Below are 72,089 nucleotides of genomic sequence, written 5' to 3'. Positions count from 1 at the left end.
GACTTTTTTTGCACCCTCAGATACCAGATTTTCAAATAGTTGTATCTCGAACAAATATCGTCCTATCCTAACAAACCATACATCAATGGAGAGCTTAGTTATTCAGCTATCAAATTTTTATGGAAATGCTTTTTCAGTGCTTAGAAATGGATGACTTTTTCTGATTGATTTTATTTAATTGTATGTAATCATTTATTAACTTATCTTGGTTTAATCTACTTTTATTCATGAGCCAAGGACAAGTCTAGTCTTGATAGGAACCAGCAAAATGATGAATTAGGACCATGTCTTTCTTATATTCAAGTGTGGCCAAGGACATGAGTTCAGTGTCTGAACACAATGTAATTCTACGAGATTACATTTTTTATGTGTTTATTTATTTTCCAAGTCAAAAGAGGTATCTTTAATGTAATAAGACAAACACTGCTTTGTCCGTAAGTTAAAAAGAAAGATGGAAATCATAAAGGAAATTTGAAACTGCCCAAGTATAATACTGTAATCTGTATCTCTTCTCCTTAGCCATTTGCTCTCTGTCTCCTCTCTCTATTTTTCAAATTAATCAACCAACATCAAAAAATTTTAAATGGAAAATATATTTTGCCTCTGTTGAAAGCACGTTACAGTATACCCCTTCAACTGGGATTGTTTCTGCTCCAGGTTTGTTGAGCCTGACCCAAACCACACACTGGAGGAACGGGTGGTTCATTGGTACTTTGCCCAGCTGGATAATAATGGCAGCCATGATATCAATAAGAAGGAGATGAAACCCTTCAAACGCTATGTGAAGAAGAAAGCCAAACCCAAACGATGCGCCCGGAAGTTCACCGATTACTGCGACCTTAACAAGGACAAGTCCATCTCCCTTCAAGAACTTAAAGGATGCCTAGGAGTCAATAAAGAGGGTGTGCAGTTTTTTTTTTTTTTTTCTGAACACATTTATGATATAAAACCAGGTACTCTGAAGGAACTGGAGTGATGGTGTTGTGCTTTGGTGGAACCACATTTTGTGGCGGTATTACGGAAGTTACTTAATTTCCCTTGGCACTTCCTGTTTTATTGAATACACAATGGTGTTCCTACCAACTTCCAACCAGTTTCCAGTTTCACACAGTGAGACTTCATATTTCGCCATGTAAATTTATTCTTCCCAATACTTAATTTGTCATATTTGATACTTTATATGAAACCATATGACTTTATATCTCACATTGGGACTTTATATACTGCAATGTAATACTATAGCCTGCAAATTGCAACTTAACTTAAAATATTTGTGACTTTATGTCAAGCAATATGACTTTATAATCTCACAACTGTAATTTCATACCTCTGAGGTGGAAACTTAGCCTAGTATACTTACTCAAACTCCAGACAGCAGTGACTGTACAAAATGAGTCAAATACTGGCTCTGTGAAATTTGTGTGAGAGTCAGTAGTTCCTGGCTACTGGAAAAATGGTGGAATAATTGATAAAAGAAACACTAGTCCGGGAAAACATGTTAGTCAGATGCTTTTCTTCTTATTATTAACATATGTCTTTCTTGTATGTTCTTCTATTTGCAGGTAGCACTACAATCAGCAGCAGTCAGGGGACAAGGCAAGGGACAAATTTGTTCAGTAAGGCCTGACTAATTGCTTTCGCACTAACAATTGCCTCAGCAGCTGCAGAGAGCAGTAATTGTAATAGATTGACAATATGAATAGAGTGCAATGTAGTAAACAATATAAGTCTTGCCCTTTTATGATGGAGGTGGCCACCCACATTGTGTCTGCTTTTGTGTGTGCATGTATTCTTTGTGAGCTAAATTCAATAGATGATTACTTTAATCATAGTTTTTCACTGTAGTCAGGGTGCTATATGTAATTGAGTCAGAAGTAAACTATTCTCAGTGAATAACCAGAGAAAAAAAAGTAGATACAAAGAAACTGACATCATTATTTAGAGTAACTTGGTGGAAAATTCACATTCAACCCCTAGAGCCTGAAGAGTGGTCATCTGAGTGAGGAAAAGGCAGATCTTTGCTCATTTGCTCTTTTTTTCTATAGCCAAAAATTTATTTGACAACGAAGTGCAAATTGAAATCAAAGACAAATATTACTTTAAACATGTTAACATTTAACAGAAACTTTTCTTGTAAATACCACAGCTCTGTGAAATATCATTACAGTAAGTAAACTATGGTAATACAATGTTATGAATTCATAACTCAAGTTTTCTTGAGTATTTACATTATTTTTCTAAAACGATTTAAATATATTTTGTTTATGTTCTGTAAAAAGCTGATTAATCTCATATGTATTAGATGCATTGGTGTGTTAATTGGTGAAGTTTGGGTTAGTTTACCCAAAAATTCAAATTTACTCATCCTCCAGGCATTCTAGGTGTATACTGTATGACTTCCTTATTCCAGACGAATCCAATTGGAGTTGAAATTGTTCTGGCTCTCCCAAGCTTTATCAGGGCAGTGGTTGAGTGTTTCTCTTTATCAGTCCAAAATAAGTCCAATAAAGTGCATCCATCTGTAATAAAAAGTGTCTCACATGGCTCCAGGGGGTGAATAAAGGTCTCCTGTATTTAAAATGTAATAATCACTTTAATCTAGCTTGCACAAACTGTCATACACGGAAGCAGTTCCAGGCGGATGACGTACTGTAAGAGTCTCATGAAAACCAACATTTGTTTACAGGAGCAAAGGAGGCCTTTATTCACCCCCAGAGCCATGTGAGACACATATTATTATGGATGGATCCTCTTTATTGGACTTGTTTTGGACTGATGAAGAGAAACACCCACCCATTGCCATGATAAAGCTTGGGAGAGCCAGAACTATTTTTAAAATAACTTGATTTGTCTGAAAGAAGGAAGTCATACATTTAGGATGCCTCAGTAAATAATAAGCTAATTTTAATTTTTGGGTGAACTAACCCCTTAAGCCATGTTCACAGTAGGCTTTGAGCACACACAATATACAGACACAGAGACAGTAATATAATGTCACTCTCCAGTGACTTTTTTAAAACATGATTCAACATATAATACATACATAATTTCAAAATATGTTATCCACATCGCCACAATCCTGCAGATATAAAGTTTGCGTTCTTTTAATTCAGCTAAAAGCGCACTCTGATCTTCTATTGGTCACACATCTTCACGTAATATGAATTTGCAAAGCAGAGTTCACCAAACCTGATGTTTGGAATTCAGCGAAAACCCAAATTTCTTCATGTGAACTTTTCATTTTCACTTTCCCGTATTTGCATGCATATGAATAGAAGTCAATGGGATGAAAAATGTAGTGTTACTGGCCCTTTTATTAACTTTTAATTAACTTCAGTTTGTTCAGTGTTTGTTCACTGTTCTTATTTATATCACACAGCTGAAACAGGGCAAACACTAGATTTAATTATCATGATGCACATGTTTCATCTTGACTTCATTATTAGTGACACTAACAAACATTTTCATCTGTGATTTCACCTGAGCTGACTTCGATATTAATATACTATAATAGGTCTAAATAAATTTGATTTTTGCCCCCAGAATGGCATGGTTAGGTTAGCTAAGTGGGCCATGTTAAACAGCCAAAACTTGACTCTTGAGTTGGAAGCAACTTCTAACCTCAGATAACTGGGCCGGATGGTGTGGCACGCCACAATCCACCTGATCCTCCTCTGATCGAGTTAAAATAATGCTCCATCCCATCATTAGCTGCACCAAAAGTTATGCCACCCCATCACCGGCCAAAAGACTAGCTACTTATGTTACTTATTACAAGAAAACATCCCATTTAATAGCTTTTGTTGGACAAAAGTTGCAGGTTTGGAGTTACTCGCTTCTCCTCAAACACATCATTTGTTCTGCTTCATAGATAAGCAATGACAAGTGCATTAGTAGGTCTGTAAAATGTTTCCAACCTCATAAATCTAGTTGGAGAATACAGCTTCCAAAATAACCACCAGGAGTCACGACCCCAGGCTTTTTTTCTCTTTTCCGTTTTATATCACAAAAAAAATATAGCACTGTCATGGCTTTGCTGTATATTAACAGGTTATGAGAAGGAAAGTGTGGTTTTAATATTAATCCTGATGTGCTTCTCCATATCGGCCTCCTTTGGTTTGTGGTTCTCTAAAGTGGAACTTAAGGGGAGAAATTATTTATCTAAATGCTATAATTCAGTGTGTCCAGACCCACCTGTTTCTCTTTGCTAAATTACAGTGTGAGGTTTAATTCATTTGGGCTCCTGTGTGTAGACGCTCAGAAGTCATGCACAGCTTTATAACTGGTTTGAATAAGACTTTGTGGCACCATTTGCTTCACATTTGATTACTGGTAGTCTTCAGTGAAATTTTCTTTAGAGCCACAGAAAAAATGCACTTATTTGGAAGCAAGACTGTTTATTTGAAATGATGGCAAATGTAATAGCTCTGAGACCGAGACTGTCTCACTCGTGGTTTTTTTTACCGTGTCGGAGACAGAGACGCAGAGCAGAAAGCAGAGACGTTCTGTCTCATAGCACGATGACAAGTCACCCTCGCTCCTTTGCACTCACCGTCTGACTTTGGACTGTTTTTGCCAGCCATAATGTTTTGCTCGTAGTTAGGTGTTTAGCGTTTGATGACAGGCTCGCTAGCCCACTAGCCTCGTTTCTCGCCAGCTCGCTCTCCGACCAGTGGGATTCCCTTGTTATTAGTCGAGTAGCTGCTGTTTACCCTGGCTTGTGGGTTCTGGTAGCCTAGCAGAGACCCACCAAGGACCCAGTGAGGGCTGAGCTCATGTGTTTACCCTGGCGCTGCCCATTTCAACCTAAAAACAGTGGCCGGGAGCGGGCAGAAAGTTAGGCCCAGTGGACCGTGACTAGCACTGCCAAGATAAACAGCTGCTTCGTTTGGAGAGCTGAGGGGGCTTCTCCTGGCCACAGCCAAAGAGTTTGCTTTTCAACACCCCCTTCCAGTGTACACGCTCGAGGGTTGATGAATTGAGCCAAGCTTCTGCTAAAAGACAGTTTTATGTCTTGTCACTTAAGTGTACTGGAAGTAAAATTGATGAGTCTGATGTAGTCGCGATTTGGGACCGTGCACTGCCAAAATATCTACGCCGCAATGAGAGCCAGTGGACATTTCCTTCATCTGGCTGCGGCTGTTTGACAATGAATGTATGACAAATTGCTACATAATTTATTTAGCTACAATACTGTACTTGCAGTTTACTGCAGTCCAGGCACCAGAATTATGTCTTAAAAATGTTGATAGTTCTCTTTACTACATCGTAAGCAGGGTTTATAAAACTGAGGTTTTCTTACTGATGGCGTTTAAATGGATTCACAATATGGGCACATTCATTATTAATTTTATGCCTATTATGCTCAAAATTTATGCTGTTAATATTTCTAGTCTTGTCACATTATATTTTACACGAATCCTGTTATAATTATGCATTACATTACAGTAATGTAATGTTTCAGTTCAAAATGACAAAATTAGACTAGGTTTATTAGTTTGAATCCCTGATTTATTCCAGTCATGCAACATTTTTATAGTTAAACAGCATGATCCAAGCTACCTAAAACATGGCAATGCTTTATATTAAAAGGGATAGTTTACCCAAAAATTAAAATTCTGTCATTAATTATTTACCCTCATGTTGTTCCAAATTTGTAACACCTTTGTTCATCTTCGGCGGCCTTACAGATTTGGAATGACATGAGGGTTAGTAATTAATGACAGAATTTTAATTTTTGGGTGAACTATCCTTTTAAACAATCACATAAAAGTATGGTTTATTGTTCCCCTAACTGACCTGATATTTTTCCAACTGTTTAGTGAATTTGACTTAATATATTATATTTACAATCACAAGTTGTGTTTAAAAAATTTAGATCTTTGCTGGCTCTGGATGATCTAGTTGGTTCAGCCAGGCCAAGTTGGCTTCCAACTCAAAAGTGTCCAAAACCAGCCAAACCTGACCAGCTAAGACAAGTAAAGCAGACTGATAAAACTTTGGTTAGATTACTGTGTGTGTTTTATTTATTTATTTTCTCAGAAGCAGTACATTGCAATGGAGCTACTTCACACTTTTTTGGTAAAGATGCATGATCATGGTCTTAAGTTTTCAAGTTCTTCAAGTTCTTTCGTTTCAGCTTTTTAAAACCATTGGCTTCCTTTGAATGGTCAGCACTATTCAGCACTAGACCTCTCAAACACAGACACTGTAATTGCTAGTTGAAGCACCAACCTTACGCCTCAAACTTGTGACAGATAAAGATACTACCAGATTGCAGTGACTCATTTCATCCTTTTCTGGCAGGGACATTAAGACAGTTAAAGTGTAGTTGCTTAGAGTTCAGAGTTACTATAGTGAGGTCCCAGATTTAAAAAAAAAAGTGTCTATTCAAATATATTGTACAGGCATTCTTTTCATAATATGTAAGAAACTCAACTAAATACATTAGACTCTAATGCGCTGTTTAACTTTTATGCCTTTGTTGGAAATTAAGAGGGCTCTTAAAACAGGGGTGGGCTATCCTTCCAGGCTAATTGTTTAAGGACTAATACCACTATATGGGACCCACCTGCGCTGCACATTTATACAGATTCTACCAGTACGTTGTTATTTTGGTACTTCCTCTCATTAATGCAGTTGAAAGTGTTTTAGAAGCATATTTAAGATTGTTTTTGAGCATCACGTGGTAAAAATACCCAGTTGCTGAAAGATGGACAAAACGTACAGTAAATGTCAGACTGAAGAGGTTTTAGTGAGCTGGAAAATATGTCAGTTTGTTTGCTTTAATTTGACAGCAGACGTGAGGCTCGACTCGCTCTCGACTCTTATTTCTGGCGTAAGAATGAGGCTTTGTGTGTGCGCGCCATTAGCCTTGTGAACAAGACGCTTTAAGCATCTGGCTGGGAGAATGTTGCAGACACACTGATTTGTTGCATCTTAGTCATTTACGATAATTATGGATGACATCATGGACAGTGATGTTTTCTATGGAGTATGTAAAAAAAGAAGCAGACTGCTTGCTTGGGAAGTTTGGCACTGACTGGGAGTGAATCGCCCTCGCTTTTTTAAAAAGTATCCATCTTCTCTGTAGCCTTTTGTATACAAGCACAAGTCTAACTTAGGTTTATTGTATGTTTAGATTATATAGCATTTGCTTTCAATTTCCTCTGTTTTTGCAATGCAATTTTTTTTTTCAACTAATGGGTTGTGATCCAGAAATGTAGGTTGCAGATCTGAGAGTATGTAAAAAGAAAAATTCAGGAGGAAATGGAATAACACTTAGGCATTTTCCATCAGAACCAATGTCCACATTATTGGGTCATTGTTGGATTATTATTGAAATATTTTTTTTTAAGACATTTTTGTTCATATATAAATACTTCATTGGGTTGCAATTTAATGCCTAATAAATTCTTAACCATGACCAGATGAAAACCACTATGTTGTATTCTATATACTCTGATTTTTGCAGTAAATTTGTGGTACCCATCTAAATGTTGTAGAAATCATTTTTCAAATCAGCATCCGCAATGCCTTGTTGCACACCTTTTCTGCCATTGGGCACTAGTCCATCGTTCCAGGTTTCCAGTGTTCAGCCAAATCAGAGATCAGCAGTCAGGTAAAGCAGCTCTCAGACACACTGGATCTGGTTTCCCTGGTCTTTATCAGATGAGGGGGACGGGGGTGAGCAGGGAGAGGCTTTGTGTCCTTAATGGCACAGTCATTTCATCACTTTACCGCTCTGAAAGAGTAGAGGCCAAAGTGGACCCTTTTTCTGGTGCCTGTTAATTACCGAAGGGAATTGGGCTTTTGAGGAGAATGAGCACACAGACACTGAGAGCTAAAAGAATTCTCCAAGCTAACAGACAAACAAGACAAACTCTCAAATTCGGCCTAAAACTGCCCCCACATCGCCATTAGATATAAAACTTGTGACCACACAAAAACATAGCTATGTTTCATAGGAATGCTTGCAGTGACAAATTTATAATACCATCCATATAATATGTGTTTCAGCCAGTGTCGGGGAAGCTAACTTGAAACTGTAGCTTATAAAAATAAAAGCTAATTTAAAACAGCTCAACCACAGTTAAACAAGCTACTCTTTTGAAAAAGTAATTATCTACATTATAAACTAATAGCGAAAATTTGCAAATAACACTGAAATTTATTAAGGGGGCAATTATAGATCAAGAATAGTTCAAACACAGGTAAACAACCACATTTACCAAACTTGTTGCTATGGTGCAATTCATTCTGACATTAAAAACAAATTGTTTTTATAATTATAGTTGTTGGACAAAGGAGCTTGCTATTGAAGAATGGTAGTAAAGACATTGCTTAAAGGAACACTCCACTTTTTTTTGGAAATAGGCTAATTCTCCAACTCCCCCCAAGTTAATAGGTTGATTTTTTTACTGTTTTAAAATCCATTCAGCCGTTCTCCTGTTCTGGCGATATCATTTTTAGCATAGCTTAGCATAGATCATTAATTCCTATTAGACCAATAGCATCGCGTTCAAAAATGACCAACGAGTTTCAATATTTGTCCTATTTAAAACTTGACTCTTCTGCAGTTATATTGTGTACTAAGACCGGCGGAAAATGTAAAGATGTGATTTTCTAGGGCGATAAGATTAGGAACTACACTCCCATTCCGGCATAATAGTCAAGAAAGTTTGCTGCCGTAACATGGCTGAAGCAGGCGCAGTAATATCACGCAGCACATCGCAGCACAACATGACCAACTGCATGCACAGGGAGTGTTCCTTGTTGGAAGTTACCTAGCTGGGAACTAATTTCAGGCGCTGCGTGATATTACTGCGCCTGCTGCATCCATATTACGGCAGCAAACTTCCTTGACTATTACACCAGAATGGGAGTGTAGTTCCTAATCTTATCGGCCTAGAAAATCGCATCTTTACATTTTCCGCCGGTTTTAGTACACGATATAACTGCAGAAGAGTCAAGTTTTAAATAGGACAAATACCAAAACTCGTTGGTTATTTTTGATGCTATTGGTCTAATAGGATTCAATGATCTATGCTAAGCTATGCTAAAAGTGATATCGCCAGAACAGGAGAACGGCTGAATGGATTTCAAAACGGTAAAACTCAACTCGACTGTTCCTTTAAACAGTCCATGTGGCATCTTGTGACTTGAACATGGTAGTTGTGTTGCTTCTGTGCAGGGTCAGAAAGCTTGATCAATTTGATCAAAAATATCTTAATTTGTGTTCTGAAGATGAACAAAGGTCTTACAGGTTTGGAATGACATGAGCTTGAGTAATTAATAACAGATTTTTCATTTTTGGGTAAACTATCCCTTTAAGGAAGTTAAAAACTTAGTCTCTTTTGTGCCACCTGTGGTTAAAATGTAAAATTGCAAACTTATTTGCACTGTTTTATGGCAGGTCTATCACTCTACTCCAAGACCCACTGATATCAATAAAAACTGCACACAAGATAATGAATATATTGTCTGAGCAAGTAGCATGCAGTATTTCGTGCCATAGTAGTTAGACCTTCTATTCTTTACCATGAATCTGGGTAAGGCAAAACCACTGATTGTTTTTATATTAGCTAAATAATAAAATTGTACGGATTATTAGTCCACAGAATCGTACACAGTACTCAATTATACTTAGCGCAGACTCTTTTAGTTGATTTAGTCAATTGACCTTTTTATTTACTTAAAGCATGAAATAAACACGAATGAACAATAGAACGTACTTTATTTTGACCGTAGAAAGACGTCAGTAAACACACTTTTTCAAGTTTCAAGTCCACTGAAGTTAATTTACTCTCCTGTCTGATTTGTTTGTCGGACAAAATGGCAGATTCGGCATTATTATTGGTCAGATCGCCTGTCAATCAAGCCGTTTGCGAAGGGTTATTTGAAACCCAAACGTTCTATCAAATTCCTCCATTTTGTAAAAACACTGCCAATGTTAACTCTTGTTTTCCTCCATTTTGCCGCTGTGTATTTTGCCAAGTTTAAATTTTGCTTGCATGTCTGTAACGGAATCTGTATTTCTTTTTCCACACCATTTAAACACCGTCTGGCTGAGTCTGCTACAGTAGCCCCACCCTAAACTCTCACTCTTGGCTGTGTGGAAGTAAGCAAATACATAGGTTGACAGGCAGGTAAGACATACTATTATATAATTGGATAATCATTTTATAGTCCTGAGCCTTTCACAGTAGATATACTTTACTTTCTGACCACTTTCATTATTGATCCCTATGCTGCAAAGTAATTTTTCACCAAGCCAAAAGGTTGCTAATATTTATAGGTGCCTGGGTATGCCTACAGTGTGTGTTATGTAAAATTGATCATCATTCATAGTGTATGTGTTCAGACTATATAGCCAAAAGTATTGGGACACCCCCTTTCAGTGTACAGGTTTGACTACTTTAGTAATTTCCATGAGTATAAATCTAAATGTTTAAACATATAATGATATTCTAGGGGATTGTGTGCTTCTGATTTTGTAGCAACAGTTTGGACGGGAGCATTTTATATTCCTCTGTGCCTCTGTGTATAAGCCAAAGTTCTAAAAGAAATGATTGATTCAGTCAGTGTGGAAGAACTTGACTGGTCTGCATAAAGCAACGTCTTAATCCCAGCTGAACACCTCCAGTGACTTTAAATGCAGACCTTGCGCCAAAATCTTCAAAACCAAAAACCAATGATTTGTACCTACATTATATGAGCAAAAGTATTCGGACACCCCCTTCTTTAGAACAGAAAAAAGCACTTTCAAAACTGTGGCAACAAAGATAGAAACATAATTCATGTATTTCAAAATTGTAGTACTATTTCTGTTACAACAGTTTTGGAAATGTCTAAAATGACTGTACCCATATGTACAAGTCATTGGTGTTTGGTGATAGGTTTTTGGCTCAAGGTCTGCATTTAAAGTCACACCAGAGGTGTTCAGCTGGAATTAGGACTTTGCTTTCTGCAGTCCAGTCAAGTTCTTCCACACTAACTGAATCAACCATTTCATCTTGAACCTTGCCTTATATACAGATGCATGGTCATGTTAGAATAAAAAAAGGGTCCTGTCCAAACTGTTGCTGTCAACTTAGAAACATACAATTCCCTAGAATAGCATTATATGCTTAAACAATTGGATTTGTACTCATAGAAACTAAAGTAGTCAAACCGGTTAATTCAAAGAGGGTGATCCAATACTTTTGGAAATATAGTGTATGTCTTGATTTTTTTTTATTTGTATTTTTATTTTATTTATTTATTTATGTTTGCACAAATTAGGCAGTTCACAAGGTGGCAACACTGGTTTAGACTGATGTTTATAGTTAAAACAGAAAGAAACAATACACTACTGCAAAAACAATAGATGCCTGCATTGATGGATGCTTGTGTTAGTGGGTTAAGACATACCTGGCGTGCTAGTTCAAAGACAGTTTTAAGACATTCTTATCAGTCATAAGTTCTGAAGAAAGATAGCACAGGCACTGGAGGCTATGTATTTAGCTGTACACATAAGTTAAACTTTCTACTTTAGTTTGTGTGTGTAGTAAATTCACCATAGCTGATACAACAGGTCTATTCCTTTTGATTGAGCGTCCACCTGCATTCCCCTACCCCCAAATGCCTGCTGTTGACCTCACACACACATACGCACACATCTGATGGACTCTCCAGGGCCCGGGACCCCCCTCTGCCTGTCAGACCCTTCCCCCATGGGGAAGAGGAGGGGGTTCTTCACTGGAACTCTTGTACTCCCTTCCACAGCAGCCATCTGCAAGCAATCTGTCCGCTTTAACCATCTCCCCAGTTCCTCAGACTATCTCTGATTGATAGCCCCAAAAGGAGTCTTACGGCCCAAACTCCGGACACCAAATGTCCCCGTTCCCAGTGCCATCATGATCCAATTACACGGCACATAAGTCTGTTATGGTTTATTGTACAGTACATGGCGTGAACTAAATACTCTGTCTTTGTGTCGCATGTAGGGTTTATGTTAGGAAAATAACCTTTTTTATACCGAAAAGTATCAATTTGCATAAATCACCAATGATTTGTGATCTAATGTCAGACGTCCCAACCTCAAAGGCAGAATGGATAAGTGAGAGAATTCAAGACAAGAAGGTAGCAGTAGAGAAAGAATTACACATCAGCCGCAGAGGAAGGATCTGTTTCCCACATGACTTAGCAAAGAGAACAAACATGGCCTCTCATCCTCCCATCCACATTAAGATGCTCACATACACACAGCATATTGTAAATGAAGTCAGTGCATTATTGAAGCTGACATTGAACATATCATCTTGAATGCGTTTGGTACATCTGGAGATGTTCTTCTCGCAGACAAAGCCCACACATCCGCAATGGCAGAACAATATGTTGTTTGCCCCATATCTCTCTTCCTATTTGTCTTAAGTGTGTGTGTGTGTGTGTGTGTGTGTGTGTGTGTGTGTGTGTGTGTGTGTGTGTGTGTGTGTGTGTGTGTGTGCGTGTGTGTGTGTGTGTGTGTGTGTGTGTGTGTGTGTGTGTGTGTGTGTGTGTGTGTGTGTGTGTGTGTGTGTGTGTGTGATCGCAGACAAGATCTAGGGTGCATGTATGTGCGCATATGTGAACGTGTGCATGCATGAGTGCAGATAATCTCAAGAATGCTGCCGTCTTGTCACGCTATTGCTGTGTTTTGCCGCATCTGTAGGCCAGCTAAGCTCAGCGGAGACACCTCGCCGCTCACCTTTCTCACCAAACTGTGTCTGTTTTCCAGTAGGTCGTCTGGTCTGAAGACAGAAAGTTCCAGAAGATGAGGCAGTAGCACAAAGCACGCGGGAAGGCATCTGTTCACTGCTGGAAGAGTACAACGAAGGATCTGAGAAATTATTAAGAGGTTCCTTAAGAAAAAACAAGATGAAAATGATATGGAGCCAAAATATTTGCACTTTCTCCTCCCATTGTTAGACATTTTATTATGTCCTTTGTTTGTGTTGTAAACGTCTTATTAATATGACTTAAAGATTGACAAAAATGTATGTCAGAGAACACAGACTGTAAGTGTGAATGATTACCTGCTTCCATCCACATTTTCAGCACATCCACGCTCACCGCTAATCCAGACAGTATTATAGTTGTGTTTGAATGAGACATTTTTGAATGTCATTTCTAAAATTAGCTTGTCTTTAAATGCCTCTTCTGTGGTTTGCTGTTGTTTTTGATAATGTCCACTCAACCATTGTGTTTGCTCCTTTGTTCACCTTGGCAACGGAACTAATGGAGCATTGATAGTGAACAAGAAATGGAGCGAAATCGTTTCTGTCAACAAACATTAGCTACGGTCCCTCAAATCTGCACCTCAGGACACTGTATGTACATGTAACCATCAACTGAGAATTAGCAGTAAGTTCCACATGGTTCGTTCAGAAGCCAGAGGTCAAAAACACTATCACACAAAATTAGTTTGTAAATGTCACGAAACACTTCACTTAGCTTTACTTTTTCTTCAAATGGATTATTCAGTAAGTACATGGTGTGTCTCACATACTGAACAACTGGTGTTCTGTTGTTTTTTCACAATACCTTTATCAAACCTCGAACCTTCAAATGACAAATAGTACAATAAAAATGGGTGTTCTAATTGCTATAGACTAATGAGTGCACAGAACTAGTCTAATTTAGAAGTTATTTTCATGAGAAACTTAATTTCTTAAGTTTACCTTCTTTCCATACATCAGTTCTACCCGAGCTGGCTATTTGCATACACTTTTTTTTTTTGTACTATGGTATTCTTTAAGGCAGTGTTTTTCAACCTTTTTTGAGCCAAGGTACACTTTTAATTGAAAAAAATCGAAACTGTAAAAAAATGAAACGCTGTAGCCTATATTAACAATATACAGCCATTCTTATCAAAGTGTCTTGAACAAGAATCAAATAAATACAAAGAAAAAAGTATTTTATGATCTTTCATATTTCTTCTTCTTTCAAATAAAAAGTGCAATTAACAATATACAGTAATTCTTATCAAAGTGTCTTGAATAGGAATCAAATAAACACAATGAAAACAGTCTTTTTGATCTTTCATATTTGTACCTACTCAGTGTGAAACCTGGGCCTGTTTGGATGAACACAGAGCTGATATAAAGATGATAACACAGACACTCGACAATGGCATATTATTCGCAGACAATAACTTATTAGTTTTCAAAAAATATTTTGGACCAATTAGGTGAAATTGAATAATTTCCCACGGCACACTAGTGTACCGTGGCACAGTGGTTGAAAAACACTGCTTTAAGGTACCTGGGAGAGACGTACATACCATGGTAATCATTCAGTATCACTGAATATTACCACTTCTTTATTTTAGGATTTCATTTTCTTCTCTTGCTAGAAGAGGATTGCATAAATCAGGAGGTTTGTGTACGTCTTGCAATAATTCAGTGTAAACTATGTTTTTTTTTTTGTTTTTTTTTTTGCAAAGTCTCTGAGCTTATGCCCTGTCAGGTGTGATTTATTGTTAAGCATCTGTGTTAGCTGGAGTGTGTTCAATAGCAATGATTTGTTTCAACTGTAGTTATGCTGCAGGAACGAATATGAGAAAAGGGTAATTGATTTCAATTGACAAATTGTTTGGATGTATTTACACTGACTCAAAGTTACCTTCTATGTCATCATTGAATGGGCTTTGGAAATGGTAATTTTATTGTTGATTCCAAAAGCAAAACTTTCAACCTCTTGCAAGAAAACAATACAATTAGAGATATAAATATATTTACCCCTTATTTTGATGACTATATCTTTCCACTTTATGAAAGATTTGTGTTGCTCATTGTGTTTGGTCTTTTTTTTTTCCTGTTTATGTATGTGTGTGCATGTTTGTGTGTGTGTGCGTGTGTGTGTGTGTGTGTGTGTGCGTGCGTGCGTGCGTGCGTGCGTGTGTGTGTGTGTGTGTGTGTGTGTGTGTGTGTGTGTGTGTGTGTGTGTGTGTGTGTGCATGTATGTTTTTTTTTTCTTATTGACATGTACTTGGAAGCCATTACTTTGGCTTAAAAATTAAATTAGTCAAGTTGTAAATATTTATCATACGTGCTTTTTTGGTCTTTTCTCCAATTCAGTCTTAAAACAGTGTTTAGCAAGCTCTGAAGGGGATGTCAACATCAATTAGATTATATTGTAGAGTAAATTGTAAGTAGGCTGTATTGCTCTCTTCATAAAAATTTGGTTGTTGTTGTTTTTTGTTTTGTTTTTTTAAGCCTGTTCATCACAATGTAAAAATGACAGCCAGTGACAATACACACACACACAAAAAAAAAAAAAATCTAACTGCGTCTGCTTGTTCATTTTTTAAACATTTTGTGATTATGTGCATCTGGTGCTCATAGGAATTCAAATCATATATTCCCTTTTGAAAAAAATACACTTTAGCATACTTTTAAAAGGATTGCTCATTATGGACACAGTATACTTCAAAATAATACAATGAAGACTGTAATATTTTTAGACACCTAATTGCATTTGCAATTAAATTGAAATGCATTATAGTATTTAAAAATTTTCCATTATAGTATTTTCATTAAGCATGAACAGTCATGAAAGTGTGCTCACAAGTATATGACAATATATGTGACCCTGGACCAAAAAAACAGTCATAAGGGTAATTTTTTTTAAAAGAATTGCGAAGTTGTCCAAATGAATTTCTTAGCAATGCATATTACTAATCAAAATTTTTACGGTAGGAAATTAACAGTTTTGATCATTTTGACTCATACAATGTATTTTTGGCTATTTCTACGAATATACCCATGCTACTTAAGACTGGTTTTGTGGTCCAGGGTCACATATAATACAAGAGCACATTTAATACAATTAAGCACATATTTTAGGGTTAGATCATTTCAGAACAAATACCTTTGTGTGATATTTGTCATCTAAGGTCAAAGGTCATAAGATAATTGCAAGCTGGTAATCCTTTGTGAAAATGGAAACACGTTTCAAGGTAGGAAAGCATCAAGGCACATTTGAATCCAATGTTAGCTTCACTTCCTGCCTCATGAGATACTTTCATATGGTCGATTTGCTGCCTTTAATATCCCACAATCTTGTGCATTCCATTCCGTGATGGTTGAGCGAAAAAAGATGGCATCTGAAAGTTGTGTTTGGTGGACAGTTTGTGTGTAAATGTATGTTTCTTAAAAACTTTTTGCACTTCTGGTATTATTTCTAGCAAGAAATCAGTAAATAGTAATTGTCCCACCCCCATTGGACTGTTTGTGTTGGTTTCTCCCTTCTGTGCCCATATATGGTTTTCCTGTTCCTGTCCTCGTTAGGTCCTTATTAATCACCCACACCTATCTGTGTATCATTATTCTGTCTTTATAAGTTGATTTCAGTTCAGTGTTTGTTGTCAGATCACAAGGTTACGTGTGTGTGTATATAACTTCCTTCTTTCAGACGAATGCAATCAGAGTTATATTAAAAATAATACTGGCACTCCAAAGCTTTAGAATGGTATAGACAAGTGTTTCTCTCCATCAGTCCAAAACAAGTCGATCCATAATAAAAAAAAGTGCATCACATGGCTCTGAAGGGATCAGTAATAGCTTCTTTTTGTAATCTGATGTGTTTGTGTAAGAAAAATATCCATATTTAAAACATAAGAATCACCTTAATCTAGTTTGCGCAGTTGTTCACGGACTTGCTGCTTTGGGAAGAGGCGTGGCAGGACTGAAACGCTGTCTAAGCTGTTCGCCAATCGCAACACATTTTGTTTTTCGGAAGGCGGACCTTCCTCAAACTCGGAACTAATCAAGCCATTTGTGCCAGCCTGGGGAGAAAGCTATTGTAATAATGTAAATTATGTGAAAAATAATGCGTTTTTCGAACCACCAAGCATGAGAGCGTGTTCTAGTAACACCCCCAAAACAAAATAAAGACTTTGTAAAAGAGCATAATAGGACCCCTTTAAAGGCACAATATGTAGGATGTTTGACAAAAATATTTAAAAACCACTAGAACAGTGTTATATATTTTGCTGACTTGTGTACTTAAATGATCTTAAATGTTTAGAAGAATGGTAAAATCCAGAGAAATAAGCCATTTTAACTACTGTAATGGACCGTGCCTTTGCATCACCTGCCAATGACATCATGCACCCTATGTTTTCCAGTTTTATTTTGTACAAAACATGGAAACCCCAAAGACACTTTAATATGTTATGCATTTTATTAGACAGGTGACGAACGCACAGAGTAGCATTATAACAGAATTTCAACACACTCATGTATCTACAGTAACAGTGCTGCTTTTTTCTGATATACCCATGACCAGAAGAAGCGGAAATGGTCGACTGTGGCATAATAAAGGCTCTGCTGCTCTCAAGCCGTGTTTTGTGCTCGTCCTTCATCAGCAATCGCTCCAGCATTCTTGTTTCGCTTCCATGACTTTCAGCCCCACCCTGCTTCATACTACAGTGACCTTAATAAGTCTTTAATACATTAGTGCATCCATGTACATGATTATTGCCTGGTTCCCGTCGGATTGCATTGGATGAGGATGAAGGCAACAACTCCCTTGATTCCACACTCAATTACGGCGTCATCAAACTACGCCTTTGTTTTGTTTGTATGTTTTGAATATGCACCCTTTAGCGACAAAAACTTACAAATTGTGCCTTTAATATCTAACATCTCATGAAAGACATTTGCATTATCAAGTTTTTTTTTTTTTTTTTCAGTTCTAATATGATAAATCATGGTGTATTAACCTAATATTTCAGCTTTAAGTATGTTTAATATATTTAAGCTGGCCTGAGGATTAATAGTTCCCATGATCAGAAATTGGGTATGTCAATAATAGTCTTAGGATGACTGTGTTTTTGAATTAAACTTCAGAGAAGCAAACACACCCTTGTTCACAGCTGCCGCCTATTTTCTCTTTCACGCCCACCTGAAACGCAGGTCCGTGTGTCCCCTGAAGTACTTCCAGACCTCAGCTGAGGCCTCATCACATTTTAAATGTTTCAAATTGTTCGAGCTGTAATCACGTCCAATCAAACAAGAGAGAGCCAATCTGGAGGGAGGCACAGATTACTGTTAATATCACAGATAGACTGAAGGTGCCTCAAAAGAAAGGTATTTAAGCCTAGAAATGGCCTAAACCATCACCATTCCAACATGGCCTTTCCGGCAGCAGTAAAGAAAAGGCCACATGTTCAGAATGTATGGAATGGCAATGAAAGCGAGAAACTTCTATAAAAGAGGCAACTCCCTGTTCCCAGGTGCACAACTGATCAGATGTCTAGTGATACATATCGAAACAAGGACGGATCCAAAGAGGATGTGAGCTCATTGTTGAAATGCAGTAGAGCATTGAGGTACCAAAGTTTTATCTTCCCTTAGAAGCAGGAGCACCGAGATAAGTTCTTGAAGACGAGGACGGTGTCAGAGGTTGGGTCAAGGATTTTGGTGATAGGGGGGTGGAGAAATGAAATAAGGGTTGTAAAGCAGCTGGGATACATGTGTCTAACACTGACACATGTGGCATTTGACTTTCAGTGTGAAGTTCAAAAGAATTTTATAATGACGCAGCTGCTTAGGGATGTGTACATGAAAGAGCGTGTGTGCGGGTGTTTTGCAGAGGAGGATAATAGATTTCCATTGTTCTTAAAGACCTATTGACTCAAAAATGTCTAAATGTCATGGTGAGTGGTTCCATCCAGTGCTAAGTAACTTCAGTCTTGCTTTATTCATTAAAATACATTAAATGAAGTCTTAATTGATCAGATATGAATACGTTTATGTAATGAGGGAAAAGTCATTTAGTGGATTTAATTAAACCTATAGTATGGTTATTACAGACTCACATTGGTGACCGTTATGGCTTCCTACTTGCAGGAATCAAATCAGCAACATTTTGATTGCGAGTTCTAAACTTAAACCAACTATGCCATTTTTAAATAACGTGCCAAATTATACTAGGTAAAAAAAAAAAAAAAAAAAACTCAGATAAATATAAAAATAAAAAATAAAATAAATGTATTTCTTTCTTTCAAAATAATCTGAAAGTCTGATATGCATTGGCGCTCAAAAGTTTGGGATCAGTAAGACGTAATGTTTTTTTTTAAGAAGTCTCTTATGCTCATTAAGGCTGCATTTATTTGATTAAAAATGCAGAAAAAAAATGTAATATTGCAAAATGTGTGAGGCTTTTTTGTTTGTTTGTTTGTTTGTTGAATTTTAAGTGTCACATTATCCTTTAGAAATCATTCTAATATGCTAATTATTTACTGTTATTATCAATTTTTATTTATTTATTTATTTATTTGAACCTGTGTTTCTTTTTTTCAGGATTCATTGATGAATAAAAAGTTAAAAAAGAGCAGCATTTATTCAAAATATTAATCTTTTGTAACGATGTAAATCTATACTATCACTTTTTTATTCATTTAACACATCCTTGGTAAATAAAAATTTTAATTTTTTTCAAAAAAAAGAAAGAATAAAAATGTATTGACCCTAAACTTTTGAACAGTATTGTATATTGTTGGAAAACCTTTCTATTTTAAATAAATGCTGTTATTTTTAATCTTTTATTAATTTAAGAATCCTGAAAAAAAAGTATCATAGGTTCCTAAAAGTATAAAGTAGCACTAAAATTTTAGCTTTGTATCACAGGAATAAATTACATTTTAAAATATATTCACATAGAAAAGTTATTTTAAATTGAAGTAATATTTAACAATATTCAATTTTTCTGTATTTTTGATCAAATAAATGCAGCCTTGATGAGCTTAAGAAACGTCTTTAAAAACCATTAAACATCGTACTGATCCCAAACCTTTGAGCGGTAGTGTATGTATGTACGTATGCCACTTTGGCACCTCAACTAAAATAAAAAAGCATTCTCAATTCAATTTTTAATTTTTATTAATCAACCAAGAAGCAGCATGTGCAATCTTTTTTTATCACAGCTGAATTCATTTCAGCAGTCTAGTGTGAGCTACAGAAAGTATTTTGCGTTGCAAAAGATTCCTTTTAAGGGGAAAAACAGATTTGATTAAAACAAATGGACCATTTCATGCATTGTATGCATTATTTTGTCAGATTCATTCCAAATGGTGCAATTTACTAGTTTCAGCTCTTGTGTTAAATAAGGATCTTGCATAAGCAGTTCTGCACATGTGCAAAACTCTGTAAGCCATTATAAAGCACATTAGAGCTCATGAAGGGCAGTCATTTAGACAATAATGCCCTTAATAACTAAAGCAAAATAGCATGTGAAATTGGAAAGGGGCATGTTAGGTCTTGCAGTGTGAGCCATTTGTGTCTAACACACTGCTGTCTGTCTGGAGCAGCACCTGCCAAACAGGCCGTGCTCTCCAGAGCCAGGGGTCACCTGCTAGGAGGCCTAGGACTAAGGTCAAAGGTCATATCTCAGACAGGCATGTGTGATTGAGAACACAGCTGGACTAATCAGGGCAGGTGTCTGTCCCTGTTTTTACCATTCATCTTGAGCTACTTATCAGAATGAAATATTATTGCTTACTGCGTAGTGCACAGTATGCGGCCTACCATCATGTATGTGAAACATCTCATAATATTACATATTTACACAGTTTAGCAAGTTTGGTCCATTTGCATTGCAAAAAAAAATATATAATCAAAATGCAAACATTGTAATTCTTAAGTCCAAGCAAATAATGTGTCAAGAGAAAATTAGATATTTGGTGATGATAGTTTGATAAATTCATCACAAAGGAAATAAAAGGTCAAGCTGAACATAATTTGAACAATCCTTTAAACTAAATTTTAAATTTTGGCACATAATTCATAACACACCTTTTGTAAAACAAACATAATAGCTCAAATTATGGAGCTTATCTAGGCAATCAAACTGATTCTTTGCCTGGCAGATGATAAAACAGGTAAAAAAGTTAGAGTCATAGTCCTGTGGGAAGATTCTTCTCTCCCACATAGCAACACACAACTAAATTCACTCACAACTCAAATTCTCTTCTAAAAACACTACTGGTCAAACGTTTGGAATGAATAAGATTTTCTTAATATTTATAAGAAGTTCCTTATGATCACCAAGGCTGCTTTATTTGTTGAAACATACTATGAAAACAGTAATTTTGTGAAATAGTATTTCAATTTAAACTTTTTTTTTTTTTTTGTGATGCAAAGCTAAATTTTCAGCAGCCATTATTCCAGTCTTCAATGTCACATGATCCTTCAGAAATCAGTAATGTGCTGATTTTGTGTTAAATAAACATTTAATATATTCATTAAATATACTTATTATATTTTCATTTTCAAACAGTTGTGCTGCTGAATATTTTTTGTGAAAACCGTGATAAACTACCACCCAAAAGTTTAGGGTACGTACGATTTTTTAACATAAATGCAGTGGATTGAACTTTTCATTCATCAAAGTATCCTGAGGAAAAAAAAAAAAGAATTAAGGTTTCAGCAAAAATATTAAGCAGCAAAACTGATTTTACCAGCAATTATTAGTAATCACTGATAATAATTACAGGCACCGAAGACTGGATTAAAGGGTTAGTTCACCCAAAAAATGAAAATTAGCCCATTATTTACTTACCCTCAAGCCATCCTTGGTGTATATGACTTCTTGGACGAATTTAATTGGAGTTATATATATATATATATATATATATATATATATATATATATATATATATATATATATATATTAAAAAATGTCCTGGTTTTTTCATGCTTTACCATGTGTTTCTCTTCTACAGGTCAAAAGAAGTCCAATAAAGTGCTTCCATCCATAATAAAAAAGTGCCTCACACGGCTCTGGGGGGTGAATGAATGGAAAATGATTATTACGTTTTGAATATGGATATTTTTCTCACAAAAACACATCGATTCGCTAGAGGAGGCCTTTATTCACCACCCGTAGGCATGTGAGGCACTTTATATTAAGGTTGGATGCACTTTATTAGACTTCTTATGACCTGTTGAAGAGAAACACCCGCTATTGCCATGATAAAGCTTGAAAGAGCCAGGAAATTTTTAATATAACTCCGACTGTATTCGTCTGAAAGAAGGAAGTCATATACACCTACACTAATAAAAAATATATATATATATATTGTGGTGAAGTAAATAATACAGAAAAACTAATGTAATTTCTACATTAAATAATTTAGTTCAGGCAAGATTGAAAAAAAAAGTTAATTCAGTATTAGTACTCCATTTAAGCTTGTAGAATTTAAAATGTGAACTTATAAACATATTTTACTTGAAATTGTTTGTTCTTTTTACAAAGATTGTTTAAGGAAATATCAAAGTCATGATCCTGTTGTTCCCATCATGCACTTGGACATGAATAATTAATAAGGTTAATTTTTTTGCTGTTTTCGAGATGTATTTACACAGTTTTGTAGTTGCTTTTGTATGTTAGGTTAAAGGGGCTATATGCAATTTTCTGAAATTTAAACTCGCGACTGACACCTGTGGCCAAAAAACGTAACTGCTCTTCCTTTCTGCTCTCTCTAGTGCAGCGCACGCTCGTACGTGCACACTTCTCAAGTCATCCGCTGCAAAGAAGTCAACATTATGTTTACAGAGGTAAGAACAGTCAAATACATATATTGTTTGAGAAACTAAGTTTGTTTGCAATATATATGACACAACAAAATGCACAGTAGTGCTTCGGAGTTATATAGTAATAGTGTTTGTTTAGAATAGTGTGAGTGTTTTATAAATCGTAACATAAAATGAAGATAACGTGTCATAAAATGACACAGATCTGAGCTCCCTCCAAGGCTCAAATGCGAAGCCGATGTTCACTCTAGTCCTTGCTCGGCGCCGGTGGCTCTCAATCTTCGATCTTTTTCGGGCACTTGGTTTATTTTTTTTAGTCTTCTGTGGAGTTACTGTTTTTGTCAGAGTTGTCCTGGGTCTCTTGTGAATTCGCACAATCGATTGCACTGTTTGCGAGTGTAGGCTAATTGCTGACTAGCGGTGGTGATCTGAAACGTTTAACATGAACGAGCTTGACGTCACATCCGCAGACAGCGCGCGAAAAATCCGACCCGACAGAAAATAGGAAAAATAGGATACAGGCTTATAGGTGCACCCACTGTGAGCTGACAAGGTGTCAGTATGCTCATCAGGAGATGTTTGAGTCATAAATGGTCAAATAAAAAGGCTATTGTTACGTTTATTTTGGGGAAAAAGTTGCATATAGCGCCTTTAAGTAACTTGCTGTTTTGTAACATCTAGAGTTCATTTTCTACTCAATAAGGACCCATTCATAGTCAAATACTATTTACTGATTGTTACCGTCATTGTGTATCATGTGCCAAGTATTGAGGTCTCTGTGCTAATTTTATTAGTAACTACTTTGAATCAACATATAACCTTAAAAACAATAAGCAGCTGTCTACTTGCTTACCTACATGTTTGTAAGTGAAGTGTTATAGGTGTTTGTTTTTTTTCCAGTGCTGTGATGTTTGAGTAAAGATTACAAACAGTGGCTCAGTGAATTGTACTCGAGGACTGCAGAGTTAACTTTAAATAATTAAGAACTTAAAATAATTAAGTAGAAATTACTCATCAAACTCTATCCCCTTTCCAAATTTTACTTAACTTAGTTAAGTAGGTTTTACTTAAATCATACTTAAATTTAAGTGATGTTTCATTAACAAATTTCAGGAGGAGCTCGCGCAGATAATTAACACGGCCAATTCATCATCAGCAATCATTCCCTATCCAATCACTCTCCCTATCTAATTACTACAGTCCCTTTAAATAACCAAGCAGTCCTACCTTCAGCTATCTCTGATTCCAGCATCATTGCCGTCGAACATGTCTGAGATTCACTCCTCCGAGGATTATTCCTCAGACGCCGAGCTTCCTGTAGCTCCTCCAGCCTCCATCCAGGTCGCCGCTCAGGCCACCAGCGCCCAGCAGGATCCATCAAGCGAGCCCGCGGCTGCATCACGGGGCCGCAGGCCCTCACGCACCACCGCTGCTCGCACTCCGAGACGCCAGCTCACGCCGTCTCCACCACCTTCTAAACGCCGGGCATCATCCCCAGCGTCCTCCTACGGTTCAGCCTTCTCCTGCACCCCAGCCAAGGAGAAATGGACCATAGCCGAGCTTCGTAAGGCCCTCACCAGCGCCGGCGTATCATTTACACGCCGTTCCTCAAAAGCAGAACTCCTCGCACTCTACTCATCTCTCCAGCAGCAGGAAAAACCAGCATCCACCCCTCCCACCAGGGCGTCAGGCAGGGCGCGCTCAGGCCGCAGCGCCCCCTACACGACGTCAGGACGCAGCAGAAGGCCGTCACCGAGTTCGGGCCACGCCCCGGACACCGCAGTCTCCAGCCATGGCCACCCAGCTCGACCTTCGAAGCGGGAACCTGCTGCTCACGCTGGCAGAGAGCCAGCCATCGCCTCCACGAGCCGCCGCAGCAGCACGAACTCGCCCACTCCCGTGGCCGATTCTCGTCCGCAACCCGTGCCTCTCCTTTCTCTCCCCTTTTCATGGCCCGCAGCCCCGCCTTCCACTCATAGCACCAGCATTCCCCCGCTCATGCCACAAGCACCGGTGCCTCTCATTCCCCCTCTCTTCCCTCCTCCCTTTCCCGTTTCAGGAGACGGCCGCAGCGCACGCTTACAGCCGCTACCAGTCCCCGCAGCCACTTTCCTCCCTCCTCAGGTCCGCCCTCCCTTCTCATTGGCCTCAGCCACTCCCCTTCCAGCCCCGCCAAACGCTCTAGCGCTGGAACCTCCCCCAGTCCCCAACTCAATCAGGACCCAGATTTTAGCAGGTGCGGATGTAGATCTTTTCACCCTGTTGTCACCAATCTTACCCTCACCTGCCGATCGCCAAATCAATATTGGCGATTTTTCAGTCACTTTAAAAAATTCCGCACCCGCACAGTCACGCATTCTTTCTTTTGCCGAGTTCACCATGGCTTTCACCCGTTACGCAGAAATCATCTGCACCGTTTTTCCCCACAGGAGGCGCGAACTCAGCGATTATCTCGCAATAGTCGCTGAGCTCGCGCTGTCATTCGGAGGTTCCCACTTTTACACCTACCATAAGCTGTTCGCCGCCAAATGTGCCATCCGCGTAGCCCAGTGGAACCAGTGTCCTTACTGGGGAGCTCTGGACACCGAGCTCCATAGCAGAGTCTTCCTGGGCTGCCGCAACATCTCCTGCGCAGTTTGCCGTTCATTTTCCCACCCTACTTCCAACTGCACTTTTATCAATCCGTCCATTCCTCCCGGCCCCGAACCATCCCAACCCAAATCCACGAGCTACGTCCCGCGTCTCATGGAGACCCCAGCTACCCCTACTCCCACATTTCGCCACCCCCCTTCTTCCACTAGCAACCAAGTCTGCAATGACTTCAACAACGGCAGGTGCACCAGACAGCGCTGCCGTTTCATGCATGTGTGCAGTTTTTGTGGCGGTGCTCATGCACGTATGGTTTGTCCTGTACACAAAGCTGCAAATAAAAACCAAAAAAGATATTTATCGACTCCCGTAAATGTTTCCCGCTTATCTGCTGAATTGCTTCACCACCCCGATCCTCATTTTGTATGTTATGTTCTTTCAGGTCTCACCCATGGATTCCACCCCGGCGTCCTGAGCCTCCCCTCCCAAAACCTCATCTGCCCAAATCTCCACTCCGCTCTCACCGAACCCGAAACAGTGGACGGCCTAATCAAAAAAGAAATAGACTCAAATTTCATGATAGGCCCCTTTTCTGTCCCTCCTTTTAGCATCTATCGAGTCAGCCCCATCGGCGTCGCCACCAGAAAATTCTCAAGCAAAAAACGCCTCATAATTGACCTTTCTTCCCCGCATAATTCCCCATTCCCTAGCATTAACAGCCTCATTCCGCTCGAAGAGTTCTCTCTTCACTACCACGACATCGACCAAGCCACTACCTTGATTAAAAAGGCAGGTCGCGGCGCTTGGTTGGCCAAAGTCGACATTACTTCCGCCTTCAAAGTCATGCCCATCCACCCAGATTTCTGGCACTTATTCGGCATTCGCTGGAAAAACGAATTCTATTTCGCTGTACGCCTCACATTCGGTTGCAAAAGCAGTCCAAAAATCTTCGACACGCTGTCAGAGGCAATTTGCTGGATCCTCTCCAATAATTACAATTTACCCTATCTGATCCATCTTTTAGACGATTTCTTAATCATTTCACCCCCAGATTCCGTCCCAGCCGCACACCTCCTGACAACCCAAAAGCTTTTCTCAGAACTCGGGATTCCCCTTGCTCAAGACAAAACCGAGGGTCCTAGCACTTCCATCGAATTTTTGGGCATCAATTTAGATTCCCAAAAATTCCTAGCTTCCCTGCCCAAAGAAAAGATTGACAGAACAATTCTAGTAGCTTCCACCCTGCTAACAAATTGTAGCTGTACAAAACGCGAGCTGCTATCCATTCTGGGTCATCTAAATTTCGCGATGCGCATCATCCCACAAGGCCGCCCCTTCATCTCCCATCTCCTCTCCCTCTCCTCCTCCGCCCACGCCCTTGAGGATCGCATTTCCATAACTGACTCTTGCCGCAATGAGCTCAGCTTATGGATTTCTTTCCTTAAACAGTGGAATGGCTTATCATTCTTTTACAGCAATTTGGTTTCTTCACCAATCGATATCGAATTATATACCGACGCCGCCCCTTCCGTCGGCTTTGGAGGTTTTCTCCGGGGCCGCTGGTTCGCTTCTACCTGGCCCCCCGAGTTGGCAGATTTGCCTCAGCAGCTTTCATCCTCAGCACTATTTGAGCTCTACCCGTTAGTGGCCGCAGCTTTCCTATGGGGCAAAGAGTGGTCCGCCACCAGCATCGTCGTCCACTGCGACAACGAAGCTATCGTGCATTGCATTAACAAAGGCCGTTCCCACTCCCCCGCGCTCATGCCTTTGCTCAGACGTTTGATTTGGATTTCAGCTTGTGACCAATTTATCATAACTGCAAAACACATCCCCGGTTCAAAGAATCAAATCGCTGACTCTCTCTCTCGTTTTGCTTTTCAGAAATTCAGATCGCTGGCTCCAGAAGCGGACCCGCTCCCAACCCCAGTCCCTCCTTATTCAGAACTGATATTCCCATAAACCACCCCCTAAGGCCTCTTCTCGAAGCATCCATCGACTCCATTCTCCAAGCAGTCTCCCCCAGGACTCTCCAATCCTACCTTACAGCGTGGAAATGCTTTAAAACTTTCCACGCCGCCTATAGCTTACCTTTCCCCGATTTTTCCCTGCTCACTGTCACTTCATTTATCTCACATCTCAACTCCAATAAAAACCTCAAAGCCAGTTCCATCAAAGGATACCTAAGCGGAGTCCAATTTTTTCACAAATTGGTATTCGGCTCACCTTCTCCCCATATCTCCAATTCCCAGACATCCCTCCTCATCAAAGGCATAAAAAAAACCCAGCCCAGCCGCCCAGACCCTAGACAACCCATCACCCTTAAGATCCTGACCAAATGCATATCCACGCTCCGTAATGGTTACCATTCTATCCATACCGCCCGCACATTAGACGCAATGTTTATCCTGGCTTTTTTCGGTTTCCTCAGATGCTCTGAGCTCGCCATTACATCTGGCTTCAACCCAGCCATCCACCCCACCATCTCCGATCTAGCAGTTCTAGACGGTGAAACCATCTCTTACTTCATTAAACAAAGTAAGACAGACCAAACTAAGAAAGGCCATTTCATATATATTTTCAACCTTCAATCTCCCCTCCAACCCTTCCAAACCCTCCTTGCCTTCCTTCAGCTCAGGAAATCCCAATCCAGACTCCCCTCCGACCCTCTTTTTACAGACGACTCCAACCGCCCCGCCACACGCTTTTGGTTCCAAAAGCACCTTAAATCCATCTTGCTCCTCTCCGGCATTCCAGCGGACAATTTCTCCAGCCATTCATTCCGCATAGGCGCAGCAACCACAGCCGCGCAAAAAGGCCTCTCCCAACAGCAGATCCAAGCGCTCGGCCGGTGGACATCGGAAGCTTTCAAAAGCTATATCCGATCAGACCGCGCTTTCATCAAGGAAACCCACCAAACCCTAATCGGCCAACCCGTTCTACCGCCAGCCCACCCCCGTCCACGCCATCTCTAGCCGCTTCAACCACCCCCTTTGCGCCCCTTTTCCTTGGGACATCCTGCCTTTGTTAAAACCCCAGCTTATTCCCCTACGCGCAGCAACGCGCGCTCCCGCTGGAGCCCCCCTTACGCACAGCAGTGCTCGCCCCGCTTCTCCCATCATGCTCAACATCGCATGGCTCCTGTTCAAGCCCCCGCTTTTCCCCTATACGTGCAGCGATGCACGCCCCCGCTGGAGCCCCCCTTACGCACAGCAGTGCTCGCCCCGCTTTTCCCATCACGCTCAACATCGCATGGCTCCTGTTCAAGCCCCCGCTTATCCCCCATACACGCAGCAATGCGCGCCCCCGCTGGAGCCCCCCTTACGCACAGCAGTGCTCGCCCCGCTTTTCCCGTCACGCTCAACATCGCATGGCTCCTGTTCAAGCCCCCGCTTTTCCCCCATACACGCAGCAATGCGCGCCCCCGCTGGAGCCCCCCTTACGCACAGCAGTGCTCGCCCCGCTTTTCACGTCACGCTCAACATCGCATGGCTCCTGTTCAAGCCCCCGCTTATTCCCTACACACGCAGCAATGCGCGCCCCCGCTGGAGCCCCTCTTACGCACAGCAGTGCTCGGCATAGCAGTGCTCGCCCCGCTTTTCTCTCACACCCTGCAACGCATGGCTCTCGTTGAAGCCCCCGCTTATTTTCTATACGCGCAGCAATGCAAGCCCCGCTACAGCCACCGCCTTTTTTTCCCCACGCAACAGCTATGCCCGCTCCCTCAAAAGCACCATTCATAATTTCCACCTGCCTCAAGTTTCACTCCCGCAAAATGCTTCTTCTCTAGCAATGCCCGCAGAAGCTCCTCCCACACTCTGTCTACTTCCAAACGTCCAGCATCCCTTCAGCCAAGTTAAGCTTTTTGGGGGGTCATCTGGCTGCTGTCCTGCAGTTATTTTGCACTTTGGGGAGCGCTATTGGGTTCGGGCCAAATGCCGAGCTCGGACCCCTCTCCCTGGGCAGGGGGAGTGCCCCAGGCTCGGGAATGACTACCGAGCTCGGAGCCCTCTCCCGGACAGCACGCCAAACACGCTTAACTTTTACGCTGTTTATTATATGCAAAAGCGAACTAGTGAAGTGATGTTTCATTAACAAATTTCAGGAGGAGCTCGCGCAGATAATTAACACGGCCAATTCATCATCAGCAATCATTCCCTATCCAATCACTCTCCCTATCTAATTACTACAGTCCCTTTAAATAACCAAGCAGTCCTACCTTCAGCTATCTCTGATTCCAGCATCCCTCCCACCCCCCCTTTTTTCATTTCTCTTCACCTCCAGCTAGGGGGGAGCGCTATTGGGTTCGGGCCAAATGCCGAGCTCGGACCCCTCTCCCTGGGCAGGGGGAGTGCCCCGGGCTCGGGAATGACTACCGAGCTCGGAGCCCTCTCCCGGACAGCACGCCAAACACGCTTAACTTTTACGCTGTTTATTATATGCAAAAGCGAACTAGTGAAATAAAAATTAAAATTTACTTACTGTTTTTGTTCAGTGTAGGATGGCTTGAGGATGAGTGAGGAATGGGCTAATTTTCATTTTTGGATTTATTTGAACTAACCCTTTCATGATGCTGAAAATTCAGCTTTGAATCTCATGAATACATTATATTGTAAAATATATTAAAACAGAAAATTATTATTACAGTTATTGTAATAATATTTTACAACATACCATATTTTTGATCTTATGCATTTGATAGTAGGTCATTAGCTTCGGAAAAGCATCCTACTCTTACCATGTCTACAGTTTATTTCTAAAGTATGTATACTGTGCACATCTTAAATGTAATGTGGGCAAGAAATGATCTGATTTTGATGGAGATCTAATTTTGTACATTTAATGCAAACTCATTCGGGACCTCATATTCCTTTGGAATCAGCTTCAGAACATCTGTATTTTATTATATTTTGGATTGAAAGAGACTGTGTTCTGATTGACTCTGAACCCCCCATTTATTGCTATGGATCAACAATTTCACTGGCGGTGCCAGTTTGGAAGGTATAGACAAAGTTTCCTGCTTATGAATTTCAGTCATTTCTGTAGTAAAAAAATATATGGGTTATTAGGCCAGTCGCTTTTGTTCACATAATCCCCTATCTTTGCAAATCATTAACCTTAGATCAGTTTCATTCTAACTAAAAGTAGTGCAACAAACTCTAAATTAAAGACATGCATTTATAAATTTTTGGGCTTTAGTTATGTTGAAGATCATACACAAGAAAAGCCAATTAATATAAAGTATGCTATGGTCTATTAAAATTAAATAACAGAAAGTTTACTGTACATCCATGGCAGTAGTTATTGAAGGGCAAGTCATTCTGTGTGAACATGGGCCCCCTGTTGGGGAACAATTGAAAAAACATGAGTCCAGTTTTACTGTTGGCCCCTGAAAGGAGAATGAAGTCAAAGTAACGTTGCACTGAAATATCCACTTTCTCAAAAACCCTTGAAGTGAATTCAGTGAAGCAGTTTAATTGAAATTTCATTTCAAGTAATCTAAACACAATGAAACACAAGAACAGCCAAATGACGTTGTTTTGGTGCTAAAAGCACTGAGTCACATACTTGGGTGAGGAGGGCTGCAATGTGGCCTGGTTTACCTGGAACTCAGCAGCCCTGAGGGCACACGGAGGGCACTTTAACTTTATAGTGTTTTTACCCACTTTTATTGTCATGCTGTTTCTGCCCACTTGTGATGTGGTCTGTGCATAGGAATGCCTCTTCACCTCTGTTCATTATCCCACTGTGTTTGGCCTCCCCTTTTTATTCTCTTGGATTGGCTGCACATATGAAGTACCCTGGGAATTCTTTGCATCCCAATTGGCTTCATTTCCTCGGTGCAGATGAAGTATACAGTAAATCATCTTCTGAAGTCTTAATGAGTAGGTAAATCTGGCTACAGTTGAAGCAGCCCACATGTTCGCAATTGGTTTGTTCTCTGTAGTATTTTTCACACTGTAGCTCTCTGAGAGGGTTACTTGTCTCTGAATTAAAACTCAATTAAATTAGGAAATGCTAGATGTGTAAAAGTGTAGATTAAGATAAATGACGGATGCGTTTAACCATTGCAGCATATGGGAATACACATTTGAAACATGCTTCTGTTCTTTTACAAGGAGCCTTGAAAGTGCTACTACTTTTTTATGATTTATTAAATTAATTAAATCTAAAATTGTTGCTTTAAACTGTGTCTACAGAAAAATACATTTCATTGCTAATGAAGTACTGCTATTTGAAGTAACAGAAAATCTTTGTTCCAAATCCATGTTTTTTTCTGTGTAAAGACAAACAGATTTTTTTATCGAATCTTCATGCAGCTCTTTTTCATATACAATTTATATGAAACACACAATACCTTTGACCTTTGTGTGATGAAAAGACTAAATATAAGTCATTACTGTACATTTACTGATAATCACCTTCAAATTGGTCAGTGGTAACATGTAAATTTTCTTTTTCTTTCTTTTTCTTTCACTTTAGCATAGCTTCATATCAGTTGCTAATATTATCTGCGCAAAGTACTAATCCAATATTTAAACTCAACCATATAAAATTAGTAAATTCACAAAATTTCAATTGATATGTGCAAAAATACTAAAAAGGGAAAGAATATGGCAAAGTACTGTACTTGGAGTAAACTCCGCCCATTAGAAAATACATCTGTCTGAACAGCAGCAAATTAAAAAATGAAAGATGAGTCATCACTAAGTGACCCTGTTGACAGAACATCCCTTTTCCAACATTTAATTTTGCACTTTAATGGTGCAACAATTGCAAGCACTCAGGACTGAAATGAAAACAGCTTTGAAACTTTTGCATATTAAAGCAAGCAAATGAGGCAAAGCATTTCAAACACATAAACTAACTAAACCCTAAAGGTTGTGAATTGTTGCATGTTCATGTGAAATGCATGAGACCCATAGACCGACTCACTCATAGACACAGGATAATACATATGCACTAATTGTACAGCTACAGTGGTTGCAGCAATGCTATACAGAATCATGCCGATTTTTTGCACTAAGCAATATGAGTCAACCTTTGACAATATCTAACACTGATATCCTCATAATGGAGTCCAAAGACTGGCACTACTAAACTGCTTGTTATATTATTATCTACCTCATTATATTTATATTATGTATATACATACACTACCAGTGAAAGGTTTTTGACCAGTAAGATTAACAGTAAGTCACTTATGCTCCCCAATCCTGCATTTATAGGATCCAAAGTACAACAAAAACAGTACAATTTTGAAATATTTTTACTATTTAAAAAAAACAAAACTGTTTTTTATTTCAATATTTTTAAAATGTAATGTATTCCTGTGATTTCAAAGCTGAATTTTTAGCATCATTACTGCAGTCACATCCTTCTGATCCTTCAGAAATCATTCTAATATTCTGATTTGCAGCTAAAAAAACAACATGTATTTAACATTATGTTGAAAACAGCTGATCAGAATTTTTTTAGGTTTCTTTGATGAATAGAAAGTTCAGAAGAACAGCATTTCTCTGAAATAGAGATCTTTTGTAACATTATATCTTAATCATCACTTTTGATCAATTTAAAGTATCCTTTAAAAGTAAAAAAAAAGGAAATAAAAGTTTCTATAATTGTCAGTTTCCTAGTGCCCCCCCCCCCCCCTCACATGGACTTATATTGGTTTCTCCCTTTGTCTCCCCCTGTTGTTCTGTGTGTTTTGGTTTGTTTTTGCCCATATTTGGACTTCCCCCAATTAGCTTTGATTTGTTACACTTGTCTTGTTAATTTGCCACTCCCCCTGCCACACCTATTTAAGTGGTTTGTTCCCACAGTTTCATTGTCCGTTCTTAATGTTTTCGTAATGTTTTGTTTATAGTTTTGTTGTATTTGGTTTCTCCCCTGGATTTAGTTTTTGTATTTAATAAGTAAGTGTTTTGTTTGTACTCCGGTTTCCTCATTTGTTCCCCTGGTTCCCCACTCCCAGCATGTGTGTGACAATTTCTTTCCCAAAACAACAAACTCAGATAAATGCTCAGATAAGATCTCTAGATCTTTCTATCCATCAAAGAATCCTGAAAAAAAAAAAAAATGTTTTAAAAACTGATGATGATGATGATGATGATGATGATAAATCTTTCTTGAACAACAAACAGGCATATTAGAATGATTTCTGAAGGGTCATGTGACACATTAAGACTGGAGTAATGATGCTGAACATGTAGTTTGATCACAGGAATACATTACATTTTAAAATATATTCAAATAGAAAACAGTTATTTTAAATAGTAAAAAAAAAAATCAAGATTTTACTGTTTTTGCTGTACCTTGGATGAAATAAATGCAGACATTTTTACATAATTACATTATTTTGCATAATTACAAATTATATGAATAAAATAATATTATTTTAATTGACCCAAATGTTAGCAGCAGCATAAAATAATGATTTTATCAATAATAATCAAATAAAGAATATTCAAACTGGTGTATTTATGTATTCATTCATTCATTCATTCATTCATTCATTCATTCTGTCTTTCTTTTAATTATTAAACATGGTCAATTACACAACTTTACATTTTATTAGATTTAGAAATATTTAATTTGTCTGTTTGAATCAAAAGTAAACATATATATTTTTTCAAAGTCATCTTTCCAGGTAAAATAAAATAAAAATAAAATAAAATAAAATAAAATAAAATAAAATAAAATAAAATAAAATAAAATAAAATAAAATAAAATAGTTCATTTAAGCTATTTAAATTCTTTTTAGCAGTTATCCAACCCAACCGCATGCTCAAAACTTGGGAAGATACTGTACACATTTTTTTTTTTTTTTTCTCTCGATTTAAGCAATTTAAAGCCACACGCTCCACACTTTCCACAATGGTAACTCACCCAGAAAACACCCAACATAACAGAAAGTCTTTTAAAATGCCAACATTATGGAACATTAGACATTCTTGAAGCTGAATTGAAGTTCCTTTTGGGGTTATCAGGGAAACTGCCACAAACCACGCTTGCTCAGCGCACAGAGGGTAAACAAGTCTCCATATTTTCTCATTTTGCTAAAAAAAAAAAAACATTTTCTGTCCCAATATCCAGCTCTGTGCAAAGCATATTGAAAAGTGTAAAACCTATTTTGAGCTACTCAACTGAAACATGTTCTTTCAAAATGAAAACATTGAGTTAAGCCAAAAAGTAATTTTTTTTAGTGTAGTTGTTTTTGTCATAAATGGTTAGTTATTTACTGTTATATGTTGTAACAAAACAAAACAATAAATCAAATGTGTTCCATGGGAAAATTTCTGTTATGCTGGCCTGGTAAAAGGCCCAGAGCTCATTGAGGAGCAAAGGCTCATCGCTGCAATTCCATCAGACCCAGCTCAAATTCACCAGGCCGGTGTGACTTCAGTGTGGCTCCCAGGGGTCCCAGAGACGGTGGTGTGAGTCCTTGTAGGTGCAGGGGTGTGAGGGACGGCTCAGTGTAGGTGGAAGGGGGAGGAAAAAAGAGAAGTTGTGAGAATGGATGGGAAATAGATGGATGCCATTCTGCAGAACGCCGGTCTCCGATGGTGCTAGTGAACAGTGAGGTGTAATTTCATGGATGAAGTCAAGACATTCACAAGAGGTGCCAGGGAACAGTGAGGACATTTTTGAGCCACTGTCAGCTACTTCTGAGCAGAGCTGTTGGCAACTGCTCCTGACTGTTATACACCGGTAAGTGATATTTCATTCTGTTATTAAAGAGAATTTGTCAGTATTGTCACAAATACTTCAGAGGGATTTTTGCTAGAATAAAAATCATCATCTATATGTTATTAAGTACTGATATTAGAGTGATATTAGACATTTGCATAGTTTAAAACTGTACTGACTCCACAGTGCTTCCGATACGCAACTCATGTTACATGTCACATGATCTGCAGGGTTGTTATTATTAACCAAAAAAAGAAAGAAAAGAAAAAATGAAAATAGTACACAAATGATACTAAAATAACTAATGATGGGCATAATTCAATATTCAATATTATTAATTTTTTTTTATTTTCATGAACTTATTAAATAATACTTATATAATATTTCAGCACACTATCCAAACACTTAAGCAACCCAAATGGTTTCAACAGTCTTTTCATTTCAATTTCATTAAGCAGTTCAATAAATTCAATGTAAAAATATGATTTTCCCCTTCATTTTAGGTGGTGAGATTCATTCAAGGCCAATGGCTTTAAAGGAGGTTAGTGCATATCAGTAGCTCCATCATTCCTAATATCATCACAACTTTACAAGTTTTAACATTACAAATCATGCCTTATATATGTTGAATTGCCCTGTTCAGTTTATTAACTGAAACACATTCTTGCACCCAGAATCAGCTGACCGTCCCATTGCTGACCTCCATTGTAGCAGCGGTGCTTGGCTCCCTCCAGATAGGATACCACACAGGCAACATCAATGCCCCTGCCCGAGTGAGTAGAGTTGACTTTAGGGGCCAGCCACTGGTTAGCATGGTTTCTCAGTTTACATACAAACTTCTCAGGGCCCTCATAAAACACTGAATAAACTTTACCGAGTCAGAGAATATTTCTCTTCAGCCAGCATTGGATTTGGAAGGCTTCATATTTGCACACAGGTAGCTATGATGTCTAGCTTGTGTTGATTTATCGTCTGTGTGTGGATATAGTCCAGTTCCCTCCGGCCGGTTTTTCATTATGAAAACATTGGGACTGGTCTCAAGATATTAGTCATGTCTTTCAAGCAAGTGAAATGCACTTTCAGAGTAAAGTATTAAAATTGCAGGCTGCTCTGAGTTTCTGTCCACATTACGTGTGCTGTTTGTTTGTTGATGTATTATGTAGTGTCTGAAATTAAAGTACTGACTCATTTAATCAGACCCAGACTCAATAAAAATTAAGATGCAATTAACCCAAACGGCTATATTTAATGTTTATACACAATGTTTTTTCCAAAACAAGGATGACTGTTGCTGTGTATTGTGTATATCTATTATCATTAAACTGCACGTGTGAGCCTATAGCAATGTGTGGTTTTTGATTAATATCCTTTTGGTTTTCTTCATTGAGGTAATTGAGGAGTTTTTTAACACAACATGGAGATCCAGGCACAATCAGTCAATGCCAGACCACAGTCTCACGTTCCTGTGGTCCCTTTCTGTTAGTATTAAGGACTTTGGAGCGCTGCTTGGTTCACTGGGGGTCAAAGGTCTTGCTGACACCTTTGGGAGGTGAGAAAGTCACTTTTTTTTTTAAATTAATGCACACATGGCATTTAATAATCAGACAAAAAAAAATACTACTAATACTACTACTACTACTACTACTACTAATAATAATAATAATAATAATAATAATAATTATTATTATTATTATTATTATTATTATTATTATTATTATTATTATTATTATTATTATTTGTTTGTTAATACCCATATTTGTTCATTAATATACAAGTAGTATTGGGGGGATGAATTCCCTTATGGATTTATAATTATTTATTATTATTATTATTATTATTATTATTATTATTTGTTTGCTTGTTTGTTTGTTAATACCCATATTTGTTAAATGATATACAAGTATTGCTGATGTATTCTCCTATGGATTTATTATTATTATTAATATTATTCATGCAAAAATTACATTTAATAATCAGACAAATAATACTAATAATACTAATAATAATAAATAATGTTTACAATAATAATAATAATAATAATAATAATAATTATTATTATTATTATTATTGTTGTTGTTGTTGTTGTTGTTGTTGTGGTTTTGTTGTTGTTGTTGTTGTTGTTTGTTTGTTTGTTTGTTTGTTTGTTTGTTTGTTAATACCATATTTGTTAATTAATATACAAGTAGTACTATGGGGGGTTTACCCTATGGATGTATTATTATTATTATTATTATTATTATTATTATTATTATTATTATTATTATTATTATTATTATTAGTATTATTAGTATTATTTGTTTGCTTGTTTGTTTGTTAATACCCATATTTGTTAATGGGGGGATTTATTATAATTATTATTATTACTGTTACTATTACTATTGTTACTATTATTAATGCAAAAATGGCATTTAATAATCAGACAAATAAATAATTATAATAATTGTTATTATTTGTTTGATTATTTATTTATTTATTTATGTTTGTTTGCTATTACTCATATTTGTTAAATGATAGGCTATGTAAGTATTACTGCAGATGTATTTCCCTATATCAAGATTATTTATACAGCGCTTTTTACAATACAAGTTGTGTCAAAGAAACCTTAGAGTATTAAAATAATAAAGTAAAATGTCAATAATAATGCAAGAGTTCCATATTGCAACAAAGTCAAATTGGGGAGGACTCATCTGGTTCTCATGGCCTTGTGCCGGTGGCCGTTTAGGGTAGGAGTTCTTTCTTGATGATCTGTCTCTGGGGCTCATCTAGTTGACACGGTATCCGCTGACATTCGGCTGTAGGTGTTGATCCACCATCTGCTCTTGGTTTGGACTGGATCCAGGGGACTGCAGTGACCATCTGATCTGGATACGGACTGGATCTGGTGGCTATGGTGACCTGGGAATAAGAAACAAACAGACTAATATTAATGTAGATGCAAGAGTTCCAAGTTGCCACAAAATCAGATTGGAGAGGACTCATCTGGTTTTCGCTGTCTTGCGTCGATGGCCGTCTAGGTGATGAGGTCTTCACTGATGATCTGTCTCTGGGGCTCATCTAGTTGATGTGGTCTCTGCTGACATTCAGGGCTGTAGAGGATATCTCTGGGTGCTGATGGGCACGGACTAGATCCTGGAGACTGCAGTGACCGTCTGATCTGGAATACAGGTGGTTACGGTGACCTCGGAATAAGAAGGAAAGATACTAATATTAGCGTAGATGCCATTCTTCTTCTGATGCAACGAGTACATCAGGTGTTATAGGAAGTGTCCCTGGTTCCGGTTGACCTAAATAATGCAGCCTAACAATCCTTTAACGGATTTGGATTATGAAATGTATTAAGTGTAGGCCAGGTTAAAGAGATGGGTCTTTAATCTAGATTTAAACTGACAGAGTGTATTTGCCTCCCGAACAGTGTTAGGTAGATTGTTCCAGAGTTTGGGCGCTAAATGTGAAAAAGATCTGCCGCCCGCAGTTAATTTTGATATTCTAGGTACTATCAAATTGCCAGAATTTTGAGAACGCAGCGGACGTGAGGGACTATAATATGATAAGAGCTCGCTCAAGTACTGAGGAGCTAAACCATTCAAGGCTTTATAAGTAATTAGCAAGATTTTAAAATCTATACGATTTGGGGTCTCTGGGGTCTGAGGGTGTTTTGGGGCCCTGAAGAAGTTTTGACATCGTCACCTTAGAATTATAAGGTTCTATCTGCATTCTGAGCACTTTCGAGATATTGAGCATCAAAGTTTTTGTGTTCCATAGACTTCTGTAGATAAAACCATTTTTGTTTTCTAAAAAAAGGCCCCAAATGTACATAGCTTACAAAAGAAACATCAAATAATGTAAATACATTGTCACAGAATAAGAATATGTGAATAACTCATTTTTGACAAAAATGACAGATAGAACCTTATAATTCTAAGGTGACGACATGCCCTGAGATTTGTGCTTTTTTTCAGTATCTTAAAACATTTTAATGGTTAAAGTCAGATTACATTGTAATCAGCACATATTGGGCTTCAATAATATGCAAGCAACATTAATGTGCATGTTTGTGTTTTTGAGAAAACGTCTCGGGTTACTATCGTAACCTTAGTTCCCTGAGGGAACGAGACGCCGCGTCAGGAACGCTATGGGGAACGCCATTGGCGGGCAGCACTCTGAATCATGTCTAACAACAAATGAAATGATGGGAGTGACGTCACAGGTGCGGTGACGTCATCCACCCGGGAAGTATAAAACGCGTGCGTTTGAAGCCGGCGGCAGCTCTTTTAGGAATGAAGCGAGCGCCGCAGGGTGCGGGAATTATGGTCCGAGATGCGGCGTCTCGTTCCCTCAGGGAACTAAGGTTACGATAGTAACCCGAGACGTTCCCTTCCGGGAACTCGAGCCGCGTCAGGAACGCTATGGGGAACGAGACTACCTACTTCCCCATAATTTCCGAACCCTGCGCAGTGTCTGTGCCAGCAGGTGGAAAGGTAAAGAGCATTTGTCTAGCATTATGCGGACAAGAGGCCCTGTAGTCCTCGGCCCTTAGGCACACGAGGAATGGTAGTCTTCCTCTGTCTGGTCGCCAGCCAGAGCGAGAGGTACTCCGCAGCCCTCAGGCACACGCAGAGTCTTAGTCCTTTGTCTGGGAGTAGCCAGAGCAAGAGGGACCGAACGACCACTGTCTAGCACTCGGCGGACAGATGGTGTGTGAAGTCCCTGGTCCGTAGACCCACGAGGACTGTGAGCTTGACCTCAAGGCTCCTCTGCGCTCGGGCACACGAGGAGTGGGTGATCCTTTGTCTGGGGGTGCAGCCAGAGCAAGAGGGATCCAAGGCTCAGCCTGTGCTACGCCAGGACGCGAGAGATAAGGCCATTGTCGGCATTCCGCGGACAAGAGGGCACTGCAATCCCAAGCCCTTGGGCTCACGGGGAAGACAGTAGGGGCCTCTGTCTGGTAGCCAGCCAGTGCATGAGGCACTCCTCGGTCTTGTTCTAAGGCAGACGAGGAGTCTTAGTCCTTGGTCAGGTAGTTTCCGGAACCAGAGGGACCGCATTACACTCAGTCTGATAGCATCCTGCGTCAGAACACGAGGACAAGTAAGCCATTGTCTAGCATTCCGCGGACAAGAGGGCTGTATGGTTCTCGGCCCTTAGGCACACGAGAACAAGTAGACCTCTGCCTGGTTCGCCAGCCAGTGCGAGAGGTACTCCTCGGCCCTCGGGCATGCGAGGAGTTTAGTCCTTCGTCTGGTTTTCTGCCAGACCATGAAGGAGACAGCGTCTAGAATACTTACCTGCTAAGACACTGTTATAACTCGGTCTGGTAGCATCCTGCGCCAGAACACGAGGAGAATTAAGCCATTGTCTAGCATTCCGCGGACAAGAGGGCTGTAAGATCCTCGGCCCTCAGGCGCACGAGGATAGTAGTGGGCCTCTGCCTGGTTGCCCAGCCAGTGCAGGAGGCACTCCTTGGCCCTCAGGCACACGAGGAGTCTTAGTCCTTGGTCTGGGAAAGGCCAGAAACCAGAGGGACCGAAATACACTCGGTCTGGTAGCTTCTTGCGCCAGAACACGAGGGGGAATAAGCCATTGTCTAGCATTCCGCGGACAAGAGGGCTGTATGGTTCTCGGCCCTTGGGCACACGAGAACAAAGTAGGGCAGTCTGATCCTCGGCCCTCGAGGATGCAGGGACACTCCTAGGAGCGTCGTGGCGAATAACGACTTCTCTTCTTTCCGCAGAAAGAATGCGCCTTGAGAAGTCTCCTCCTGGCTAGGGAGGTGGCTGACTCTCTAGACCTAGTCTCGCTAAGCCGAGAGAACAGCGGAGCCTGGAGCGGCTCTGAGGTCGGGTTCATAGTACCTGACAATGTCAGGGGCGAGGACCAACCCGCAGCATTGCAGATGTCCTGGATGGGGACACCTGCTGTCAGAGCTCTTAGAGGCAGACAGCCTCGGGAAGAGTAAGTCTTGGCTCCCCATGGAGCTGGGAGACCAGAGGACTTGGAGGTAGTAGGAATGGCATCCGTGATCCATCTACTGATAGCTCTGATCGTGCCACATGCTTTCTTTGTGGCCGTATGTGCCCAGTGCGCATACTGGACAGATATACTTCCCATTGGTCGCACTCCAAGAATGGAGGTAATAGAGGATTGAGACCCCTCAGGGTCTCAACCTGAGTGCACCACCGAGGAAACCATACCGACAAGCCACCACGAGGGGCGTGGTAGGCCAATAAGCCGCCACGAACACCCTCAGGATGGAGTGAGCTGGTTTTGTGGGTTTGCGAGGACTCAGTACTGTACCAACAGGCAGTAACTTGGTCTAGATGGTGTTCGTGACACCATGAAGCAAACAGGTTCCACTTAGGGTTTCCTCGTAGAGGGAGCTCTGGATAGGAGCAGGGTCTCAACAACCTCGGTTGAGAGACCCGAGTCTATGAGTTGCGCCCCCCCCAGGGGCCATACTCATACCTTTCCACCTCTCCATGTGGGGGTAGCAGGCCGCGCCCCCAGCTTGAGAGGGAAGGTCCAAGACCATGGTTGGACTAGCCGTGACGATGCCGGCATGCTCTTTCCAGAACTCCAGGGTGCACAGTGATCGGGAGAATGCGTACAGACGCAGCCTCGGCCACGTCTGTACTATGGCGTCCAGTCCGGGCGGACCTGGAGGCACTAAGGAGAACCAGAGAGAACCTTGCGATATCTATCGAGTCGCCAGAGGTCCCATAGTCTCCATGCTTCATTACTTCCTGATGAAGCCTCGATCTCCCGACCGTGGAGGAAACGTGTGACCAGGGGGCTCTTGCCCACTGAGAGGCCACCTAGAGGGGCGTGGTAGGCGCTTATAGCCGCCACGTAACCTTCAGGGTGGAGTGAGCTAGCCCTGCGGAAAGGCGAGACTGTAGGAACTCCAGAACTGTACCAACCGGGCAGTTGACTGGTTTTAGGTGGCGCTCGCGGCACCATCTCGCGAATAAGTTCCACTTAAGGCCATACAGTTTCCTCGTAGAGGGAGCTCTGGATTGGAGAAGGGTCTCAACCACCTCAGTTGGGAGACCCGCTCCTATGAGTTGTGCCCCCTCAGGGGCCACACCCATAACCTCCATTTCTCTGGGTGGGGGTGGCATATTGCGCCCCCAGCCTGAGACAGGAGGTCCCTCCTGACGGGAATCTCCCATGGAGAGCCGTCGAGGAGAGATACCAGGTCCGAGAACCATACTCGTGCCGGCCAGCGCGGGGCTACTAGTAGCAGCCGCACTTGAAACCGACGGACCCGTTCCAGAACTCCCGGGAGCAGAGCGATCGGGGGAAAGGCGTACAGACGCAGCCTCGGCCACGTCTGTGCCATGGCGTCCAGCCCCAGTGGAGCTGGAGGAACTAGAGAGTACCAGAGGGGACAGTGCGATGTCTTTCGAGTCGCAAACAGGTCCACCTGTGCCTGGCCAAATATTCTCCAGATCTGCTTCACCACCTCTGGGTGAAGCATCCATTCCCCGGGCCTCAGCCCCTGCCTTGACAGGACGTCTGCTCCCACGTCCAGAGATACTGGACTGCTCTCAGGGAGAGAAGTCTTTCCTTAAGACCATAGGAGGATCCGGTACGTCAGCTTATATAAGGGGCGTGAGCGGATACCTCCTTGATGATTTATATAATAAATCCCCGCAGTGCTGACTGCAGCACGTGACGGATTTTGGGTCTGAAAGGAAACACTTCAGGGCGTGGAACACGGCTAGGATTGCTCCACAGGCCTGGGTTGAGCGGCCACTCATGACCGCCTCCCCATCCGGTGAGGGATGCGTCCGTCGCTAGCTTGGCGCGGCGACGAGGAGCTCCTGGAACCGGACCCTGAGAGAGAAACCAGGGTTTCTTCCACATGGCCAAGGCACGTAGGTAGCGCCGCGTGACCTTGATCTTGTGAAATGGGTTTCCCCTCAGGGAGAACCCCCTGGTTTGAGCCACCACTGAAGTGGTCTCATAAGCAGCAGTCCAAAAGGCATCTCGTTGGAAGCGGCTGCCATAAGACCTAACAGTACTTGGAACTGTTGACAGTGAGTGGCGGGCCTAGCTTGACCGCATTTACTGCAGTAAGGATCGACTCGATCCGAGCAGGTGACATTCGTGCCTGCATCGTGGTCGAATCCCAGATTACACCTAGATAAGTGGTTTTTGTAGTGAAGAAAACCCACTCTTGTTGGTGTTGAGCCTCAACCCCAATTCTTTCATGAGAGCAAGAACAACACCTCGGTGTTGGACCGCTAACTGTTCTGAGCTGGCCAGAATCGACCAGTCGAGTATGCGGATGCCCTGGAGTCACGGAGGAGCCAGAGCAGCATCCACACACTTCGTGAAAGTTCGGGGTGAGAGAGCTAGGCCGAAAGGAAGTACTCTGTATTGGTGAGCTTTGCCCCTAAAAGCGAACCTGAGAAACTTCCTGTGTTGTGGAAGGATAAAGACGTGAAATCGAAAATGGGCCGAAGCCCTCCATCCTGGGAACAATGAGGTACTGGCTGTAGAACCCAGACTCTCTACACCGAGGCGGGACCACCTCGATGGCCTCCTCCCTCAGGAGAGTTCTACCTCCTGTTCGATTACCAGACCCTGCTCGGGGTTCACCAGAGCTGTGAAAATACCCCGCTGAAAGGTGGCGGCTGGAGCCGAATTGAAATTATTTGCAATAACCTTTCTCTACAGTGCGCAGGACCCACATAGAAATATTTGGCAGTAGTTTCCACGCTGCCAGAAATTCTATTAAGGGAACCAGCCCCTCGCGGCTGGCTTCTGGATTTATCTGAGGAACTGATTCGGTGACCTGTAACAGCGAGCTGGCAGGATACACCTGAATTAGTTGCTCTTAAGACCCCTGCGGGGGTTGCGAAGTCTGTTCGCGGGAGATTGTTCCAGATCTCCAGAGGGCCGGGAAGGTGTGGTCACCGAGTTTTTCTATGGTGCACCGCAGACCTCCCCGAGAGGGGCTGCCCTCATCGGCCCTATATTTTTATTTAATTATTTTCCGTAAAATCAGGGCCGTTTAGCCGAGGACCTCTTAGACCGAAGCACGACCCTCGGACCGGGCTCGGTCTTTGAAGCCCCCGGTCAGGGGTGTTGCTAATCCCGCCCTCTAGGTGTCACCGGAGGGAAACGGGCTGCAACGCTCCTATTATAAGCCTCTATGTGAGGAGCTGGTACACGGCTGGGGTTTTATTTCCCGTCAAAAACCCCAGCACGTGTATCTTTGCTGATCAAGCCTGAAGTTTTCTTTAGGCGGCTTGGAGAGCAAAGACGGAGCCTTCAAGAATGATGCCTAGACCGGGGAACAGAAGCTGATAGCGTCTGTTCAACCCGCGGCGTCATCTTTACTTTCTAGTTTTTTCCAGATCTAAAAAACTCAATGTAGATCGGGAAGGACAGAAAGCTCCGTTTGGAAGTGCTGACTTAGTCCGCAGGAAGCAGAACGTTTGCTTTTCTGCGGCTCATATTTGCTTATTTAGCTAATGCACAGTCAGCACAACCACCAGCTCATCATACTGAGGCGATCAGGGGGGGCGGTTGAATACTTTTGACAACGTACTTCACATCAACCTCCTTGGAGGAAGATATGGAAAGCGTTGAAAACCTTTCCTGGAGGGAAGTAACCGCATTGCGGGCTTCCTTATCCAGAAAAAGGTTTACCGATCCACCAGATAGGAGAGGAGATAGGGTATTTTTAAACACCCGTCTCCCGTCCCTCTAATAGATCGAGCCGCGATCCCAACGAGTGCAGCTACCGCTCCGCCTCGGCGGAAGCGGGGCCAGACCCGCGAGAAACGCTGGCGAAGGCTCCCTCCTCGAAGAGAGCCTTCCGTGGAGCACCCGCAGTGGAGATTTTAACGCTCACACTGTGGACAGTCAGCCTTTTCGAGGGCTGACTGTGCGTGCTCTACACTCAAGCAGACCGCACATAGACTGTGTGTATCCCCACCAACAATGAAGCATTGGCAGGGAGGAACACACTATCTATGTGGCTGCTTGTACCGCCTAAGTTTCTTAACTTTCTTTCCCCCTTGGTTGCATTTTAGCGGTCATACTACTCAAATAAAAGCCGTGCAAACTGGCACGAAAAAACAGCAGTATGACCGGGACAGACACAGACACAGAGCGCTCTCGCTGAATGACAAAAGCTGCCGCCGGCTTCAAACGCACGCGTTTTATACTTCCCGGTCGATGACGTCACCGCGCCTGTGACGTCACTCCCGTCATTTCATTGGTTGTTAGACATGATTCAGAGTGCTGCCCGCCAATGGCGTTCCCCATAGCGTTCCTGACGCGGCTCGAGTTCCCGGAAGGGAACCATGTTTATGCATGGTTATTGAAAATCTAAAGTTTTGAAGTCACTGAAATAAGGCAATGAAGCACATACAGAACATTTGTCATCAAGACTGTTGAGAATTGGATGTAGTAGGCTACAATTTTTTTAACCAAATGATGTGAAAATCATCTTGTTCACTCGTTCAGAGAAAACAATATATTGATGTAAATTTTCTAAAACATGTTTTGTGATCGAAAGGGATTATTCATAGGTGTGGCAATGACCCATGAATATTTAGCAATTCACACCTGAGAGACAAAAGAGCCCTCCCTAATGGCCCCATCAATGACTGACTTGACTACAGCAGGAAAGAGACAATGTAAGAAGATTCAGAGAATGTAGTTTTAGATTACTTGTATTTTATTTACAACACTGTACAGGTCCTTTTCAAAAAAATAGCATATTGTGATAAAGTTCATTATTTTCTGTAATGTACTGATAAACATTAGACTTTCATATATTTTAGATTCATTACACACATTTGAAAGTAGTTCTAGCCTTTTATTGTTTTAATATTGATGATTTTGGCATACAGCTCATGAAAACCCAAAATTCCTATCTCAAAAAATTAGCATATTTCATCCGACCAATAAAAGAAAAGTGTTTTTAATACAAAAAAAGTCAACCTTCAAATAATTATGTTCAGTTATGCACTCAATACTTGGTCTGGAATCCTTTTGCAGAACTTGTTTTACACTAGAATATCAGTGTAGTTGAACATCTGAAGATTGTAGCGCTCTCAGAGGAAAACAATTTGAAGGGACTCAAGGGAAAGAGGGCAGGATTCATCTGTTGAGCAGGTTTCAGATCACTAAAAAAACAACAAAAACAAACATATGTGAGCCTATTCATATCAGGATCATCTGTCAGTATACAGTCATAGACTCTAGCATTTGTATTAATGTAAAAAAGGACATGTAATATCTGAGAAACTAATAATTATCGTTTAGCACTATATTACTAATAAACGTGATGTAAACATACATTCAGTGTAAGCACTCATATTACTTGTACACCCTACTGTTATACAATAAAATAAATAAATAAATAAATAAATTTGTTTCTACAGTCATAAACATATCGTCATAAATGCATCTTACAGTCATAAACGCATCGTTTTCTAGAACATTAAAAATATCCTGGCATCGTGAGAGATGCAATGCAATCAAACGTACTTCATAATGTTTCATTTGATATAGTCAGGAATTATAGTTTGGAATAAGTCTAACTAGAAAAATGTGTACACGTTTTGTCAAAGTAAATAACAGCGAAAGCTAGTAGGAAAATGTAAGTAAGACTTACTCATGTAAATGTCTCCTCCTGCTGGGTTTGCGTTGCATCGCGTCCTTCGTCTGATCGAGGTAAATATAAGTCTTATTCCTCACAGAACTTCTTCATTCAGAAACAAACTGTAACCAAAATGAACTTGAAAAGGCATGTGGCTTTGTTTGCGGTGATGTGGGAGTTTCCTCGCATACAGATACTCCGGTCCTTGCCGCGCTTGTAGCACATGGCTAATTTGAATACCAAAGGGATTTCGCTAGTGGGCGTGATCAAATTAAAAATAATTAGCTGCAACTGGATAGACTAGACATCTCCTTGGTTTCATATAGATTACTTTATCACAGAATATTTGTTTTCGATAAAACTCCTCGGGTTTCGTATGAAACCCTAGTTCCTCGAGGGAACGAGACGCTGCGTCGAAACGCTTTGGGAACGCCCCCAGCGTGACCATGCTCTGATCACGTGTATAATCCGTCCAATAGGAAAAGCGTGTGCGATGTCACGGACGGGGTGACGTCAGGAACCAGGAAGCTATAAAGCACGTGCGGTGAATGCAGCTGGCAGCTTCTGCCACCAGGAGCGCTGCAGGGATGCCGAAATTGTGGTAGGCGACACAGCGTCTCGTTCCCTCGAGGAACTAGGGTTTCATACGAAACCCGAAGCATTCCCCTTCGGGAACGTCGAGCTGAGTCGGAACGCTTTGGGAACAATATACCCACGCCGCCAGAATTCCAAAGCCCTGCTCTGTGTGAAGCAGGAGGAAAGGAAAAAGGGTGAAAGTAGCCCGAGTGAAACGAGCGGCCTCAGCCCACTCGTAAAAGGGGCGAAAGTAGCCCATTGTAATTGCTGCTATTCAAGCAGGAAAAGTGTGGCCTCAGCCGTCTTATAAAAGGGCGAAAGTAGCCCGAGTGAAACGAGCGGCCTCAGCCCACTCGTGAAAGGGCGAAAGTAGCCCAAGGTAATTGCTGCAATTAAGCAGGAAAAGTGCGGCCTCAGCCGTCTTATAAAAGGGCGAAAGTAGCCCGAGTGAAACGAGCGGCCTCAGCCCACTCGTGAAAGGGCGAAAGTAGCCCATGGTAATTGCTGCTATTCAAGCAGGAAAAGTGCGGCCTCAGCCGTCTTATAAAAGGGCGAAAGTAGCCCGAGTGAAACGAGCGGCCTCAGCCCGCTCGTGAAAGGGCGAAAGTAGCCCATGGTAATTGCTGCTATTAAAGCAGGAAAAGTGTGGCCTCAGCCGTCTTATAAAAGGGCGAAAGTAGCCCGAGTGAAACGAGCGGCCTCAGCCCGCTCACTGAATTAGGAAGTCCCACTAGAGGTGGGAGCATCAGAAATGAGGGCATGAGAGCCCGGAGTATGTGGGAGGTCTAACTCATAGAACCTCACGAATGTAAGTGGCGTGGACCATCCCGCAGCGTTACAAATATCCTGCAGGGACACCCCTGCTAGGAAAGCCTTAGACGCCACAACTTTGCGGGTCGAGTGAGCCTTGGCTTCCATCGGTGAGGGAAGACCAGAGGACTCATAGGAAATGGTAATGGCATCCGAAATCCACTGACTTAATAACTGCTTAGAAGCTGGAAGACCTCTGTTATGGGGACCGAAACACACAAATAATTGGTCCGTCTTCCTCCACAGGGCAGCTCTGTGGACGTACGTGTCCAGTGCTCGCACTGGACACATACAGTTAAGCTTCTGTTGTCCCGGTTCCTTTAAGGGAGGAGGACAAAAGGCCTGGAGCACTACCGAAAAGGGCCTGTAGGTCACCGACTCTCTTAAGAGAGGAGATAGCCAAGAGAAAGGCTGTTTTAAAGGACAAGAGTCTGTCCGAGATTTCCTCAATCGGCTCGAAAAGCGGATTGCACAGAGCCTGAAGTACCACAGCCAGGTCCCACGTGGGGACGCGAGAGCGCACCAGGGGCCTCAGCCTCAGCGCACCGCGGAGGAAACGTGACACCAGGGGAAGTCTCCCGAGGGAGGTAGCACCGAAGGGAGCATGGAAGGCATCTATGGCCGCCATGTAGCCCTTCAGCGTAGAGTGTGCATTACCGGCCGTAAGGCGGGCTTGCAAAAAGTCCAGCACTGAACCTACTGGGCAATGAACTGGGTCAATCTGGCGCTGATTGCACCAAAGGACAAACATATTCCACTTCCCGGTGTACAGTTTCCTCGTAGAGGGAGCTCTGGATGGGAGGATGGTCTCAACAACCTCGGTTGAGAGACCGGAAGCTAGGAGATGTGCCCCCTCAGGGCCACACCCGTAACTTCCACAACTCCGGGCGGGGGTGCAAGATCGCACCTCCTGCCTGTGAGAGGAGATCTCTCCTGACGGGAATTTCCCATGGAAGGCCGTCTAAGAGAGAAATCAGGTCTGAGAACCACACTCGACCTGGCCAGCACAGAGCCACTAGCAGTAGTCGAATTCCGTCCTGGCGCCGATTGATGTGCCACGTCAGATAGCATCCACTCCACAGACCTTGGGCTGAGCGGCCACTCATGACCACCCCCCAGCCGATGAGGGAAGCGTCCGTCGTAAGTGTAACACGACGACAAGGAGCCCCCAACATCGGACCTTGAGACAGGAACCAAGGTTTCTTCCACATGTCTAAGGCACAAAGGCAGCGCCGCGTGACCTTGATCATACGGAGTGGGTTGCCCCTCGGGGAAAACCCCTTGGTCCTGAGCCACCACTGTAAAGGTCTCATGTACAGCAGGCCAAAAGGAATCACGTTGGACGCAGCTGCCATGAGACCTAGCAGAACTTGAAACTGCTTTACAGTGAGTGATCAGCCTATCTTGACTCTCTCGACTGCGTTGAGAATCGACAATACGAACGGGAGTCATATGAGCCCGCATCGTGGTCGAATCCCAAACTACTCCTAGATAAGTGGTTCTCTGAGCTGGAGAAAGAACACTTTTCTTGGAATTTAGCCTTAACCCCAGAACTTTCATGTGGGCAAGAACGACATCTCGATGTCGAACTGCCATTTCTCTGGACTGGGCCAGTATAAGCCAGTCGTCTATGTAGTTCAGTATGCGGATGCCCTGGAGTCGCAGAGGAGCCAGCGCCCAACCACACACTTGGTGAAAGTTCGGGGTGAGAGTGCTAGAGATTGGTAAGCTTTGCCCCCAAAAACGAACCTGAGGAACTTCCTGTGTTGTGGAAGGATGGAGACATGAAAATACGCGCCCTTGAGATCTATGGTCACAAACCAGTCCTCGGACTTGATTTGAGACACAACCTGCTTGACAGTAAGCATTTTGAACTGAAGTCTCAGTACTGCACGATTGAGCAGTTTGAGATCTAGAATATGACGCAGTCCTCCATCCTTCTTGGGAACTATGAAGTAGCGGCTGTAGAACCCGCACTCCATAAGATGAGGAGGGACCACCTCGATGGCCTCCTTCCTCAAAAGAGTTTCTACCTCTTGTTCCGTAATCAGAGCCTGCTGAGGGGCCACGACAGTGGTGACAACCCCTTGAAAAGATGGCGGAGGGGCGCCAAACTGAATTTTGTAACCTCTTTCTACAGTCTGCAGGACCCATTGAGATACGTTTGGCAGAAGTTTCCACGCTGCCAAATGCTCTACTAAAGGAATCAGCCTCTCGAGGCTGATCTCTGATGGATTTTGAGGTGGCGGATCCTTCTGCAGCCCGGTCTCTCGAGGGCACTGGGGTGATGTTATATCCCCAGGGGGGCCTGCCCTCAGAAGCCCTGAGCCGTGGACGTCAGGACTTCTTTGTCGAGGACTTCCTCGCCTGAAGGACGGCCCTCAGGTCGCCCTTCGGTTTATAAGCCCCCGACTTGGAGTGCTTACTGGACCCCGATCTCTCTGTGGGGGGGCCCGAGTAGCAACGCTCCGCTTCTGCTCTTCGCGGTACGAGGAGTGGGTACTCGTGTGGGGCTGCTCCCGTCCAGCAGCCCCAGAGCTTGAGCGGCGAGGAAGATATCTCTGGAACGCCGCCGCTTGCTGTCGTGACTGCCTGAACCTGTCGACGACAGAGGGAACCGCGTCGCCGAACAGGCCAGACGGTGTGAGCGGGGCGTCGAGTAGATAGATCCTGTCGCGGTCTTTAATATCCGACAGGGTCAGCCAGAGATGTCTCTCTGCGACCACCATGGCTGCCATAGACCGCCCAATGGCGCGGGCGGTCTCCTTGGTGGCTCGCAGAGCGAGGTCAACAGTACGACGCAGCTCACTGGCGTCAACTGCCGCCCCGTCCTCGCCTTCATCAAACTCTTTCAGCAGGTCGGCTTGATACGCCTGCAACACCGCCATGGTGTGCAAGCAAGCTCCAGCCTGACATGCTGCGGAGTACCCCTTCCCCAGCAACGCTGATGTAGCTCTTAGCGGTTTGCTGGGGAGTGCCGAGGCCCTAAGGGACGATGCTGAGCTAGGGGACAGATAGCTCGAGAGCGTCTGTTCCACCTGTGGCATCGCCCCATAACCGTGTTCACGAGCCCCGACCACATTACAATAGATGGTGGCGGAAGGGGAGTGAACACGTGCCGAGAATGGTTTGGTCCACGATCTCGACACCTCGGTGTGGAGATCGGGAAAGAATGGCAGGCCTCGGCATGGAGGTGTAACTTTGGGACGCAGAAAGCGTTCATCAAGCTTTGTCGCCGCTTTCTGCTCCCCAGTCACAACGTCCGGCCAACTGATGTTGAGTTTGGCAACGGCACGAGTGACCACCTCCACTAACTCCTCGTACTCAACGGTTTGGGTGGGCGGGGAACCAGCTTCCTCGACCGCTTCCGTTTCCTCCCCCTCAGAGGAAGAAAGACGGAGGGACGAGTACCCCTCCTGGAGGGAAGAAACCGCAGAACGGGCTTCCAGACCAGAAAGGGGCAAGGATCTGCCAGAGGAGGCTGGAGAAAGGGGCTCGCCCGTCTCCACACTCACTAGCAGATCCATCTACGATCCCCACGAATGCAAGCGCCGCTCTGCCTCAGCAGAATCGGGACCTGATCCGCGGGGAACGCTGGTGAGGGCTCCTTCCTTGAAAAGAGCCCTCCGGGAGCGAAGCGTGCGGAGAGGAAGCCGCAAACAATGCACACAGTCAGCCTCCTCAAAGGCTGACTGGGCATGCCTCGCTCCCAAACAAACAACACAAAGCGAGTGTGTGTCCTCTGCCGTGATGTATCTTTGGCAGGGAGGAACACACTGCTTAAACTGCTTGTTTTCGCCCATTTTAACTTTCTTATTTTGCTTTCCTATAATAACTCAGTGCTCAAATAAAAGTAGAGCAAACTGGCTCTGAAAAACAGCACTGAGGGACAGACAATACACAGAGCGCGACTGAAGGACAGAAGCTGCCGGCTGCATTCACCGCACGTGCTTTATAGCTTCCTGGTTCCTGACGTCACCCCGTCCGTGACGTCGCACGCGCTTTTCCTATTGGACGGATTATACACGTGATCAGAGCGTGGTTACGCTGGGGGCGTTCCCAAAGCGTTCCGACGCAGCTCGACGTTCCCGAAGGGGAACTTACTTCGTTTAAAAGCATAAATCTCAAGCTTTCTGTAGATACCACTTTTCTGTTTGTGTGCTGAGTATTCACCGAGTTTGAACGATTTAAGTGACACATTTCTAAAAGCAGTTCGCGGAGAGAGAGAAAACAGAAATAACCCTGTTTGTTTTCTTTATTCTAAAAAAAAAACACAACGTTCTGTTGCTCTTGTGAGTGTGCACAAATAAAAGTACACACTTAATTTCCAATGATGTATAGCTTTAATTTGCATGACTGAAACCGACAGAGTATTTTTAGTGTCTTTTGCACTGATCTTAAAAAAAATGAGCTGGTATACATCCAACCTCAGGGAGCCAGTGCAGTGTTGACAGAACCAGGCTAATATGGTCATACTTTCTGGTTCTAGTAAGAACTCTAGCTGCTGCATTTTGGACCAGCTGGAGTTTGTTTATTATGGATCTATCTAATAAATCTATGGATTTATTATATATATATATATATATATATATATATATATATATATATATATATATATATATATATATATATATATATATATTGTACTTTCTGTGAACTAATGAATGAATAAATAAATGAATGAACAAATAAATTCTTAAAAAGTGGCCCACCCACAGATATACAGTATGTAAGTGTTATTTAGAAATAATTCTAACAATACATTTCCTTGCAGGCGTAATGCTATTCTGATAGTGAATGCCTTATCTGTGCTGGGTGCCTCTCTGATGTGCATGAGCAAAGCCACAGCATCATTTGAAGTGCTTATTTTGGGTCGGCTGATCTTTGGTTTGTTCTGTGGCCTGGTGATGAGCCTGAACCCACTGTACATCCAAGGTGTCTCACCTACAAACCTCCGCGGTGCCTTTGCAACTCTGAACCAGGTCTCCTTCGCCTCAGGCATTCTGCTGGGCATGGTGAGACACACCTGCTCCTTTTCCGTTTCCAGCTTTGTCCTTAATAGTGCTGTAAATCGCAAATAACCGAGGCCTGGATCTCATCAACGCAAGCCTGATTTGTTTGTTGTGTGGTATATCTCAGGTGGTGGGCTTGGAAACGGTATTGGGCACAGAGAAATACTGGACCCTCATGTTGTCTCTGTCCCTTATTCCTGCAACACTTCAGTATATGAGCCTTCCTTTTTGCCCTGAGAGCCCACGCTACCTCTTCATCAACAGGGGCAAAGAAAAAGAAGCAGAGGCGGGTGAGTTAATGACTATTCTTTTGGGATAGAACGTTGACTTATGACTCATTTAGAACAGAAAATAAACTTGTTAAACCTAGTGTGACAAGAAGTTTATTCTAGCAGCTTTCTTTCCATTACAGCCCTGAGAAGACTTCGGGGAAATCCAGAGACAGTGATGAAAGAAATGGAGGAGATGAGAGAGGAAGCAGCCCATAGTGAAACAGGGGTGACTGTGAGAGAATTCCTCAGGAAGCGACGCTACAGGCAGCCGATAATACTTGTGCTTATCATAAACCTGGGCAGCCAGTTATCTGGATTCAATGCGGTTGGTGTTCAAATTGAAAATTCATGCTTAAATGTCCATCACTGCAATATTTGATCTAAACACGAGTTATTTCAAAATACAGCTTGTTTTCATAGGCTTTATAGAGATATCCATCTTGAAGGCCTCTTTCCATATTTCCATGAGCATGATGGTAATGACAATTCAATAGATGGGGCTGAAAATCAGTTCATTCAGACAGTGTTGGGGAAAGTTACTTTTGAAAGTAATGCATTACAATAATGCAATAATCCATAAAAAAGTAACTGATTGGTTACTTACAGTGAGGAAAAACAGTCCCCTGCTGATTTTGTACATTTGCCCACTAACAAAGAAATTATTAGTCTATAATTTTAATGGTAGGTTTATTTTAACAGCAAGAGACAGAATAGCAACAAAAAATACAGAAAAACTCATTTTAAAAAAAGTTATCAATTGATTTACATTTTAATGAGTGAAATAAGTATTTGATTCCCTATCAATCAGCAAGTTTTCTAGCTCCCAGGTGTCTTTTATACAGGTCACAAGCTGAGATTAGGAGCACTCTCTTAAAGAAAGTGCTCCCAATCTCAGTTTGTTACCTGTATAAAAGATACCTGTCCACAGAAGCAATCAATCAGTCAGATTCCAAACTCTCCACCATTGCCAAGACCAAAAAAGCTGTCCAAGGATGTCAGGGACAAGATTGTAGACGTACACAAGGCTGGAATGGGCTACAAGACCATCGCCAAGCAGCTTGGTAAGAAGGTGACAACAGTTGGTATGATTATTCGCAAATGGAAGAAACACAAAATAACTGTCAATATCCCTCGGTCTGGGGCTCCAAGCAGGATCTCATCTTGTGGAGTTTCAATGATCATGAGAACGGTGAGGAATCAGCCCAGAACTACATGGAAGGATCTTGTCAATGATCTCAAGGCAGCTGGGACCATAGTCACCAAGAAAACAACTGGTAACACACTATGCCACGAAGGACTGAAATCCTGCAGCGCCTGCAAGGTCCCCCTGCTCAAGAAATGAACATCTGAAAGATCCAGAGGAGACAAAAATCGAGCTCTTTGGCATCAATTCAACTTGTTGTTTTTGGAGGAGGAGGAATGCTGCCTATGACCCCAAGAACAGCATCCCCACCGTCAAACATGGAGGTGAAAAGATTATGCTTTTGGGGTTTTTTTTTTTTCCTGCTAAGGGGACAACTGCACCGCATCAAAGGGACGATGGACGGGGCCATGTACTGTCAGGGCCAGGGCATTGAAAATGGGTCGTGGATGAGTATGACCAAAAACACACAGCCAAGGCAACAAAGGAGTGGCTCATGAAGAAGCACATTAAGGTCCTGGAGTGACCTAGCCATTCTCCAGACCTTAATCCCATAGAAAATCTGTGGAGGGAGCTGAAGGTTTGAGTTGCCAAACGTCAGCCTCAAAACCGTAATGACTTGGAGAGGATCTGCAAAGAGGAGTGGGACAAAATCCCTCCTGAGATGTGTGCAAACCTGGTGGCCAACTACAAGAAATGTCTGACCTCTGTGATTGCCAACATGGGTTTTACTAAGTCATACTTATTTCACTCATTAACATGCAAATCAATTTATAATTCTTTGAAATGTGTTTTTCTGGATTTATAAAATTATAGACTGATAATTTCTTTGTCAGTGGGCAAACATACAAAATCAGCAGGGGATCAAATAATTTTTTTCCTCACTGTATTTGAAAAAGTAATCAGATATTCCATTGTAAGTTTAAAAGTAAAGCGTTGTTTCACTAGTTACTTTAAAAAGTAATCTGATTACATAACTCACATTACTTGTAATGCATTACCCCCAACACTGCATTCAAGTCATTCAAGTTATCTTTATTTCTATAGTGCTTTGTACAATACGGATTGTTTCAAAGCAGCTTCATGGTAATGAAGAGGAAAATAACAATCAATGATGAAAATGAATATTCTGCTGTAAAGCAGATTTTAAAAGACAATAGTGTCGTTATTGCACTCAAATCAGTTCAGTGTTGGTTAAATTAAGTTAAATAAACATATAAAGTGCATTAGTTATGAAACAATTTTAATTAAACTATAAGCAGCTCTATAGAACACTATCGTTTTATTATTTAGCTCAAATGCTGATTCAGTATAATTTAATTCATCAATTATTAAACAAATTCGACTGAGATTAAGTTCTCACTTAATGGTGTCAAATTGTTAGTATTACTGAATATTAGTTGTCATTTAAACCCCAACAAATGACGGTGACAAGGAACCCAAACTCCATCAGATGACATAAATGGCAAAAAAACAGAGGGAAACCTGAGGGTGTTGGCATTTCTCCTCTGGCATAAATGAACGAACACTTGTATTTAACTCATTGTTAAATTTAAAACTTGTCAATAATCAGTGATGTTTTTTTTCTGATTTCAAATTATAACATGATGAATGCGCTTTTTTTTTTAAATGATATATGAATACAACACTGCCTGCATAATATTAATGTTTTCTCACATCAATACAGGTTTTCAAAGATAAATAGAGTGTAAAGATTCTCTAATGGATTTGCAAACACTGCAAAATTGCCCAGAATAATGCTTAACCATATCTCTTATTTTTCTTCCAGATCATAAATTACTCTACAAAAATGTTTGCCCAGTCCAATTTTGATGAAGCCAAATATCTGACACTAGGAGTGGGCGCCGTTAATGTGGCGTTCACCATAGTAGCAGTGAGTATTCATTATATGATGTTCATGTTCAGTCTAGTCAGTGTTATTGGTGATTATTGTAACCTGTTCAAATGATTATTTTATTTTATTCAATACCGGCCTATACAGTGATTTACTGGCCTACTGCCAGCTAAAAAAAAAAAAGGTGGACATGTTTAGGTGGATTGAGATGACAAAAATGTTTGGTGTTCCACGGGTATTCACTTAATAAAACCAATTTCCAGGTCTCTGATATGGCTGTATAGTTTTAATGTATATCAAAATAGCTGTTTGGTTCTCTTTTACTGAGAAAAGGGTTACTTTGTGTACTTTTCACAACTTTTGAAACTGAATTAAAAATAAAATAACATTCTTGGACATCTGTTTCTCTCTCTTTTCCAAAGTTCTTTTTGGTGGAGAGAGCAGGACGCAGAAAACTGTTGCTTGCTGGATTTCTGTCATTAGCACTCTGCAACCTACTTATGACCATCACATATTCCATACTGGTGAGGCTGAATATCCTTCTTTCTCAAACTCCAGAAATAAGGTCAGAATTCTTGACTCATCTCTACATCTCCTCTCTTACCTCTTTTCTCTTTTCAGCCCATAGTTCCAGACATCCGAAATATTCAGGTGCTTGTGATTTTCCTCCTGATCTCAGCTTATGAAGTGGGGCCTGGACCAATCTCATGGTTCATTGCCGCTGAGCTTTTTGACCAGTCGGCCCGTCCCATTGCTATGGCCTTCACTAGCATGCTTAACTGGGGAGGGAAGTTTTTACTAGCACTGCTCTTTCCACCACTTTTGGTATGTACATCTCTTATTTTCAGCATATAAAGATCTATATTGAACATTTATACTGCATATTATTTTAGTTAAGCTAATGCATCAACTTGTTTGCAGAAAATGTGTGGGGCTTATGTCTACCTCCTCTTCATGTGTATGGCCTTGATTGCCTTCACCTACACCATGTTTCGTCTTCCTGAGACCAAAGGACGCACTTTTGATGACATTGCGGCTGAGTTCCGTGGGGCTGAGGGAATTCCACTACATAACAAGACCACATTTAACACGTTTACTTGATCACTCTCAGCTTTAGGGTTAATCTAAAAGACCTAAAAACAGTGAACAACTCAAATGCAACTGTTATGATTTTATAACCAGTAATGATGTACTGTATATTAATAATCCTTCAAATCTCATAGAAAATGTTAACATTTATTCTGAAAAAGGAGAACCTTGTAGACGTTCTCAAAGAAAACATAGCCTTAGCAAGTTTTTAACATGCTGTGAAATCTCACAACTCTCTGGTTTGTATACTCTTGCCAGACAACCTGCAAGACAAATTTAAGAAACTTGACTGACAACATTGACAGATATATTAACAGCGAAACTGCTTTATAGTTATTAGTAAGGAAAACCATGTAACCTGTTTTGACTGTACAAGCATTCCATGAAATATTTGCAATATCTATATAGACATTTTTTCTCATTTAAATGTTGATAGAATATGTGAATATGAATGTAAACATGAAATAAAAGATTTAGCATTTCAGCATTGCGTTCCACTTTAACAAAGCGTGCTACACATTGCTCTAAATTGCCTCTCTTATTGTTTTTTTTTGTTTTTTTTTTTTCTTTTTCAACAAAATTGGAAACATCCAGAGTCCTTAAAACTGAGAATGTGAATTTCATAACAACCTTTGTAAAACAGAATATTGAGGGCATGACATTGTGGACATCTTGTGAACTCCAAGGAAAAGCTTGGAATTGCTTTCTTGTTTCATGTTGTTTATAACAAGGTAATTACAAGATTACAAGAACAGAGGGAATTTCTCGTTAGCAGAACCTATTAAAACAAATATTAGACAAACACACTCTTCACGGTGGAAAAATGAAATGCCCTCGAAAGAAGCCACAGAGTTTTACAGCTCAATTAAGTAGACCTGTAAAATATAGCAGCATTTCTCAACAGTCCTTCGTAGTCCAGTAATGAGAACCGTTTGAAACTGTCAGCTTTCGTGAGGAGATTCTGTCACTTAGTCATGCGCTTGTTATATCTAATCATCTAATTAAAATATTCAATCTAATGTAATCTGCCAGATCAAAAATTATATACATGTCACTTGGAGGGCAGACCTTTTTATTTTTGGAAATAATGGTATTATGTATTTATTGGTATAATATATTTTTAAGATAAAAAAAAAAACATAAGTGCACTTCTCAAACAGATAAAAAATGAAAGAAATGGGGAAAAATTGGGACCAAAAGTTATTCAGACACTTTGACCTGTTTTTACTTTAAATGATAATGTGACCTTCTTACATTACAAACTGAACAAAATTAGGCATTGCTTGATAATTGGTCAATAAATTATTGTTGGTTGTGTAAATATTGTCATACTAATAGTTTCAGAATTTTTGGTTGATTGTAATCCATTACATACCTTTCTATCATAGTAATCTGACATTATCAAGATGAATTTGTTCTGACACAGTTTAGCTCTGAGTTCTTGTCATATTTTATTACCATTTTCTAAACTATAATAAATAAACTGTGATAATGTAAGAAATATGTTTGAAACTATAAAACAAACTTTTTTTTTTTAATTAAGTATTTGGCCATTTCTGGTTGCCCATCATGTCATGTCTTGTACCCTACTGTATAACTGTGCATGTGCACTGCTGTATATGTACAATGTCAAATGTAACAATTATATAATTGAGTCAAAGAATTGAGCATGATATTACTAGTTAATTTGTTGAGAACATTGCATTACACTATGTGAGCTGTTTAATAGGGTACTTAGGGTGACCATACGTCCTCTTTCCCTGAACAACCCCTTGCTGGGATTTCTAAATTGCCTAAAATGTCCAGGTTTCGGATTTCTTTTACTTTTTGAAGTACTCTATGCAGTACTTGTTCATTATATGTATGTGTATTTGCATTGCACACACCACAATTGGCTGATTATGTACAGTGCCTGCATGCTCTTGGTCAAACTACTTTTCAGTTATACCTTCAGCAAGTATGAAAACAAAACCAAAACTGTATTATTATTTTATTTTTTTTTGCCAATTTAGAAATCTTGGCCAGCACATGCCTGTAAAAAGTGGATATAGTGTGTGGTTGCCTTATCTTACTGCACATTGGGGAAAAATACATTATCAAAACTTTTTCAAGGTATTTCATGTATACAGAAAATACTAAATTATGCAGAATTAAAGTGGTATGGTATGATAGTGTGCTATTTTGTTTTTCCTTGCAAATATTTTTTCTTACAGCTGAAAACACCTGTAATTATAAAAGAAAAAGACAGAGGGAGCTCATGATCTATTGTAGAATATTGCAACATTGAAAAAAAGAACTGTAGAATTTTTGGCAGCAGTTTCTATAGCACACAATCTGGTCAAATTTAAAGCTTTGTGAATGGAGCATTCACACAACATACTTACACATGAGCAAATGTTTAGATATCTCACTAAGTGAGCAAATTTAAACAAAATTGACCTAAATGTTGTTTGAAACAAGTATGGTTGACTAATTTTTATATTTTTTTTTTTGGCACATAGCAGCACTAACATTGGCTGCGAAGGAGCTCTGAGTTGGATTTTCGGCCAACATTTAAACACAACTAGATGATGCACTATGGTAGAATTTTCTAGATCAACAACACAACAACAAATCTTAATATTATAAAGATGCGACGTGATGTCATAGTGATGTCACATCCTGTGCTTCCCCTATTAAATCATTTATAGCTTTGTTCTGCATTTATGTCTAGTTGGGCTAGAAAACCAACACGATTATACTAATAATCATTAAACTGATAATTCTGCAACATATTTTAGGTACTGTAGGATATCATTAAGTTCATAGTGTATTTTATTGTTTTTGGACTTAATGAAAAACAAATCAAAGTAATTGTTTTATGCTTGTTTTGCAGAAGCCAGTGATGTTACACAGACACCAATATTATGGGTCCCACAGAGGTGAATCTGCACAAATGGACTGCAGTCATACTAAGGGTATAACTTACAAGAGCAACAACAAGAGTCAATTAAACGCATTGCTTTCACAACAATAAACCAGAATCCAGATTTTCCAGAGACAAATACTCAGCTGAAAAGACTACAAATGAAAGAGGGTCGTTCACAGTGAAAAATCTGCAGCCCGACGACAGTGGTGTATTTCTGTGCAGTGAGTGAACACAGTGACACAGACTGACTGTGCTGCTGTACAAAAACCTTGTGTATCTGAAAAGACAGAACAGGTGTTATGACAGGTGTTGATGACACCAAATTATGCAGCTTGCATAAAATAAATAAATAACACACACTTACTGTTAAACTGCTTTTCTTCTGACAGACGTCTGCTCAGAATCATCACCACTCAGACATTCAACATAAACCAATTATACACTCTAAAAAATTACACCCAAACGTCCACAGACAGAAACTTCCAGCCCAGAAACACCCACCTGAAGTGATGCATTGTTGGTCAGATTAGATCATATCTTTAGATTTAAAAAGCACTCCTTAAACCTGCCAGCATCGCATAATTATGTCTGTTCCTTCAACAGGACAATGTAGATGTGTGTGGGCCACCTCCACCAAAAAAAAAAAAAAAAAAAGAAAAAAATCGACCAGGTGCAGACAAACCTCAAACTGGGAAGGCAGAACAATCAAGCCCCACAGCCCAGGTCCCAGCTTACCCTTCTATCTCTTAGTTTTACTTAGACTTAATTTAAAAACACTGAGGCTGCATCCTTTATTTTAAACTGTATGTATTATATTTCAATATGTAAGTTAATCTAAAACAAATATCATATCCTTTTAAATCCATAAACCCCCTTCATGGTAGAAGCAATATGTCTTTAGAGTTTCTTTAAGAATCACTCAGCGATTAATCATCATGTCATGACAAAAATACAAATGTCAGTATAGGTACTCTCAAAAAAATAATTAATTGGATGAACTCAATTTAATTGAGGGCAGGATTTCTATCCAATAAATATGTGTAGCCCCAACTCATTAAAATTGTATTTATTTATTTATTTTTAATCATGCAATGCAATGTAATTGAGTTGGGCCTACTCAATTCGCTAAAATTTAGTTTAACTGAAATTGATACATTTATCAAGTGATTCTTTTATGCTTGTTGAACTCAAACGAAAACATTTAAGTGGAAAATAAATTATTAGGCAGAAATCCTTATATAATTGTGACCCTGGACCACAAAACCAGTCATAAGGGTCTTTTTTTTTTTTTTTTTTTATACATCATCTGAAAGCTGAATAAATTATAATAAGCTTTCTATTGATGTATGATGTGTAATGGTAGGATAATTTGGCTGAGATACTATTTAAAAATCTGGATGCATCTGGACCTGGATCTGGGTGCAAAAAAAATCACAATATTGAGAAAAGTGCCTTTAAGTTTGTCCAAAAAGTTCTTAGCAATGCATATATATCTAAAATTAATATTTAAGGTAGGAAATTTACTAAATATATTCATGACACATGATCTTTATTTAATATCCTGTTTTTTGGCATTAAAAAAAAAATCTATAATTTTGACCCATACAGTGTATTTTTGCCTATTGCTGCAAATATATACCCGTGCTGCTTAAGACTGGTTTTGTGGTCCAGGTTCACAAATGTTCTAAAATACTGCTAACAGACTTTTGACTTTGGCTGAAATTGACTTTGCATTTCTCAATCACTAGAGGGCGCCACTGTATGATTTATTTATCAATAATTCCCCCATTCGTCTTTAAACATTTTTGAGTATGTAATATGGGTTAATTAAAATACATATTAAATGTTAAAATACATATTAAATTACATAGTCACCATCTATTGGCATTCTAAAAGTAACATAATAAAATCAGTTTCATTTCGCAAATCATTTTTCTTTTTTTTCTTTTTTTTTCTTTTTTTTTCTTTTTCTGTGTGTGGTACGAAAAGATTCAGTATGTTTTATGTTACACATTTTTCTTAAGGAATGGTGATGGGATTTTAGATTCATTCAGGATCTGAATTTTTAAAACAGTTCACCAAAGAGATTTATTAGGGGGGATCTTTGCTGCATCTATTTGTGTAGTAGAACGAAAGGGGGCATTAATATTAGCGCCGTTAATAGTGTTTTTACCCGCATTTATTTATTTATTTATTTATTTATTTATTTATTTATTTATTTTTCTCTATTTACTTTTGTTAAATACCAGCAATTCTGCCTAGTGAAAAACAAAAAACAGATGTGATTCCATTATCACTGATGTTTTCTTCCATATTGTGATTATGCATCTGAGTGAAACTTATTAATGTGGGGGGGAAGCAATAATAGTGTAGAACTCTCAGCTTTGTTTAGTACATACTGACAGATCACCTTCCTACATAGTCAAGGCAGATGTCCTAAATTAATACTAAATTAACCTGCCCCATAAAACATTATTTATTATTATATTTCTGTTGTAAATGTAGAGCAAAATAAATAATTTAATTATTATAGTTATAATAATAATAATGGTAAGTATAATGGAATGCTATGCCTTACACACTTGAATGTCATAGTGATGTCACATCCTGCTCTTCCCCTTTAAAGCCTTGACAGTTTCTGCATTTATGCCATGTGTTAATCTAGCCAGAGAACTAACATGATTATACTAATAATCATCAAACTGATAATTCTGAAGCATATTTCAGGTAGGATTTCTTTAAGTTCATAATGTATATTATTGTTTTGGACTTGATTGTAAAACAAATCCAACTAATTGTATTATTACTTTGCAGGATCCAGTGATGTTACTCAGATACCATTATTATGGGTTCCACAGGGTGAATCTGCAGTAATGAACTGCAGTCATATTAAGGGTGCAGACTATATCTACATGTATTGGTTTCGACAACGACAGGGAGAAACTATGAGACGCATTGTTTTTATAATGACAAATGACAAACCAGACTTGGGTGAATTTTCTGGAGATAAATATTCAGCTGAAAAGACTGTAGCTGAGAGAGGGTCTTTTACAGTGAAAAATCTGCAGCCTGATGACAATGGTGTGTATTTCTGTGCAGTGAGTAAACACAGTGACACAGACTGACTGTGCTGCTGTACAAAAACCTAAAATGTTCATGCTTCATACTTTGTGGAAAGGCAGAACAGCTGCAATGACAGGTGTTTGTAATGATAATAACGTTTTGTTTAAATGATTATCTTTAGACAATTTGCATAACATTTCACAAAATTACTTATAATGATCGTGACCACCACCAAACTGTTTCAAACAAAGCCATAGCAGAAGCTGTTGCAACACTGAACAACACAGTAATGGTTGAGCCACATCCAGCAGGTGGTGCTAAAGGTTAACATTTACAGGATAATACAGTGTATTATATTAGTAGTATATGAGTAGTGGCTCATAGACTGTTTGACTGTGTGATTGTGACTTTACATCAAACAGAGTCAAATGAAAGTCACCAGATGGAACCTATACATCTAACATTATAAAAGTTCTATGTGATGTCATAGTGACATCACATCCTGTGTTTCATCATTAAAGCTTTCACAGTTCTCTTCTGTATTTATGGCACATAATCTAGCCAGAGAGCCAACATGATTATAATCATCAAACTATAATTCTGCAGTATATTTCAGGTAGCATATCAGTTCATGCTGTTCCCTACCAAAAGTTACACTCTATGCTGTCTATCAATACGCTAATGAGAACATTCTTTGTTCAACTGGTGTGAAGCATGTGTGTGTCAAACACGGCAAGGATAAGTAAACTCGGTAGGTGACGTCATATCATTACGTGCACCTGAGGTTAGAAATAGACGTGAAAAAGGCGTAACTTCAGGTTCTTTTGTCTTTAGAGACTATTTGTGAGTATGTGCTTGTGTAAGCTATTTCACTGTCACTGCTTTAAAAAAGCATATAAAAGTCATGTCCAGCATAAGGAGATGCTTGCCACTGTGCACTCAAGTTATCCCTGATGATGACCAGCATGACTATTGTTTGGAGTGCCTTGGGGAAGAGCACACAGCTGCTGCGCTTGAGGATGCTGAGTGTGAGCAGTGCAAGGCTCTTTCTATCAGAAAGTGTGGCGAGCCATGTGCCCCCTCCAGCAGAGAATAGGGGCTCCTTCCCGACACCCTCAGGGGACTGCTGTATTACCTCCACCACCAGTGGTGTTTCAGGGGACAGCGGTCTCTAGCGAAATGTTAGATGTTCTGTTGCATCCTGCCATGTTTCAGGACACCGAACATCTAACATCCCCCTAGAAAAGTGAAGTGTCAAAATTAGTGCCCCTTTCAGAGAAATTGGCAGCATGAAAACTTCTGTCAAATATCTCTCTGTGGGTCGTAAGGACTGTAGAGAAAGGCTACAGGATACAGATTGCGTGTCATCGTCCGCGTTTCAACGGCGTGGTCTTCACTTCTGTAAAACTGGAACAAGCGCATTTGTTGACACAGGAATTGCAAACTCTGCTGGACAAAGGGGCCACAGAACGTGTCCCCCTGCCATACACAGGGTTCAGCCGATACTTTCTAGTTCCCAAGAAAGTTCCCTGCATCCAATTTTGGATCTTTGTGGGTTAAACCGCTACCTCATAACTTACAAGATGCTGACAATCAAAATGATTGTTTCCCAGATCCAGCCAGGGGATTGGTTCGTGACAATCATTCTCAAGGTTGTATATTTTTATGTAGAAAGTTTGCCACAACACAGGAAGTTCCTGAGATTCAGGCAAAGCTTACCAGTATCGGTTTCTTCCATTCGGCCTAGCCTTGTGTACAAAATGCATGTATGCAGCACTGGCTCCTCTGCGACTCCAGTTCATCCACATTTTGAAATACATAGATGACTGGCACATTCTGGCCCAGTCTCAAGAGCTTGATGACACTGGGATGTCGTCCTAGCTCATCTCGAATCTCTGGGGTTGAGACTCAACGCCAAGAAAAGCGTTCTCTCTCCTGCCCAGAGGACAATATATTTGGGGGTTGTATGGGACTCAATCACAGGGCAGGCACAGTTGTCTTCTGTGTGCGTCAAATTCAGAGTCCTGCATGCCCTAAAATTGACTTAATAAGTGGAATAATATTTATATGTCGGGTGAGGTGCGGGTGTGGGTCAGATGGGTGACAGGCATGGGTGTTTGCTCTTTGGACTCAATCCGGTACACGCAGCTGGTCTCAAACGGTCCAGTGCTTGTGTTCACGCTGAAGACCGTTTAAAAGCCCTTTCACATGAGACGCGGCAAGCGGTGAAATTGCTGCACGGCTGCTGCTTTCTCTCATAGTGAAAGCGTTTTGGAGTCAAGCAGTCAAGCCATGGTTCGCGGTCTAGGGGTGAACGTAGTTGCAAACAACAAGGGTCACATTTTATTTTACTAAAAACTAAATAAACAAAGCATAACTAAAATGTATATTTTTATGGGACAATGACTAGTGTTTTCATGTCAGACACAAGCTGTGACATTTTACACATAACTGTATTTTTACCTGGCAAGCCAACTCGTATACACACATGCTCTGGATTATTTTCTTAATTTTTAGGCTTTCTCCGTTTTTGATGGATCATACAACTCCATTATATTTTACATGATCTTGATCATGTTTACAACACTCCGACATGAGCTCAGTGAAATGTTCTTTTGGTTGTTAATAATAATCTGTCAGGTAACTGGTTAAATCTGACATGGCTGCTGCTTATAAAAATATGAAATATGTTTTATCTTTGGTGGTTCCTGCTGCGAAGAGCCATAAAAGCTTTAATAAATGAGTGTCTATCTCAAGTAGGAGGGTGCAGTTCAGGATGCATTTTTTATGTAAAACGGTTTGGGTACGGAATTAAATTAATGCTGTTGTTGGATATCGGGTTGGGTGTTCCGTCAATAACTGCAGGTGCGGGTTTATCAAACAGGACCTGTGCAGGACTCTGGCCGAAACCATTCTAAACGCCCTAAAGAACATCAAGCTAGGCCAGAAAGTTACTGTTTATTACTTTCAGAGAGTTTTAGGTCTCATGACAGCTGCACCCACGGCGATACCTTTGGGCCTCCTGTACATGAGACCGTTTCAGTTGTGGCTCAGAGCCAAGGGATTTCATCCTAGGGCCAATCCCCAGAGGCAAATACTCATTATGCACCAGGGGCTTCATACCCTTTCTATGTGGTTCAGACCCCATTTTCTGACTTTGGGTCCCACTCTAGGTCTGTGTTGTCGTCGCAAGATGCTAACAGTTAAGAGGCTACCATGTCCTAGTGCGGGTGGACAACACAGCGTTGGTCTTAAATTGCCAGAGCAGACTGTGGTTGCGCCGCCTTAACAGGCTAGTGTAGCAGATTCTGCTTTGTGCACAGGACAAGTTCATATGAATGTGGGAGCAGACTTGCTGTCCAGACAAGCTGTGACAAGCTGTGACACCACCCTGAAGTAGTCAGTCAAATCTGGGAAAGATTTTACGAAGCAGAGGTGGACCTCTTTGCTTCATAGGAGACTCACAATGTCCCCTCTACTTCTTTCTGACTCCTTCAGCTCCCCTGGGTTTGGATGCGATGGCCCATACATGGCCCAGACTGCGTCTTTAAGCATTTCCCCTGATCGCTCTGCTCCCGGGAGTCCTGGCCAAGGTCTGTCAACAAGGGTCTCGCCTCTTACTGATAGCACACTGTTGGCCGACCAGAGTATGGTTTTCAAATCTAATATCCCTCCTTGACGGCTTGCCGTGGACGATTCCGGCCAGGAGAGATCTCTTATCTCAGGCACAGGGGACAGTATTACATCCTCGGGCCAAGCTCTGGAACCTTCATGTCTGGCCCCTGAGGGGGACCAACCGAGGCATGCTGGGCTTCCAGCTGATGTAATACACACTATTCTAATTGCTAGGGCTTCCTCCACTAGAAAAAATGTATGCCCTCCAATGGCGTGTTTTCGAGAGCTGGTGTATGTCACACCATGCAGACCCAGTTTACTGCCAGGTCGTTTCAGTGCTGGAGTTCCTGCAAGAGAAATTGTCCTCAGGTACATGTCCTGGTACTCACAGAGTTTTTGTGGTCGCCATTTTGGCTTGCGACACTCTGATTGATGGGGTCTCAGTGGGAAAGCACCCACTAGTCATCCGCTTCATTCATGGAGCTACTGGGGGGCGGCTGCCACTAAACTGACAATGTCACATTGGGTGAGGGATGCTATTGCTGTAGCCTACAATGTGCGAGGTGCGAGGCCAAGCTTCGCCTCTAGGACTTAGGGCCCATTCAACCTGGGGGGTTGCATCCTTCACGGCTAAAGCAAGAGGTGCCCCCTTGCAGCAAGTGTGTGATGCGGCAGGCTGGTCCTCCCCGCACACATTTATCAGATTTTATAGTTTGGATGTCCATGCTACTCCGGGCTCGCATGTCCTTAAGTCAACATCTCAGAGTCATGTCTGAGACCTCCTCAATGCTTGTGCACACACACTACACAACCTTGAGGGGTCCAGGCACTTCCAGTGCGGCGGCGTTGGTATTCTCATGTCCGTTAGCATACTGATACGCAGCATCTCATTCCCGCTTTTGATGGGGAGTGTCTCAGGTTACTTGACTGTAACCCTGTTCCCTTAAAAAGTGGGAATGAGATGCTGCGCCTTAATGCCGCACTATATGCGTGCCTGGACGTCTCTTCAGACAAAGGGTCCCTGAATTTACGCCTGTTTCACGTCTATTTATAACCTCAGGTGCATGTAATGATATGACATCATCTACCAAGGTTACTTAAAGGGGTCATATGATTTTGCTAAAAAGAGCATTATTTTGTGTATTTGTTGTAATTCAACAACAATTCAATAACACCATGTCTGCATTTGCGATTGTAGAACGAGAAACAATAAGCACTACTCTACACTGCTTAAAACGCGCGTTTGAATAGTCAGTACTGAATTCTTTAAATATGAAAACGTACTTACAGGCTGTCAGTCAGAAGCACAGACTGTCCTTGCAACACTGGAATAGCCTTAACCCTTTGTGTACATTGTAAGCTGTTCTCCCAGGTTCACGAAACAGTCTTCCGTGAAATGCGCATCACCCACTCGGATATTTTAGATTAGATTAGATTAGATTAGATTCAACTTTATTGTCATTACACATGTACAAGTACAAGGCAACAAAATGCAGTTTAGATCTAACCAGGAGTGCAATAAGCAGCAAGTGCAGGATATAGGTATAATTTATAAGTTATAAGTGCACTTATGTGAGATATGTACAGGGAGAAACTATGGAAATTATTTACAGATGAAAGTATTGTGGACATAATTTACAGGCGCTATTAACAAGTAGAATGTACAAATAGAGGAGCATAGTATGCAGGTTGTTGTTAACTATAATCAGGAATTGCAGATTGATACGAACATAATATACAGGTAGCTGATTACTAAAGCAGCGTTGTACTGTTCCAGAACAGTGTTGTAAATATAACTTAACCACTGATTTCTAGTTGTATCCTTGTTTGGAATGAAAACAAAGTGCTTTCGCTTTCGCAATGAAACACACTGCTTCTCCACAATATGGCGGCTGCAACACTACTACAGCCGGTAAAAGTTACGCCTTGTTTCTTGCCATATACATATGGGTGGTGTTATTCTAATCTACTCACCCTGTGACGTGGACAAGTGGAGCCGTTTAAGAGGGGTTGTGGTTGAGTCTGATCTTTTATAATAAATATCTCTTTGGTTTTGAGACTTAAAGCTTTGCAACAGATCTTATCTATGCACAAACAGCTTGTAACACTCCAAAGACAAAGAAAACCAAGAAGCCGCATCAGGTGACCCCTTTAAGCCAATTTTTGGCGTGTTTGAAACGCACATGCTTCACACCGGTCGAACAAAGAATGTTCTCATTAGCATATTAGTACGCAGCATCTAGTTCCTGCTTTTTAAGGGAACAGGGTTACAGTCAAGTAACCCGAGACATATATGACAGATCACCTTCCTACATAGTCAAGGCAGATGTCCTAAATTAATACTAAATTAACCTGCACCAAAAAAAAAAAAAACTTTTATTATTTTTTTTATTATTATTAAGTTGTAAATGTAAAGCAAAATAAATAATTTAATTATTATAGTTATAATAATAATAATAATAATGTAAGTATAATGGAATGCTATGCCTTACGCACTTGAATGTCATAGTGATGTCACATCCTGCACTTCCCCATTAAAGCCTTGACAGTTTCTGCATTTATGCCATGTGTTAATCTAGCCAGAGAACTAACATGATTATACTAATAATCATCAAACTGGTAATTCTGCAGCATATTTCAGGTAGGATTTCTTTAATTTCATAATATATTATTGTTTTGGACTTGTTTATAAAAGAAATCCAACTAATTGTATTATTACTTTGCAGGATCCAGTGATGTTACTCAGACACCAATATTATGGGTTCCACAGGGTGAATCTGCAATAATGAACTGCAGTCATACTAAGGGTGTAGGCTATAACTACATGTATTGGTTTCGACAGCGACAGGGAGAAACTATGAGACTCATTGCTTTTATAATAATAAACAACAAACCAGACTTTGGTGAATTTTCCGGAGATAAATACTCAGCTGAAATGACTGTAGTTGAGAGAGGGTCTTTTACAGTGAAACATCTGCAGCCTGATGACAGTGGTGTATATTTCTGTGCAGTGAGTAAACACAGTGACACAGACTGACTGTGCTGCTGTACAAAAACCTAAAATGTTCATGCTTCATACTTTGTGGATAGGCAGAACAGCTGCAATGACAGGTGTTTGTACTGATAATGAAATTTTGTTCAAATGATCATCTTTATAAAATATGCATACAACTTCACAAAATGCCATATAATGACTGTGTCCACCACCAGCTAATAATAATAATAATAGTAGTTAATAAAATATTATTATTTAAAAAATAAAAATGGTAGTGACTCTTTCTGCAAGTTTAATGGCAACAACTGTCTTGTTGAGTGATTGTTAAATTATTTACTTAAAGGGTTATTTCACCCCAAAATTAAAATATGTTGTCATTAATCACTTACCCCCATGTCGTTCCAAACCGTTAAAGCTTTGTTCATCTTCGGAACTCAATTTAAAATATTTTGGATGAAAACCATGCAGGAGCTTTTTGACTGTCCCATTGACTGCCAAGACCCAGAAAAGTTTAAAGGATGTCATCAAAATAATCTGCCATTAGTGGTTCAACCATAATTTTACGAAGCTACGAGAATACTTTTTGTACACAAAGAAAATAAAAAGAATGACTTTATTCAACAATTCATCTCCTCCGCGTCACCATAGCGCCATTTTGGAGACTATCCCCTGAATGCAAACAGTGTACGCTGTTCTCTGTCAGCTGCGTCACTGTCACACCCTCAGCACGTTCCCTCAGTCCCAGTCACCACGATCTGTCACAAACCAATCAATCCCCAATGCACCACACCCGTGAACCATCACCAGAGTTCTAATTACCCACATCTGCACCAGCAATCACCCACTCCCTTTAAATACTTACCTCTGTCATTCACTCACTGGCTGGAATCGAAGTTACATGGACACCTTCTGTGGATCCTCTCCTCTCCGCGCTGATTCTCCTGTGCTCCTCATTGGAACCCCTTTGTGTACCTGTGGACACAAAACACATACCTTTAAGGGAAGTGCCTTTTGTTCTTGCTGGTGACTGTTGATGGACTTGTACTTACCTGCTGGATTGTGCTAGAAGACTTGTATGCTCCAGTCCATACTTGCCTGTTTTTAACCTGTTTGAAGTATGCACTATTCACAATAAACATCACTAATTATTACCTACCTTCTCCGTGTTTGTGTGGACGTGACAGTCACATGGAAACACTGTTTTCATTTTAATCAAAGCATAAATAAAGTATTTGTTTGTTGCGCCTGACATAGAACAGTGTACACTGTTTGCGTCCAATGGATACTCTCCAAAATAGCGCTATGGAGATAAATTGTTGAATAAAGTTGTTATTTTTGTTTTCTTTGCATACAAAAAGTATTCTTGTTGCTTTGTGAAATTATGGTTGAACCACTGATTCCAAATGGACTATTTTGACAGCGTCTTTCATACTTTTCTGGGCCTTGGCAGTGTTATTTACTTGGCAGTCAATGGGACAGTCAAAAAACTCCCGGTTTTCATCCAAAATATCTTAAATTGTGTTCCAAAGATGAACAAAGCTTTTACAGAATTGGACAAAATTTTCAATTTGAGGTGTAATAACCCTTTAACTGATTTGTTAAAAAGCACTGAATAATTCAGGAACAAAAGACTATATTAGTATAAATCTATATCATGTTAAATTTCACATTCAATCACTTGCAAAAGCAATATTAGATTCACAAGAATGCATTATGGTTAAATATCAGCACTGCTGTTATATCGAATATTACACAAATTGTGCTGCCTTCTTACCTGCAGGACTTGATGGAGGCAGCATGACTGTATGAACAGTTTAACAATCTTAATTAATATTTAGCCACTTACATAAGACACATTATTAGTGGTTACATTTTCTATTTTTTGCTCCTTCAATGAAAACAGTTTCAAACAAAGCCACAGCAGAGGCTGTTGCAACAATGAACAGCACAGTAATGGTTGAGCCACATCCAGCAGATGGTGCTAAAGGTTAACATTTACAGTATATTACAGGTGTAGTGGCTCATAGACTTTGACTGTGTGATTGTGACTTTACATCAAACAGAGTCAAATGAAAGTCACCACATATGTTTACGTGTAACCTTATAAAAGTACTGTGGGATGTCATAGTCATAGTCCCACAGTGCTTCATCATTAAAGCATTCACAGTTATCTTCTGTATTTATGGCACATAATCTAGCCAGAGAACCAACATGATTATACTAATAATCATCAAACTATAATTCTGCAGCATATTTCAGATAGCATATCAGTTCATGCTGTATATGGCATATCAC

General features: G+C 40.7%; 2 protein-coding genes across 2 annotated transcripts in view; both read left to right on the top strand.

Moving 5' to 3' along the window:
• smoc1 (SPARC related modular calcium binding 1) overlaps window positions 1-13,625 on the top strand; it is a 34,321-nt gene extending 20,696 nt beyond the window's left edge. The window contains exons 11-13 of the mRNA XM_073826586.1: window positions 658-902; window positions 1,563-1,596; window positions 12,758-13,625. Coding sequence (XP_073682687.1) covers window positions 658-902; window positions 1,563-1,596; window positions 12,758-12,797 — 319 coding nt within the window. The 3' untranslated portion in view covers window positions 12,798-13,625. The remainder of the gene's footprint in view (window positions 1-657; window positions 903-1,562; window positions 1,597-12,757) is intronic.
• A 21,736-nt stretch (window positions 13,626-35,361) lies between these two features.
• On the top strand, window positions 35,362-57,225 carry slc2a1c (solute carrier family 2 member 1c). The gene is made up of 10 exons (XM_073827621.1): window positions 35,362-35,376; window positions 35,510-35,608; window positions 36,224-36,384; window positions 52,619-52,859; window positions 52,984-53,146; window positions 53,269-53,453; window positions 56,059-56,163; window positions 56,547-56,648; window positions 56,746-56,949; window positions 57,046-57,225. Exons 1-10 carry the CDS (start codon window positions 35,362-35,364, stop codon window positions 57,223-57,225), a joined length of 1,455 nt encoding a protein of 484 aa, XP_073683722.1.
• Window positions 57,226-72,089: the final 14,864 nt, after the last annotated feature.

Source organism: Garra rufa, chromosome 21, assembly GCF_049309525.1.
Source record: "Garra rufa chromosome 21, GarRuf1.0, whole genome shotgun sequence".
Lineage (NCBI taxonomy): Eukaryota > Metazoa > Chordata > Actinopteri > Cypriniformes > Cyprinidae > Garra > Garra rufa.
Note: the sequence above shows the minus strand (reverse complement) of the source record. Positions and strands in the feature narration are given on the sequence as shown.

What these genes read in the sequence shown, in the direction of transcription:
- slc2a1c (XM_073827621.1), top strand. An exon ending in CAGGCATTCTGCTGGGCATG is followed by an intron (nt 52,860 to 52,983) that starts GTGAGACACACC and finishes GGTATATCTCAG; the next exon opens with GTGGTGGGCTTGGAAACGGT. An exon ending in AGTTATCTGGATTCAATGCG is followed by an intron (nt 53,454 to 56,058) that starts GTTGGTGTTCAA and finishes TTTTTCTTCCAG; the next exon opens with ATCATAAATTACTCTACAAA.